The sequence below is a fragment of the Scyliorhinus canicula genome, chromosome 13 (assembly GCF_902713615.1).
Source record: "Scyliorhinus canicula chromosome 13, sScyCan1.1, whole genome shotgun sequence".
In the NCBI taxonomy this organism is placed as follows: domain Eukaryota; kingdom Metazoa; phylum Chordata; class Chondrichthyes; order Carcharhiniformes; family Scyliorhinidae; genus Scyliorhinus; species Scyliorhinus canicula.
In genome coordinates, this window is record NC_052158.1 from 21,599,236 (window position 1) to 21,671,324 (window position 72,089).

The window sequence follows — 72,089 nt, forward strand, 5'->3', positions numbered from 1 at the left end:
TAGAAGCCTTAGCTTCTCCAGCACTTTGTGCCAGGAAATGGAATACCGCACTGGATTGGAAATGTTGACCCTTGGGGCAAAGCGAGCAGGTTCCAAAATGTGTCCAGGATTTGAGATGCAACGGAGTACTGGGAAACTGCAGCTTGGAGCTGGCTGGGGTGGGGGTGTGATGGGGTGGGTGGGGGGGGGGGGGGGGGGGGGGGCAGCGGTAGAGGGTGATAAGGTAGGGGAATGTTTCCAATGTGTTGGTGGTTTCAAAATAATTAATTTCAGTATAACTATCATTTTGTACAGTAAGAAGTCTTACAACACCAGGTTAAAGTCCAACAGGTTTGTTTCAAACACGAGCTTTCGGAGCAGTGCTCCTTCCTCAGGTGAATGGAGAGGTATGTTCCAGAAACATTTATATAGACAAAGTCAGAGATGCCGGACAATGCTTGGAATGCGAGCATTTGCAGGTAATCAAATCGTTACAGATCCTGAGAGAGGGATAATCCAAGGTTAAAGAGGTGTGAATTGTCTCAAGCCAGGACTGTTGGTAGGATTTTGCAAGTCCAGGCCAGATGGTGGGGGATGAATGTAATGCGACATGAATCCAAGATCACGGTTGAGGCCGCACTCATGCGTGCAGAACTTAGCTATAAATTTTTGCTCGGCAATTCTGCGTTGTCGCGTGTCCTGAAGGCTGCCTTGGAGAACGCTTACCCGGAGATCAGAGGCTGAATGCCCTTGACTGCTGAAGTGTTCCCCGACTGGAAGGGAACATTCCTGCCTGGTGATTGTCGCACGCTCACCCGTTCATTCGTTGTTGCAGTGTCTGCATGGTCTCGCCAATGTACCATGCTTCGGGACATCCTTTCCTGCAGCATATGATGTAGACTACATTGGTCAAGTCACACGAGTATGTGCCGCGTACCTGGTGGGTGGTGTTTCCACGTGTAATGGTGGTATCCATGGCAATGATCTGGCATGTCTTGCAGAGATTGCCCAGCTTCTGTCGCGACACAACGGACTTCCTACAGAAACTCAGCACCCATGGACCAGTTGAACCAGGAACATTTCTCGTCACAATGGATGTCTCGGCACTCTACACCAGCATCCCCCATGACGACGGCATTGCTGCAACAGCCTCAGTCCTCAACACCAACAACTGCCAATCTCCAGATGCAACTCATCCGCTTCATTCTGGATCACAACGTCTTCACATTCGACAACAAATTCTTCATCCAGACCCATGGAACTGCCATGGGGACCAAATACGCACCTCAATATGCCAACATCTTCATGCACAAGTTTGAACAAGATTTCCTCACCGCACAGGACCTTCAACCGACGTTATACACCAGATACATCGAAGCCATTTTTTGCCTTTGGACCCACAGCGAAGAATCACTGAAACGACTACACGATGAGATCAATAAATTCCATCCCACCATCAGACTCACCATGGACTATTCTCCAAATTCAGTTGCATTCTTGGACACACTCATATCCATCAAGGACGGTCACCTCAGCACTTCGCTTTACCGCAAGCCCATGGATAACCTCACGATGCTCCACTTCTCCAGCTTTCACCCGAAACACATTAAAGAAGCCATCCCCTATGGACAAGCCCTTCGTATACACAGGATCTGCTCAGATGAGGAGGAGCGAAACAGACACCCACAGATACTGAAAGATGCCCTCGTATGAACGGGATATGGCGCTCAACTCATCGATCGACAGTTCTAACGCGCCACAGCAAAAAAACGCACCGACCTCCTCAGAAGACAAACACGGGACACCACTGACAGAGTACCCTTCGTCGTCCAGTACTTTCCTGGGGCGGAGAAACTACGACATCTTCTTCGTAGCCTTCAACACATCATCAATGAAGATGAACATCTTGCCATGGTCATTCCCACACCCCCACTACTGGCCTTCAAACACCTGCATAACCTCAAACAAACCATTGTTTGCAGTAAGTTACTCAACCTTCAGAACAGCGACCACAACACCACACAACCCTGCCAGGGCAATCTCTGGAAGACATGCCAGATCATCGACATGCATACCACCATTACACATGGTAACACCACCCACCAGGTAAGCGGCAAATACTCGTGCGACTCGACCAATGTAGTCTACCTCATACGCTGCAGGAAAGGATGTCCCGAAGCGTGGTACATTGGCAAGACCATGCAGACACTGCGACAACGAATAAACGGGCATCGTGCGACAATCACCAGGCAGGAATGTTCCCTTCCAGTCGGGGAACACTTCAGCAGTCAAGGGCATTCAGCCTCTGATCTCCAGGTAAGCGTTCTCCAAGGCGGTCTTCAGGACACTCGACAACGCAGAATTGTCGAGCAAAAACTTATAGCTAAGTTCCGCATGCATGAGTGTGGCCTCAACTGGGATCTTGGATTTATGTTGCATTACATTCACCCCCCCCCCCCCCCCCCCACCGCCATCTGGCCTGGACTTGCAAAATTCTACCAACTGTCCTGGCTTGAGACAATTCACACCTCTTTAACCTGGGATTATCCCTCTCTCAGGATCTGTAACGATTTGATTACCTGCAAATGCTCGCATTCCAAGCATTGTCTGGCATCTCTGACTTTGTCTATATAAATGTTTCTGGAACATACCTCTCCATTCACGTGAGGAAGGTGCAGTGCTCCGAAAGCTAGTGTTTGAAACAAACCTGTTGGACTTTAACCTGGTGTTGTAAGACTCCTTACTGTGCTCACCCCAGTCCAACGCCGGCATCTCCACATCACATCATTTTGTAGGTTGAAGTAAATATGGTAAGAAGCCTTACAACACAAGGTTAAAGTCCAACATGTTTGTTTCAAACACTAGCTTTCGGAGCACTGCTCCTTCCTCATTGATGCAAGTAGCTTTAATAAAAACTAGGAGCGGCATGGTGGCACTGTGGGTAGTACTGCTACATCACAGCACCGAGGACCCGAGTTCGATCCCGGCCCCGGGTCACTGTCCATGTGGAGTTTGCACAAACTCTCCGTGTTTGCGTGGGTCTCACCCCACTTCCCAAAAATGTGCAGGGTAGGTGGATGGCAACACTAAATTTCCCCTTCATTGGAAACATTCTTTAAAAATTAATAAAATCCAAAGCAGTATGATTGGAAAGCAGCCAAAACTCAACCAGTATTATTGGAAACCAGCCAGATTAGTTAAGTAGACAACCTTAATTTTGAGATAATTAAATAATAAGTAATTCACTCAACACATGTTATGCTGGATATGTAATTTGGAACACAAGTGTTTATGACTTTTATAATTATAAGATGTTATTAACATCTGACTATTAATGAAGGCATTTAACATGCTGTGATATTTAGATTGATATTTGTTTCTCAGGCCACAGAATAAAGAGATAACATGAATGTTTTACAAGATGATCAGAGGATTAGATAGGGTGGACAGTGAGGGCCTTTTTCCTCGGATGGTGATGTCCAGCACGAGGGGACATAGCTTTAAATTGAGCGATGATAGATATAGGACAGATGTCAGAGGTAGATTCTTTAGTCAGAGAGTAGTAAGGACGTGGAATGCCCTGACTGCAACAGTAGTGGACACGCCAACACTAAACGCAGTCAAATGGTCATTGTATAGGCATATGGACGATAAGGGAATAGTGCAGAGGGTCTTTAGAGGGGTTTCACAGGACGGTGCAACATCGAGGGCCGAAGGGCCTGTACTGCGCTGTAATGTTCTATGTTCTATGTTTACCTTGATGAGAAGAACTGAATAGGCCCTTGTCTAAGGGACCTCAACTCCAAATGACAGACAGCTAAGTTGACCAATTATTGGTTGAGACCCAAGCTGACCTCAAGATAAGAGATACAGTTTGAAGAAGCATTGTCTTAAAGCTAAGGTAATATGTATAATAATTAGCTAAAAACCAATGTGCTCATTCTTATTTCATTATTGACAAGTTATAGACCAATTGGTTAATTTCCCAACAATTGGCTAAGGTGGGCTTTCAATATTTTCGCTGAAAGCATTGTGGATAGCACAATCGCTTCACAGCTCCAGGGTCCCAAGTTCGATTCCGGCTTGGGTAACTGTCTGTGTGGAGTCTGCACATCCTTCCCGTGTGTGCGTGGGTTTCCTCCGGGTGCTCCGGTTTCCTCCCACAGTCCAAAGATGTGCAGGTTAGGTGGATTGGCCTTGATAAATTGCCCTTAGTGTCCAAAATTGTCCTTAGTGTGGAGTTACTGGGTTATGGGGATAGGGTGGAGGTGTTAACCTTGGGTAGAGTGCTCTTTCCAGGAGCTGGTGCAGGCTCGATGGGCCGAATGGCCTCCTTTTTATAATTGGAGGGTGATTGGAATGCACTTACCTCTCTTTGATGTGGTCAACGTTTGTAAACATTGGGATTTCACTACTTAGCATTACTGATCCATGAGGGGAGCTGAATGAATCAAGGTTGCAGATGGTATGTGGAGCTGTCAATCACAGCCCAATGCTTGAAAATGATGAATGACTTGCAGCCAATGGATCAAAGAGGTTGCGACACAGTTCACAGATGTTCTCCTTCCAGAAATGGACACGTGGAGCTTCAAAGTGGATCTGCTCTCTCCTGACCGGTGTCTATTTTCTGCAGTGGGGTGTGGGGCAGGGGGGGGTGTAGATCAGGTCACCCCTTACTTGGGGGAAGGAGGGAGCACCCAGACATTCTGAGGTGTGGGTTGATCTGCAGCATGAGGTGGGTGGTCCGAGGGGCTGATTTGCGATGCGGGGAGGGATGGTGGTGGCTAGCCATGGGACTTGGATATCAGACTGTCCAATCACAATGGTGGCCCTATAGCGGGATTCCCACGGGAATCCCTCCTATTCTTTACCATGTATAAGTCTGCATGGCAAAGGATATGAAATTGCATCCCAAGGGGATCGTAAAACTTTTGCAATTCTCCTTCGGCAAGAGAACATTGGGGGGGATTCATCGCTGGCTAATGCTGAAATCGGGAAACATAATTTGGCGGAGAATAGGTTCCGACACCAAAATCATGGCGGGCGCTGATTTGATGCCAAATCACAATTCTATATCACCTCGACAGCGGAGTCAATGCAGTCTCGAAAGCACGTACAGTAAACACCGTTTGTTTTTGATTAGTGGGCCTGACCATGATATTCTCCGGGGCCTCTGTCATTCTCTGCCTCCAATGGGCTGGCTGGGGTGGGAGGGGGAAGTGAAGGGGAAACAGGCTGAATGGCCGGGGAGACCCCCCCCCCCACAGGACTGGAGCAGTCACATTGCCGCGGTCTGCAAGGCAGCCATCATGCTGCAAATGGCACTGACCACCCACCTTGGCGAATGGTTCAGCAGAGTGACACCGGCCGTGTGGGTGCCTCCCTCCCCCACCACTGCATCCACCCTACACAATACTTTCCCCCACCCAACCGCCACCTATTAATGGTGCATCAGGCAGTCCACCCAGAGGCACCATCTCTGCAGCCCACACCTGGCCACGCCCCACCCGAAACCCCGTCCGTGATATATACCAGCTGTACTGCAGGATGGGGGCCCTGGGTGGGAAGTAACAGCAGGTCTAGTCCATGTGATGGAGGATGATGACAACCAGCTCTGCGGTGAGCTCCGCATCGTCTGACAACGGAAAACAACAGTGTTAGACTGTCCAACGCATGCAGCCCAGGGGGTGGGTAGCTGATGACATCAGTGTCCTGGGCTCCCAAGGCTAACCACCACCCCCTCCTACCCCCCACCGACTGTCCCCACCACCGCCACTCCAGGGATATTTTGGGACCATGTGATGAATTGGCCAGCTCACATGTAGGGATCACCCAGATGGTCAGTGGAAAGTGCTACTGTGGGCAGGAGTCAGACATTGGCAAACGATGCGGAGCAACAGAGCGCATCGCAGAGCGGGTTGTCATCATATTTCATCCAATGGACAAGACCTGCTCTTACTGCCAACCCATGGCCCCCACCCCAAATTGCGACAGCTATGTATTATGCAGGGAGTTCAGGAGGGGGATGGCACGGAGCTGGTGGGTGGTGGGGTGGGGTGGGGTGGGGTGGGTGGGGTAGTGTGTGGGGTTGGGATGTGGTGTCCATGTACCTGGCCATTGCCGCCTCCATCACCCTTGGCCAGTGAACGTGGAGGTTCTCAGAGCGTCCTGATCACGTTGGCCCTTGTGCACATGTCGTGTGGCCTCCTGTGCCTGCCTGTACCTGCGCCCCATGCCCTGCCCATCCATGTGCTCCCCCATTTCCTCCTCATCGGACGCAGCCTGGCATACCTCCAACACATCGCCCCTCTGCTATGCGATGTTCTGGAGGACTTACTAACTTACCATTTACTAACCAGACCAGCTACATTTTCCTCCAAATAGTTTATGTATACTACAAACAACAGAGGCCCAAGCACAGATCCCTGTGGAACACCACTAGTCACAACTTTCCAATCAGAAAAACGCCCTTCTACAGCTACCCTCAGCCTTCTGTGACTGAGCCAGTTCTGTATCCATCTTGCCACCTCACCTCTGACTTTACCTTTTGTACCCATCTGCCATGTGAAAGGCTTTACTGAAGTCCATGTAAACAACATCCACCGCCCTCCCCTCATCAATCATCTTTTTTACCTTCCCAAAAAACTTGATCAAGTGAGTGAGGTATAACCTCCCCTTCACAAAACCATGCTTCTATCGTTAGTGAGTCCATTTGTTTCCAAATGGGTATAAATCCTGTTCCTGACAATTTTCTCCAATAATTTACCTACCACCAATGTGAGGCTCACTGGCTTATAGTTTCCTGGAATATATAACATAGAACATACAGTGCAGAAGGAGGCCATTCAGCCCATCTGTCTGCACCGACCCACTTAAGACCTCACTTCAATCCTAACCCGCAATCCAATAACCCCTAACCTTTTGGACACGAAGGGCAATTTATCATGGCCAATCCACCTAACCTGCACATCTTTGGACTGTGGAAGGAAACCGGAGCACCTGGAGGAAACCCATGCAGACACGGGGAGAACGTGCAGACTCCGCACAGACAGTGACTCAGCGGGGAATCGAACCTGGGACCCCGGCGCTGTGAAGCCACAGTGCTAGCTACTTGTGCCACTGTGCTGCCTGGCTACCTTTCTTAAACAGCGGTAACACATTAGCTATTCTCCAGTCCTCTCGGATCTCACTGCAGCCAATGAGGATACAAATATGTTAGTCAAGGCCCCAGAAATTTCCTCCTTTACTTCCCTCAGTATTCTGGGGTAAATCCCATCAGGCCCAGGAGAAGTATATACCATAATGTCTTTTAAAACACCCAGACTATCCACACACCCTACCCAAGAATCATCTTTCACAAAGTCCATTGCCTGATGCCGATCGGGCGGAGAATTGATTCCAATGCCGGAATCGGGGCTGATGCCGGTTTGCGATTCTCTGCCCTACCAACCTGGCATCATCTTGACGCGTGTTGCGGGCAGTCGCAATGCCGTCGGCCGGCCCACTCACGATGCTCAGCTCGCAACGGGCCGAGTTCCCGATAGCCCGGCACACATGTGGTCCCAGCATTCGTGAACCCGGTGTGCCGGCTGGGGTCTGTGTCCAGCGTCGCCACACTCGGCCGGGATCCGTGCCGCTGGCCGGGGGTGGGGGGGGTATCTGTCAGGGCTGGGGGACTGTTGGGGGGGGGGGGTGGCCGGGGGGAGGGTGGCAGAGGGTGGGCTGTGGGTCGGCGGGTTAAGTTTAGTGCACGGCCGGCACCATGTTGTACAGCGCGTCCAGTGCAGTTCGTCAGCCGTGCATATGCGCGGCCTGGAACCCAGCCATTTTCGGCGCGGGTGGCGGATGTTTCAGTCAGCGCCGGTGCTCACCGGTACTGGGGTCGGTGCCGAATTTCCTGTCGCCAAAGTCGGCACATTCTTTTTCTTTTTTTTTTAAATTTAGGAGTACCCAATTCATTTTTCCCAATCAAGGGGCAATTTAGCGTTGCCAATCCACCTACACTGCACATCTTTGGGTTGTGGGGGCGAAACCCATGCAAACACCGGGAGAATGTGCAAACACCACATGGACATGGACAGTGACCCAGAGCCAGGATAAAACCTGGGACCTCAACACCGTGAGGCAGCAGTACTAACCACTACACCACCATGCTGCCCTAAAGTCGACACATTCTACCCTGGCGTCAGCATTTAGTCTCCAGAATGGTGAACACTGATGCAAAGTATTCATTTCGTACCTCGCCCATTTCCTCTGGCTCAACACATAGATCCTCCCCACTGTCCTTAAGTGGTCCAATTCTTTTCCTAGCCACCCTCTTGCTTTTTACATATGAATAAAATGCTTGGGTTTCACCTTAATCCTTCTTGCCAAGGACTTTTCATGACCCCTCCTTGCCCTCCTAATTTCCCACTTAAGTACCTTCCTACTTTCTTTACACTCAAGTATTTTGACTGTCCCCACCATTCTAGACCATACAAAAGCCTCCTTTTTCTTTTTGACAAGGTTCACATTATCCCTCATTATCCAAGGCTCCCTAAGCGTCCCATACTTATCCTTCATTCTCTCAGGAACGTGACTTTCCTGAATCCTCATTAACCGTCGCTTGAAAGACTCCCACATGTCCGATGTTTATTTGCCTTCCAACAGCAGCACCTAATCCTAATTCTTCAATTCCTGTCTAATGTTTTCGTAATTTGCCTTTCCCCAGTTCAGCACCTTAACCCGTGGGTTACCCTCGTACCTATCCAAAAGTACGCTAAAAATTACGGAATTGTGGTCACTACTCCCAAAATGTTCCCATACTGAAACCTCAACCGCCTGTGGAGGCCCATTCCTGTCTGTGGAGTGGCGCATTTAGAGGGGTGTTTCTCAACGTCTGCAGCCCCCTGAAAGACTCAGCTCTTCAACGGCACATCCCCGTTTTCTTTTGGACTCGACAAGGAACTTCCCGTCAAGTTCACTCTTTAAGTCATTTAGCCAGGGATCGGGCGCCATTTTGCAAAGCAGCTCCGCTCTTTCGGCCCCCCCTGTTCCCCCATTGTGGCCTCAGGGCCCCCAACCACCAAACGTAATGTGTCCGAAGTCCTCGGGATTCCCCCCCCCCCCTCGGTCCCAACCTCTGGCCAAGGTGCCAGTGGGAGTGCCAGGGTACCACCCTGTCCTGACCCCAACCACATGCGGCCTCAAATCCCAGTGAGACCACCGAGGATCAATCACGACTGATTCACACAGTTGTTTCACAACTTTGTGAACCAATACCAACCGGTGCCGGCTTGAGGCCTCATTGGAGAAGCTGGTGAATCCCTGGCCCCCCGGGTTAATTATTTGAGCACATTTCTAAATGATCCTGATGGCACAGCGAGAGCGTGATCCAGATTGTAATGCCTTGTTAAATCATTTTGAATGTCGCGATTCCGGATGCAGAGATCTTGCGAGATTCAACGGCCTCGTCCTGACATCAATCACACCCAAAATCTCATATAATTGCTGAGGAATTGATGTCAGGTGCCATTGAGATTAGAGTAAAATGTTTGAAGACTGGAACAACAACAAGGAACTGGGAAAATTATCGGGGACAATTCTCCAGCTGTGTTAGGTACGGCACAAATCCTATTATGGCAGGAAAATACCGGAGGGCCCAAAACGGGATCTGCATTGGGCACCAATCAGTGCGCTGCTCCCAGCCCACACCAGTTGACGTAATCTGGTTATCGCTGATTATGAACCAGATGAGCGTATTGAAGTCATAATTTAAATATACCGGGAGTATTTGATGCCGGATTTTGCAGGCTCCTGGTGTTCTTCCACACACTGGCGCAATGTGAAGCCGATGCGAATCACGAATGGTCTCCACCACTGGAGACCAGATGTGATAACCACATGGGGGGTTGGGAGGCATTGTAGCCCCTGTATTGGTGATATAGAAGGGCACCTGGCATGCCGGAAGGGCCCCTCGATCTCTGTGGAGGCGTGCCTACCGGCATGTTTAGTAGGCCCCACCCCTCTCGGTGACAGTGCAAAATTCAACCCCCTTCAAAAATATTTCTAAGTGCGGATTGCCATCTGGATCAGTCGACAAACCAGGAACAAAATTTAAACGCTCCTCGCAGCACTGACAAAATCCCGCACTTGTAAGTACCGGAGCCCATTGCCCATTGGCTACTCAAACTCCTCCTCCAAGCTCAGAAAGCCCGCTTCAATGAAAAGATCTCCAAATCTATCGATCCCTGCCCACTGCCGCCTCCTAAAGCCCCCGTGCAAACCCCCCGGAGCGATCCAGTGGTCATGACAGATCGGTGACCACGCCGACTCCCCCTCCAGTCCCATGTGCTGCCTCCACTGTCCACACACCTTCAGGGCTGCCACTACCACTGGACTTGGGGACGACTGAGCCGGTGAGAACGGCAGAGGTGCCGGTAACAAATCCTTCAGACCCCTGCCCCTACAAGGTGCCTCCTCTACCCTCTCCCACACTGACCCCTCCCCCACTACCTACTTCCTAACCATTGATATATTAGCCGCCCAGTAATAGTTAATAAAGTTTGGAAGGGTCAAGGGTCAAGCCACCCCTCTCCACGCCCCCACTCACACCTTCTTCACCCGCGGGGCTTTCCCGGCCCATATGAAACCCAAGATCACCGCATTCATCTTCCTAAAAGGTGCCTTCAGGATGAAAATTGGGAGACTGAAAAACGAACAGCAATTCCGGGAGGACTGTCATATTTGCAGTGTGTATCCTCCCCGCTAGTGACAGCTGGAGTACACCCCACCTTCAGAAGTCCCCTTTCATCTGCCCTATCAACTTGCCCAAATTTAATTTATGAAGCTGGCCCCAGTTTCTTGCCACTTGAATCCCCAGGTACCTAAAGCTTCCTCCCACCACCTTGAATGGCATCTTCCTCAGTCTCCTCTCCTGCCCCCTTGCCTGGATCACAAAAAACCTTACTCGTACCCATATTCAGTTTGTAACCTGAGAACCGGCCAAATTCCTTCAATATCCCCAGAATTCCTGCAATACCTCCGAACGGGTCCGTTACGTAAAGGAGCATATCGTCCGCATAGACCGAGACCCTGTGTTCCACCCCCTCTCTCACTATCGCCCACCAAACATTCAATGCTCGCAGTGTCATTGCCAAAGGCTCCATGGCAAGGGCAAACAGTAGTGGGGAGAGTGGACACCACTGTCTCATCCCCCAACACAGGCTAAAATATTCCAATCACTCCCGGTTTGTCCTCACATTCGCCGCAGGTGCCTGATATAGCCCGAACCCAAACCTTCACAGGAACCCACAAATATTTGAACTCCACCTGATGAAAGGCCTTTTCTGCATCCATGGCGACCACCACCTCGACTTCGCACCCCTCCACAGGCATCGTTATTACATTAAGGAGCTGCCTAATGTTGGACGCCAAGTGTCCTCACTTAACTCATCCCGTCTGGTCCTCCCCTATTACCCCCGGAACACAAGATCTTTGTCAGCAATTTTGTATCCACATTTAGCAAGGAGATTGGCCTATATGACCCGCACTGTGTGGATCTTTATCCCGCTTCAAAATAAGGAAATCGATGCCTGCGATAATGTTGAGGGGAGCACTCCCAACTCCTTTGACTCATTAAAAGCCTTTACCAAAAGCGGCACCAACAGCCCGGAAAATATTTTATAGAACTGAAGTGGGTATCCATGTGGTCCCGGGGCTTTGCCTGATTGCATTGCCCACAGCCCCTCTATAACCTCCCCAAGCCCAATTGAGGCTCCCAGATCCTCATCACCAACTCCTCATCTACCTTCGGAAACTCCAGCCCTCCCAGAAATCGCTTCATACCCTCCTACCCTGTGGCTGGGGATTCCGATTGATACTTTAAGGAGAGATTGGATAGGTTTGGATTGTTTTCTTTCGAGCAGAGAAGGCTGAGGAGGGATATGATTGAGGTGCATAAGATTATGAGGGGTTTGGACAGGGTAAATAGGAAGCAGCTGTTCCCCTTGGTTGAGTCATCACTCACAGTGGGCATCGTTTTAGTGTGAGGGGCAGGAGATTCAGAGGGGATTTAAAAAATAATCACTCAGAGGGTATTGAAAATCTGAATGCACTCCCTGGAAAGGTAGTGGAGGCTGGAAACCTTGCAAACTTTAAAAACCTTGCATGAGCACTTGAAACATCATCACATTCAAGGATATGGGTTAAGTGCTGGTAAATGATATACATTCGAGATTAGGGCTAGTTATTATCGCTGCAGACCCGATGGGCCGAAGATCCTTTTCTGCGTGTTCGACTCTATGACTATGATATCCCGACTTTTTGCAGGACAAAATGATCCATTCAGTTGGCAGAAATGGTTTACTGGTACAGGCATCCGCATATGCTAACCCCTGTGGCGAAATCAGGCCTGGTCATTATTTAGAATGTCTATTACTGAGGCTATGACCAGCGGCACGGCTGAAAGCAGCGGAGATTATTTCATCCTCACACTTAACCCACATTTTTCTTCCTCAACAATCTCAATCTTTTCTGGTTTACAAGTTGCAAATGGCGTATCACTTCTCCTGCTCTGAAAGGTAATGTCATTGAAAACTACCAGATTTTGAAGGGACTTGATAGGCTGAATGCTGATAGATTTTTCTGGTACAGATATAGATACATAGAAGGTAGGAGCAGGAGGAGGCCAATTGACCCTTCGAGCCTGCTCCGCCATTCATCATGATCATGGCTGATCATCCAACTCCATAGCTTAATCTTGCTTTCTCCCCATAACCTTTTATCCCATTCACCCCAAGTAGTATATCAAGCTGCCTCTTGAATATATTGGTTGGGGGTGCAGTTTATGTGAAAGCAATGACTATTCGGGGTTGAGATGAGGAGAAATTACTCCACTCACAGGGCAGCAAATCTTTTCAATTCTCTACACCAGAGGGTTGTGGACGATTCATTATTGAATAAATTTAACGTTGGGACAGGCAGATTTTTGGTCTCTCAGGGAATTCAGGAATATGGGAGCTACAGAGAAAGCGGTTGAAGAGCAAGATCAGCCAGAATTGAGTGGAGGAGGCACTCGGTGCCGAATAGATTCCTCCTGTTATCATCTCTTGTTCTTTGTGTTCTCACCGTGGCCTCGTCCCGGGACCAGTTTCTGCTCCAAACTCATTTTCCCAAGCAACCTCCACACTGTGAACTTGCCCCAGATTCAGTCTATTTTTGGGCATGGTCTCAGCGTAATGAGTTGCTGTTTGTTAACTGACCCCCAAGCCCGCAGGTTTACACTCATGGGCAAGTTGCTTGAAACCTTCTCCTTCAGTGCACTGGAGGTTTACAATCAGCGCTTGGGAACGTGAGCGCACTTATCTGATCAATAGGAAAAACGCTGGGAGCATCTTGTTTGGTATCCCCAGCGTCCTTCATGTCACCCACCTGTCGTATCCAACAAAGTTCGAAGTTCAGTCCATTGTCGGAAGTTGGCGCGTGTCTAATGCACATCTTCTGCACGTTGAACACAAATGTCTGTCTTCAGAACCTCCTCACATCAAACACGCCTGGAGCATTTTCAAGGCCGCACATGGACCCTTTGCTCACCACCGAATATAAGGAAATGAAGAAAAGAATGAAGAGTTGGACTGGTGAATCAGGGATAATGTTGGTTTAAAAACTCAGCAGACTGGATTCTCCGCCGGGGTGATTCTCCATTATGCCGGCGCCCGGGGATTTCCCGACAGTGTGGGGCTGTCCCACAATGGGAAACCCCATTGACCGGCCGGCGTAATGGAGAATCCCGTAGGCGGGTCGGGGCTGAAAAGTGGCGCTGTCTGGCAAGGTCCGTGGAGAGAGAAACAGACTTAATGTGTCGAGTCCACATGACTTATGAGAACTGGACAGAATCAGAGATCTGATTAATTTTATGTTGTTGAAAAATTGAAGATCCAAGGTATGTTGCATGGCAAGATAAATTAAATGACAAAGATATCATGAAGCACAAGAGAAAGGAACTGGTAATGATGATATTCAAGGTCAATTATTCGGCTAATTATAGCTAGTAAAGAATAAAGGTCAGCATTGTCTGAAAATGAAATAGCAGATGTGTATGGCAGGAAGAAGAGGCAGCATTGTTTGAAAGGAAAAACATGAGAACGAGCTAGTGAGTGACACATGGTGGAAATGAGGATATAGTTCATGGTTTCACCTTGCTGAACACAATGTTGAACCCAGAACTGAAAAGTGCCTAATCTGAAGAAGCGGCGTTGTTCTCAGAGCCTGTATTGGGCTTAACTGAAACATTGCCGCAGACCAACAAAATAAATGTGAGCAGGAGAGGATGATAGTGAATCAAAATGCAAGCAACGGGAAGGTCGGGGTCATACTTGATTGATCAAATAGCAAGCATTGACAACCAATCGGCAGTCTCTTGCAGCATAAATTGTTATTCCCTTTAAAATTCAAGTTATTGTATAATGTCCTGATGAGTGCAAGGCACAAAACATTGACAGCATCTTTCATTTTTTAGCAAGACACAAGTTCTGTAGTATCAACCAACTCTTTGAAACTAACCTTCTGTGTGCATTTTAATACATTCAAGGTTAAACGCAATGCTAAATCGCAGAAAGCTGGAAATCTATTGAAATAGGATATTTCAAAATTCAGTTGGATGGCCTGAAGTTCCCATTATAATGAGAGCAGTTAATCAACAGGGGAGGATTTACCTCCCTGGATTTGCTTGGAATATTTACACGGCATTATTTTAGCAATTTCCAGACAAGGATGAAATGGAAGCCAGAATTGTCTGTCTGCATTATTGGATCCTCCACTCTCCATAATTCCTTTTTGATCAAACTAGGATTTAAGCTTCCTTAGTTTGGGGGTGTTACAGTGATCGCAGAACGAGTGGAACACATCAACATCAACGTTAATATCAGCATTCTTTTTTAAAAAAGGGAAGCTCGACAAGGGTCAAATTGATCACAATCACTTTGTCTGGGGTAATTCGAAGGAACACAGAGAAGCAGCGGACAATCTCCCTGCATGGAGTCTACCTGCAGGTAGACAGACAGCATGTTGTGTAGAGCTATGGCTTAGTCACAAACTATCATTTATCTTCCAGGTTGATCTGTGGGAGTACTGATGATATAATGGACAACAATTTAATTTTTTTCATCATTCCCAAATGTAAGTATCATAAAATTCAGCATTCGGCTTTGGGACCTTCGTAAAAAGAAACATCTTTGACACTTGAGACCTGTTTATTAGACAATATAAGCTATTTCAGAGGGATGCCTTTGTTTTACATGACCCTGAGGCACAAACACTTGGAGAGGTTGCTGAGCTTGATCTGAGAAAGCAATTGCACTCGATCACCATGAGGATACAGCTGGCATGATGAAATTAGTTGTGCCAAGCTTGGGCATCGCATTGATTGAAAACTTATGGTTCGACCTATAGGGGGCGCAAAAGTATCAGTAACGATGAGAACTTGTAAACGAGTAAATGTTTGGTATTAGCAACAAATTTTTAGAACTTCAGATGTGTTATGTCGGAAAAGGTCCAAATGCTGTATATTTCTGTGATGTGGCTGAATAATAGCATTGGAACAGGATTTCAGAAAAGAGGCTGCAAAGGATTTAGGCCTGCGAGTACTTGGTCAGAAGGGATGTTGGGTTGCGATTTTTACAAGTGAGTTACTTAATTTTGTCTCATTTGTTTTTATTAAATATAATCCATCAATATGTGTAGCCAAGGTCTTAGCCAGGAGCTTCTACATTTACGAGTGAAATTGGATAAGATAATAATTGTTCCGGATCTTTGTCCTTTTATTGGATTGGGAAATGGAGGCCTGTGACAGCGTGGGGGGATGGGAGGAGGAGGGGAGGTGCATGCCGCTCTCCAGTGCTTCATTGTACACCCACGCCATTAACAAACCCAGCAACACGCCAAAGCATTTGTAAAATTAGGCTGGATCTGGATCCTTCCCTGACTGCATCAAACTCACAAACCGCAACACTCCCATAGACCGACTGCGACGCCAACCCCTGCTCCCTCGCCCAATCCATTTTCAGAAACTCTGATCCATTACCAAAAATTGTTGTCTCAGTTCATCCCCTGGTGGAGGTTCCAATTGGTATAGTCTTCCATTGAAACTTTTCTTGTTTCCACCTGGGTCCATTGCCCCTCATCCCTCAGCCTCCCTATTTCCTTAGCAGCCAACTGTTTACTCAGTTGGTGCATGAGCATTGTGCCAGCCTTCTCCCCGTATTCGTACACAAACCCTCTAGCTCTGCCCAGATGTCTCACCGCTTTGTCTGAAGTGACCAGATTAAACTCCATCTGAAGCCTCTGGTGCTCCTCAACAGTGCCTCATCATGTGATTCCAGGTAACTATGATCGACGCTAAGATCGCCTTCACCTATCTTGTTTTCTCCTCTCACTCCACCCTTAGTCTATGTGTCCAGATTGAGGTGACCTCTTCCATAATTACAGCCTTTACTGCCTCCCAGCGCACTCCGGCAGAGACCGCCCCCGTGTCGTTCAGATCCATATAGTTACAAATGGCCCCTTCCAACCTCCCACATATTTCCTTATCCACAAGGAGACTAATGTCCAGTCTCCACCGGGGTCTGCAAAGGGGACGGTTCTTCTGCCCACAAGTCAACACAGCACAGAGCGTGGTCAGACACTATGATCGCCAAGTACTCTGCCCCCGCTACTCTTGAAATCAAAGTTGTATCTAAAACAAGAATGTCTATCTGGGGATAACACTTGTGAACATGTGAAAAGAAAGAAGACACCCGCGCCTTTAGTCGCCCAAAACGCCATGGATCCACGCCACCCATAAGTTGCATGAATCCCAACAGCTCTCCAGCCATTGCTGGTATCCTCCAGGATCTGGAACATGGGTGATCTAGCTCCAGGTCCAAGGCAGATCCGTTTAGGCTCCTGAAATGTCATTACCAATCGAGTGAGGGGGCACCCACCCTTCACATTTACCCAAAAATCAAACACATCTTAAAATGAAAAATAGGAAAGAGATAGTCAGAAGAGCATAACAAAGATACAGAATGGCACAGCGACAGAACTATCAACAATATCATAAATGGCACAGAACAATCACATTTAAACATATTTACAGATTCCCAATCCCCTGGCCCTGAAGAAATTTTCCTGGCTCCTCTGGGGTGTCTAGAAAGTGCTCCTGTTTCCAAAAGGTGATCCACAAACCGGCCGGATACAACATTCCAAATCTCACACGTTCCTTATGCAGGACGGCCTTGACTTTGGTGAGTCCGGCTCGGCGTTTCGCCAGTTGCGTACCCCAATCAGGGTATATTCTGATTACACTTCCCTCCCACAAGCTCATCTTCACCTGCCTGGCCCACCTCCGAATGTTTTCCTTGGCCAGGAAACGGTGCAGTCGCACTATCATCGCCCTTGGCCGCTCGCTCATCTTCGGCTTCCTCCTCAGCGCTCTGTGTGCACGATCAATCTCAGGAGGATGGCTGAAAACCTTCTCACCTCCCAGCTTCTGCAGCATCGGTGCAACATACTCCGCGAATTGCGAGACCTCCAACCCCTCCAACAGACCCCCTATTCGGATATTTTGCCGACGCTCGCGGTTCTCCAACTCGTCAACCTTGTCAGGTACTTTATTGAAGCTGGCAGCCATCAAGGAAAGCTTTGCTTCCAATGAGGCTGGTGGGCGATGGCCTCCTCCATTTTCTGGAGCAACATGCCCTGAGCCTCTGGTCTCTCCACTGCTGCCTGAATCGGATCAATGGCCCTTACCAGATCTTCAGAGGTTTCCACGCTCTCTTTTGGAACAGCAGTTAAAATGTCTACCAGCTGATCTGTGGACGATTGGGCCGGAAGTGCCCACTCTGGGCCTGCTTCCATCGCGCCTTCCCCCGGCTCTCCAGTGCCTCGTGGCCTGCTTGCAGCCGCTTTGTTTTGTCATTGCTCTTGGCCGCGTGCATTCCAGATCGCCCTCAAAATCCTGCAGGAGTTGGGACCTCGGGACCGTGTTTAAAGATCCGACCGGGTTTTATGGGACGAAAATAAGCTTCTCCGCCACCGGGTGCATGGTCGTCCAATACATGGCGACCACCGGAAGTCTTGATTCTGTCTCATTTGTTAATGTTATCTGTGTTCATGTGAACCAAGCTCATGAGCGACAATGAGGTATTGGTAATTATTTTAGATCCGTGTATGAAAGACAGGATCATGATCAGCTACCATTCCGAAAGCTCTAACGTATTCCAAATTCACGATGGGTGAAGAGCCGATTTTACAGGCCTCACTAGATTATCAGGTCCAGGTCTGGTCACCACATTTTAGGAAAAATATTAGTGGCCTTGAGGAGGTGCAGAATATGTTGCCCAGGATGGTTCCAGACCATTAGGTGATTCATTCCAGGAACTTAGTTAGGATATTAAGTTGAAAAAGCATTAAGGTTTGGGCAAAATAAATTTGAGGACGGATAGTTTTATGCAGCGAGTGATAATAAAATAGACCTCGCTACCTTTGAGGGCGATGGAAATGGAAACATGAATCGGTTCAAAAGTAAATTGGATGGACATTTTTTATTAAATTGACTCAAGGGGTTTGGATGTCACTGGCTAAGCCAGCATTCGTTGTCCATTCCTAAGTGACGGTGAGAAAGTCGGGGTCAGCTGGCATCTAGAACTGCTGCAGTCGCTGTGGTATACCACGGAGCTGTAAGGAACGGAGACACGTCAACAATGATGAAATGAGGGATAAGGATGGAAGGGTTAGTTACTGACTCGATTGCTCAATGATAAACTGGAATGGGATGGATAGTCCCGTCCCAATTACCTAATTCGGATACACAAATAACTATATTTTAATATTAATATAGGGGATGTGAGCGTTGCTAGCAACGCCAACATTTATTGTCAGTCCCCAATAAGAGATAATAGTAAGCTGCCTTAGATTTCATGGAATCCCTACAGTTTACAATGAGGCAATTCGGCCCATCGATTCGGTATGGGTCCGGCGGCGGAACGGAGAATCCCGGGGGGACGCGAGAATCGCGCCCCGCCACCCCAACACCGGATTCCCCATTCTCCGGCGGCAATTTTTGGGTGCCGGTGGGATTCCCACCGTGCCGGTCGGGGGTCGTTGACAGCGCCCACCCCCCCCACCCCCCCGCAGTGATTCTCCGGGACCCGATGGGCCGAGTGGCCGATGAGTTTGGCCGAGTCCCGCCGGCGTGGGTTACTCAGGTCCCACACGGCGGGACCTGGAAGGTGAGTATGCGGGGGCCGTCCTGGAGGGGGGAGGGTGGTTCCGACCCTGAGGGGGTGCCCCCACGGTGGCCTGGCCCACGATCGGGACCTACCGATCGGCGGGTGGGCTGGTTCTGTGGGGGCCTATTTTACTCTACGCTGCTCCCCTTTAAGGCTCCGCCATATCTCCCGGGGACCGGCGCGGAGAAGGGAACCCCCGTGCATGCGCAGAAATATGCTGCCGTTCCGCACATATGCGGAATCACGCCAGCTGTTTTGTGCATTCGCAAACGGGCGGGGGCTGTTCCACACTGGCTGGAGCTGTGGGGACCAATCCAGCGCCAACCTAGCCCATTATCGGGGACTGTTGATGCCGGAGTGGTTGGCACCACTTTTCACGCCGGCTTGGGGACATGGCCCCATTAATTGAGACTCCCGCCCCGTACCTCTGAAAGACTACCCGACCTGGGCCCACTCTCCTATCCCTGTAACCTACACATCTTTGCACACGAACATACAACTTTTAGCATTGCCAATCCACCAAATCTGCAAATCTAAGGGGGTAAACCAGAGAAAACCCACGCAGACACCGGTAGAACGTGCAAACTGGACACAGACAGTCAGAATGGAACCCACATCCCTGGCGCTGTGAGGCAGCAGTGCTAGCCACCGTGCCACCCTCCTTTCCTTAACCCATTTTGGATAGGAGCTCTACTGCACAGTCCGAAAAGATATGTTAGAAATCGGATGTTGTTGGGCGATGTTATTTACTGGTTAACTGCTCAGTTGTATGAGCAGATTTGCATTGACTCACACCCTATTCAGCTGTGACTCACACTATTGATTCACACCATTGTGCCGCCGAATGCTGTAGTCTTTGAGATGTAGTACATGAAGAGTGTTATGGAGGGAAGTCCAGAATTTTGAGCCAGTGACAGTGAAGAAACGGTTTTAGATTTCCAATCAGCTTAAACATACATTTCATGACCACCATTGATGCAGCTTGTACTGTCTAGAAGATGTGCTATTGCAACTTGACAAGGTTTGGTTAGAAGCAATGCCCAAATGCACAGACTCCAAAACATGGAATAACAAGGGCAGCAGTAAATGAAAATGTTATCAACTCCAAATGTCTATCCAGGCCGTATAACTTGTTGACTTACAAAGGTATTGCCCGGGATTCTCTAATAATGGGGCTATGTCCCCAAGCCCACCAGAAAACAGGCGCAAATCACTCCTGACCTTAGGTGGGATTACATCAGCTTGCACATTATATACCACACATAAATAAGCCATTTGAACCAATCAATCCCTTGCAATTGTATGCCCCATTAGAGCAATCCGACCATCATTTTCATCTACATCTACATTCTAATAAATTCCTTCCACACTTCGTATATATCTATATTATCCAGAAATACAACTTTACACTTCGCTACAACACCTTCATGTGCTCGAGCATTCCATATTCTCAGCACTCTTTGTAGAAATAGGTTTCTTCCGAATTAACTATTAGATTTCTGGGTGCCTATTCACGACGTTGAGTTATGCTCTTCCCCCTATGAGCAATATACCTGTGACATCAACCTTTAGCCTTTTTATTCAAAGACCAAGAGGCCCAGCTTGTAAATCCTTTCCTGATACACATATCAATGCACTACTGCTATCATTCTTGTAAATTTGCTTTGCATTCTCTCCAGGATCTTGATAACCATTTTTTAAATATCTAATATAATCAAGACTCCACACCAATCTTAAATACTGTCTAATGAAAGTTAAGTACAAGTTTAATAGAACATAGAACAGTACAGCACAGAACAGGCCCTTCGGCCCTCGATGTTGTGCCGAGCAATGATCACCCTACTCAAACCCACGTATCAACCCTATACCCGTAACCCAACAATCCCCCCCCCCCCTTAACCTTACTTTTTAGGACACTACGGGCAATTTAGCATGGCCAATCCACCTAACCCGCACATCTTTGGACTGTGGGAGGAAACCGGAGCACCCGGAGGAAACCCACACACACACGGGGAGGACGTGCAGACTCCGCACAGACAGTGACCCAGCCGGGAACCAAACCTGGGACCCTGGAGCTGTGAAGGATTTATGCTAACCACCATGCTACCGTGCTGCCCCAACCGTGCTGTTTAATGTCAGTTCTGCACATTTTACTTCTATCACTCTAGAAGTGACTGGCATGCACTGGGTTTTTCTTTGTTAAATGGCATTGGTAATTTGTGACAGAACTTTTAATGATTAATGTATTTGTGATCCAGATGATTTTTTACCTCACATAAATTTGCATATTTTTACCAGAAACTTGTACTACCTCATATCTCTGCACTGTCAGTAACACTGAATTGTTGATCGACAGAGAGGAACACTATTTTATCTGCATATCAGGGCACTGCTTCTTCATCCACTCAAGGTGGTGCCATCTGTGATTTACCAAGATGCTGGATAGCCTGTCAGTGGAATAACATATGCCCTCAAACCCCTGACTCATCACAGACCACATACACGGCAAGCAATCCTTCATTGTCTCCCCATAGCTCATCAATATTTCTAGGATCCCCAACAATTGGGATCTCATCTGCTCAAGAAAATAAAATCCTGGTTTGTCACAGCCAAACCCAGTATCGGTGCCTGGGAGAGCATGGCTGTCACCCCATCTCCTGAGATGAACTGGCCACAGCTGTATCTTATTAATGCTCGTCCTCTCAAAGAACAAAGAAAAGTACAGCACACGAACAGGCCCTTCAGCCCTCCAAGCCTGTGCCGACCATGCTGCCCGTCTACACTAAAATCTTCTGAACTTCCTGGGTCCGTATCCCGCTATTCCCATCCTATTCATATATTTGTCAAGATGCCCCTTAAATGTCACTATCGTCCCTGCTTCCACCACCTCCTCTGTGAGAGAGTTCCAGGCACCCACTACCCTCTGTGTAAAAAACTTAACTTGTACATCTCCTTTAAACCTTGCACCTCACACCTTAAACCTATGCCCCCTAGTAATTGACCCCTCTACTGTGGGAAAAAGCCTCTGACTATGCACTGTCTATACCCCTCATAATTTTGTAGACCTCAACCTCCATCGTTCCAGTGAGAACAAACCTAGTTTATTCAACCGCTCCTCGTAGCTAATGCCCTCCATACCAGGCAACATCCTGGTAAATCTCTTCTGCATCCTCTCTAAGTCTCCACATCCTTCTGATAGTGTGGTGACCAGAATTGAACACTATATTCCGTGTGGCCTAACTAAGGTTCTATACAGCTGCAACATAACTTGCCAATTCTTGTACTCAATGTCCCGGCCAATGAAGGTCACGTGTGATGTTCTGCTCATCTGTTGCTCCCCATTTTAACGTTGACTGAGGCGAGACAGAGATGAATCTGCACTGACAGATGGCGCAGAATAGTGCTGTCTCTGGAACATCTCTCACTCCCAGAGGATGACAGTGGCCAGAGAAGTGAGACACCTTCCCTCCTCTCCGTAACTGCCTCTGTGAGGAAAACAAGAATGAGATAGTGAAAATGCATGCTGCTCAGTTGGTACCTCTGTGAAGGCCAATTGATGTCAGTAATTGTACAGCTACACTGCCATTTACATAGGGGTGCCCTCCACGTCCTTCGCTGAATCTGGAGCCAGTAGATAACTTGTTCATCATGGTTTCCCATTCCCACCTTTGTAATTCCTCACATTGCTTCCTCTACCTCGGTTAAGTGTGGACATCTAGAATAGCACTGACCAACTGAGATATCTCCCTAACGTTTCAAGCTCCCTTTTCCATCAGAATGAAGAAAGAAAGGAAATATGATTCAGCCTTCCTACCTTAACAGTTCCAGAATGAAAATCTCACGAGATACGACACTCCTCAGTTATGCATCCAGCTCAACTGCATCCCATTGGTAAGGGTTGCCCTCCCTCACTAATGCAGCTGGCAACTTGATATGAGAAAGCTAATCGGAATGTTAGTCACTCAGTGCCCAGCTCCTGTCTATGAAGAGAGTTAAACCTTATAGCCAGGTGTTGGTCGCCACTCTCCTATCCAGACTATATCAGGCCATTCAATCCATCCCTTCACGGGACCCACATCCACCCGGTTATTTGCCTGCGTCACCTACACTATCTAGGCCCTTTTTGTGTCTCTGCGCAACTTCCGCTTGACCCTGGGAACAAAGGATGACTTGTCTATTGCACTTATGAAAGTATCAAGGGAGGATTCGAGAATATCGTGCGACCTTCAGACGCCTTCCCATTGAGATCCCCCCTACATCACCACAAGGGTCACTGACAAACCAGTCATTGCTGCCATTCACTTTATCAATGGAGCCTCAGTAATTATGTCCTGGCCCAAACAGCTAATCGAGTTCTGACAATCAGGCCATTTACAGATGAAAATTGTTTCACTTGACTCTATCCCCAGTCTGGAGCGGAAATTTAACCTACGAACATTGAGCTCCGATCAAAAAGGCTGACGACTCAATCTTGGTTGAGAACATACGTGAAAGCTACCACTGTAAGAATATGCAGGAAGTGACATTGCCACCATAGTTTAGTCAACTAGATCAAAAATGCTCCCTCTCACATTGCCCAGTACTTTTTCTGAAGCCTGACATCATTATGCCTCTGGAGGGGGTCATTATACTGGAAAAGTTTCCCTGTGTCTCCATTATACTGGATACTGTCTCTTTCCATAGATGCTGCCAGACCTTTATCCAGCAGTTTAAGGTTTTATTTCAGATTTCCAGCATCCACATTATTTTGCTTTCATCAGAACGTCACCATTTTTCCCTCAAACAATTGCCAACACAACCATGCAGACTCCATGGTAAATCATTTTCTTCCTCTCTGTGCTAGCCCCGGCTGGACGAGAATGATAGCCACTGGTTTCCACTCGCACAGCAACCCCAGGCACATCACACAGGGGCCGCACAAAAACCCCTCATCACAACTGGAACAGAATGCCAGAGGAACACCTCACACAGATACCCACCAACAGTTAGACATGCGCTCACCCATTGCTGCCCACGCTGCAGAGACCTGTCCCTGCACTCCAGCCGCAGGGGGTGGTGGAACTGAAGGCAAATTCTCCAGTTTAACCTGCCGCCCTTTTCATTTGTTTCCTTTGCCGAACGTACGATGCCACGTAAATATAAATTGCGGTTGGAAAGCAACTGTAACAGTTGAATGAAATGAAATGAAAATCGCTTATTGTCACAAGTAGGCTTCAATGAAGTTACTGTGAAAAGCCCCTAGTCGCCACATTCCGGCGCCTGTTCAGGGAGGCTGTGTACGGGAATCGAACCGTGCTGCTGGCCTGCTTGGATTGGATTGGATTGGATTTGTTTATTGTCACATGTACCGAGGTACAGTGAAAAGTATTTTTCTGCAAACAGCTCAACAGATCATTCAGTACATGGGAAGAAAAGGGAATTAAACAGAATTCAAGAAAATACATAATAGAACATAGAACAGTACAGGCCCTTCAGCCCTCGATGTTGTGCCGAGCAATGATCACCCTACTTAAACCCACGTAACCCGTATCCCAACAATCCCCCCATTAACCTTACTCTACGGGCAATTTAGCATGGCCAATCCACCTAACCTGCACATCTTTGGACTGTGGGAGGAAACCGGAGCACCCGGAGGAAACCCACGCACACAGGGGAGGACGTGCAGACTCCACACAGACAGTGACCCAGCCGGGAATCGAACCTGGGACCCTGGAGCTGTGAAGCATTGATGCTAACCACCATGCTACCGTGAGGCCCGAAATAGGGCAACACAATATGTACAATGTAACTACATAAGCATTGGCCTGCTTGGTCTGCTTTCAAAGCCAGCGATTTAGCCCTGTGCTAAACAGCCCCTGTGCAATGAAAAGTCTGATGTGGAAATAAAAGGTACTCAGAGCAGTACTTCCTCCAGTCTGACATTGTTATAAATACCTGCGGTTAGAAGTGCAAGCTGATTGGCAGGCAAAAATAACTTTGACAACCTTTTGTTCACCAGGCGAATGCAGTTTAGTTCAATTCAATGCCATTAGCCTTGTTCGGCATGATTGCCCAGGGCAAGGTTGTATCCCGCCAAAAGCACTTTCAGGTTTCCTCCAGCGCCCACACCTCCACGGTGCCACGCTAAACACCGTGACTGAGCTCCCGCTGGCTCCAGAAGATGAGCAATGTCAGGGTGTCTACTGCCCTTGGAAGCTTTTGGACGATTGGCGACCTGGGACGGAAATGGACTGTTCTGTTCGGTTTTACTGTAATTTCACATTGCCTTCAGATCATAAACCAATAGGGGGTGGGGGGGGGGGGGGGGGGAAGACTACAATTTAGACGTGAGAGTAGCATTTCTGTTCATAACACTCGGTTCTCTTTGTGGCACAGTTGGACAGAAAAAGCAGCTGAACAAACCACGTACTATCTGAAAGTATGAGTGCGTGAAGCAATGAAGCAAGGAGAGAAACGGGAAATAAGAAGCAGAGAATGCTAGCGTGTGTGGTTGGGGGGCGGGGGGGGGGGGGGGGGTGCAGGTCCGGTACAGAATTCTGCAGAAGAGCCATATGGTCCCGAAACGTTAACAGATCTGCCAGACCTGTTGAGTTATTTTCCAGCACTTTCTGCTATTTCATATTTCCAGCACCCACAGCATTTTGAGAAAGGAGAATGTAGAACATGAGGACGGTTATTAGAAAGCAAACACAACAGAGTAACTTTAGGCTAAGAATGGCAAAAAGAATTGCGAACTCCAGTTGAATAGTAGCTTTCAAAAGGGAATTCTATGCATCAACTAGAAAATGTGAATATGAAGCAATGGCGAGGAAGTGGAACTAAATGGAGAGTTCTCCAAAGATCTGACACAGCTACAATAGGCCCAATTGCCTCATTTAAACAACAGTGCTTTGGACATCTTTGAGATGAAATCACCAGAATCTATAATATGGCATCAATATATATTCCAGTGAAGATCAGGGGGGAATAATGAAGGGCAGCAATTCTTACCCGGCCTAATTTTCCTTCATAAGGAAAATTCTTGTATCACTGTAGTCCATTTGGTGTAGTTAGATCCTCAGCCCTGCGAGGGAAGGAGTTGCTGTATTCTGACCCAGTGACAGTTGAAGACCAATGATACATTCAAAGTCAGAATGGTAAATGAGTTGCAGACAAGCTTGTTGGTGGTGATTTCCCCCATCACCTGCTGCCCTTATTCGAGATACTAGTGGATGTCCAATACAATTCTTCCAAACTGCTCCATAAGCCATTCGTAATGGACTCAAATACTTAACATTTCACTGTCCACTGATACTGCCCGACTGCTAGGCTTTTCAGGAACTTTGGTATTTCTGTTGAACGTTTTTTACATTCTGCATTATTAAATCAATGTACTCTTTTCTCACTCTTAAAGAAATAAATTCTGAATTGACCCATTAACCACTAATTGTCAAATCCAGCCTCACTTACTTCTCTTTTTTAAATTTTCTATCAGAGAAAGGATTTTCTGTTTTTGGACCACATGAGTCTGCCAGAGATTGTTACACAGTACTTTTTTTGGTGGGCGGTAAGCTTGAAGATTTTCTTCTGTCTCACTGTAGTAGAAGCAAGGTTGACATCAGGCCCATTTGAGACACGTGTCAATATGAAACATTTGGAATGGACCATGAGCTGCACGCACTGATCGATGGAGCAATGCTATTCTCAACTGTTCCTTCTCGTCTCTGACAGAGAAATATTGCATGGTCCTGCACGGATGTGTCAGCAGATGATATGAGCTCAAGTGGGACTTGAACTCAGAACTATTGGCAAATCTGTTGTCGATAATGAAAACAAAGCACATGAAAGGCAAGACCGTTACTACACAAAATATACAAAATGAGTAATCCGTAATAATTTACTGAAAATGTGAGTACATTGTAGGAGGTTCAGAATAAACATTTCCAGGATAGTATCAAACCACATTGCAGCTCGTGGTACGACTGTTAGATTCATATTTGTGAAGTAAACTTGACATTGATTTATCATAAGTGAAGACTTACGAAGCGAGGCACACAGGCCTGGCTGATTCTCTGCCACCATCGCCCAAAGTCTGCCTCAAATTATGGATTACCAACTATCGAGTTAACTGGGTTCAGGTAAATCAGACAAAGTAGATGTACAGCCAGAACATTTGTCTTCAAGTCACTTTGGTTAAGATCTGACTCACTTTTGCCAATGGGTGAATGAGAGGCCCACAGTTACAAACTGTTACAAAACCAGGACATGTCTTAAAGCTAAAAAATAAAATACTACAGATGCCTCATTACAGCAATAAAAGCAGAAATTGGAATGTGCAGGAGGTATTGTTGGAAACAATGCACAATAAGCTATTCAAACCTGAAAAGTGGGCATCAGTTTGGAAAATAAACTGTATGTTTTGAGGAGAACTGAATGAAAGAAACGTATGTAGGTCAAATAATAAGTGACCTGGAATATGCTTCATCTAAATACAGAATAATTTTACTTGTGAATAGTGGTGGAAAAGAATGGAAGGAACATTTAGAATAGCTAAGATTCAGCCGACTCCCAGAGTGTTAGTCACTGAAAGCGTGGAAAAGACAAAGAACAACAAAGACCAAAGAAAAGTACAGCACAAGAACTGTTGCTTCAGGCCTCCAAGCCTGCCCTGACCATGCTGCCCATCTAAACTAAAATCTTCGACATTCCATGGTCCATATCCCTCTATTCCCATCCTATTCATGTATTTGTCAAGATACCCCTTAAACGTCACTATCGTCCCTGCTTCCACCACCTCATCCAGCAGCGAGTTCCAGGCACCCACTACCCTCTGTGTAAAAAACTTGCCTCGCACATCTCCTCTAAACCTTGTCCCTCGCACCTTAAACATATACCCCTTAGTAATTGACCCCTCTACACTGGGGAAAAGTCTCTGACTATCCACTCTGTCTATGCCTCTCAAGGCGAGTGAAATCAAGGGATAAACAAACTGAAAAGTACAGCAGGTTGGGGAGGAAGAGATCGAATTTAGGGGTAAAGGGAATTTACTCTTATTCGCTAGGTTTGATCATGATGTTGCTCACGTATTTGTACTGGGACCTCGGATTCGCCAAGTTAATGAGAAACAAAATTTGCATAGATGGGAGCAGGATCTTGCAAAGATTATGTCAGCTTGCAATAGGGCAGTTTGAAATAAATGTGGGACTCGATGGACTGAAATATGATGTTGTGATTCTGGAAACTGGGAAGGCATCCGCTTTAGATCCAAGAAGGGTAAATCAGACTTTTTTTCCAACATTTAAGAAACTAGAAAGTGCAAAGGAACAAAAGTATACAAATAGTTCAATCTTTTGTTTTTTTTCAGGGTATCCAATTCTTTTTCCAATTAGGGGGCAATTTAGCGTGGCCAATCCATCTACCCTGCACATCGTTTTGGGTTGTGGGAGTGAGACCCACGCAAATACGGGGAGAATGTGCAAATTCCACATGGACAGTGACCCAGGGCCGGGATTGAGCCTCAGCACCCTGAGGCAGCAGTGCTAACCACTGCGCCACCGTGCCACCCGAAAATAGTTCAATCTTAAGCACACGTACACATATATCATCAGGAAGACTAAGCAGAGAACGCAAAATGAATGTAAAGAGCTAAAAGTTATGTTTTATAAAGCTAGTCAGACGCCAACAGCTTTTTGTTTATATTGGCTGGGGAAGGGGCCCATGCAGATTCAATAGAGATATCTGTCCTTAATGTGTTAAATTATGGAAACATGTTGTATGAACATAGAAATTATTCCCACAAATATATAAAGTAAAGATTAATTAATTGTTCTTTGTAAATTATGCCGGCACTTGATAGCAGAGGGAGAGAGAGAAAAGCTACTGAAAAAATGAAATGAAAATGAAAATCGCTTATTGTTATGAGTAGGCTTCAATTAAGTTACTGTGTCGCCACATTCCGGTGCCTGTTCGGGGAGGCTGTTACTTCCCGTTATTGCTTCCCATTATCACTTCCCAGTTATTTCCCGGGTTGAGAAAATCCAGAACAAGTCGGCACAATTTTAAAATGATAAATGGGGTAGTTAGCAGTGAAATCGGGAAGTTGTTTTTTTATCCCCAGTGTGAATGCTGGTATGACCATCGCCGCATTTACACTATCACTGCAACATCGGTGAGAAGTCAAACCACTATGTCAATGCTATTTATACCGTAAGTATACTCAGTCTTTGCAACTGCAAGAAAGGGTTTTGCAGCTTGCAACACTGTTGGAACCCACACGGAAAGAGAAAAACTGTACTTGCGACTTTCAAGGCTCCCTGCAAGGTTTCACAAGCTTTCATTAGATTATCTGCTTTAATAACGGTGGGTATCACACCGAGAAAAACTTGTTTGATCTTTCTTAAGTAGTGCCACGGGACATTTTATTTCCACCTCAAAGGGAAGATGGCGTCATGGTTTGACACGTCGTTGCTTATGGGCATTCAGTGTGCCCGCAGTACTGCATTAGAGTGTTTCAATACAGTGCAGAAGGAGGCCATTCGGCCCATCGAGTCTGCATCGACACTTTGAAAGAGCACCCCACCCAGGCACAATCCGTAACTCCACCTAAGGACAATTTAGCATGGCCAATCCACCACAAATGAGTTACTTGGATTAAATGCTCCAGAAAATCCTTAGCGTGTCATGTTTTCAAATCCATAACTGGTTTCCACTTCAGCTACAAGAATAGTTCGGCACCTTTACGATAAAGCCCTGTGTAAAACTGTGAAAAGCAGCTTGAAGGGTTATATGGGTACACAGCACATAATTGACCCCCAAATTGTCAGCGCTGTTCCAAGAAGTTACCGCTGTTGACAGCATGGCAATACAGCATCATGCTGATACAACCATTAATTAAGGCAGATTCCAGAACTGTTGAGGTCGTCCCTTTCACTGTCCAGCTGGCTGTGCGACACAAATGGGCAACTGATTGTTTTTGCACTCTCTATCCGATTTGCAGCAAATTGTCTGTTTCCACATTTCAGAAATGTGGAAATTGTTTCCACATTTCAGAAATTGTCTGCACCTATCTCCTCTGCCTGATACCCGTAACCTAACACGCGCATCCCTGGACACAAAGGGACAATTTATCAATCGACCTAACCGACACATCTCTGAAGTGTGGGAGGAAACTGGAGCACCCGGAGGAAACCCACGCTGACACAGGGGGAAAGTGCAAACTCCACACAGTCACTCCAGGCCCAGTAAGAAGTCTGACAACACCAGGTTATGCCACCTGAGGAAGGAGCAGTGCTTCGAAAGCTCATGTTTGAAACAAACCTGTTGGACTTTAACCTGGTGTTGTCAGACTTGTTACTGTGCTCACCCCAGTCCAACGTCGGCATCTCCACATCATCACTCAAGGCCAGAATTGAACCCAGGCCCCTGGCGCTGTGAGGCAAGTTTGTCCCAGAGTACTTCCAAATGGAAAATTCTGTCGGAACTAGTCCAACAAGAGAGCTGGTTACGAAATACGTCCATTTGCTAATTGAAGAGCAGCTATAATGTGTTGGACATTTTTTTGTCATAGAATGTACAGTGCAGAAGGAGGCCATTCGGCCCATCAAGTCTGCCCGGCTCTTGGGAAGAGCACCCTACCCAAGGTCAACACCTCCACCCTATCCCCATAACCCAGCAACCCCACCCAACACTAAGGGCAATTTTGAACACTGAGGGCAATTTATCATGGCCAATCCACCTAACCTGCACATCTTTGGACTGGGGGAGGAAACCGGAGCACTCGGAGGAAACCCACGCACACACGGGGAGGATGTGCAGACTCTGCACAGACAGTGGCCCAAGCCGGAATCAAACCTGGGACCCTGGAGCTGTGAAGCGATTGTGCTATCCACAATGCTACCATGCTGCCCACAAAACCGGTGGTGAGTTGTCTTCTTGATCCACTGCAGTCCTTGATGTGTAGGTACACCCACTATGCTGTTAGGGAGGAAGTTCCAGGATGTAGACAGTGAAGGACCGGTGATATATTTCCAAGTCGTGGTGGTGAGTGATTTGGAGGTGAACCTCTAGGTGATGGGGTTCCCAGGTATTTGCTGCTCTTGTTCTTCGGGATCATAGTGGTCGTGGGTGCGTGAGGAACATTGTTGAATTGGTGCAGGTTATCTTGTGGATGGTACACATAGCTGCCACTGACACTCGGTGGTGGGGGTTTGAATGTTTGTGGAAGGGGGAGCAATCAAGTGACCCAATTGCCCTGGATGATGTCGAAAGTCTTGAGTATTATTTGAGCTTCACTCATCCAGGCAAGCGAACAGAATTCCATTACACTCCTGACTTGTGCCTTGAAGATGGTGGAGAGGCTTTGAGGGGTCAGGAGGTGAGTTATTCACCGTAGTCCAAGCTTTTGACCTCCCTGGTAACCATAGAATTAATGTGGCTAGTCCAGTTCAGTTTCTGATCAGTGATAACCCACAAGCTGTTGATTGTGGGGGACTCAGCGATGGTAATGCCATTGAATATCAAGAGGCGGTGGTTAGATCCTCTTGCAGTAGATGGTCATTGCCTGGCCCTTGTCTGGCGCAAATGTAACTTGCCACTTGTCAGTCCAAGCCTGAATATTGTCCAGGTCATTCTGCATTTGGAGTCACAAACGGTGCTGAACATTATGCAGTCATCCGCAAACATCCCCACTTCTGATGTTATGATAGAAGGAAGGCCATTGATGATTGGGCCTGGGGCATTAATCTGAGGAACTCTTGCAGTGATGTTCTGGCGCTGGGATGATTGACCTCCAACCACCACACCCATCTTCCTTTGTGGCAGGTGTGACTCCAACGAGTGGAGATTTTCCCCCCTGATTCCCATTAAGTCCAGTTTAGCTAGGGCTTCTTGATGCCGTACTCTGTCAAATGCTGCCTTCATCTCATGGGCAGTGACTCTCACCTCAACTCTTTTATCCATGTTTTAACTAAGGCTGTAATGAGGTCAAGAGCTGAGTGACCGTGGCGGAACCCAAACTGAACGTCCATGAGAAAGTTGTCACTGAGTAAGTGCTGCTTGATAGCACTGTTGATGACTCCTTCCATCACTTGGCTGATGATGGAGAGTAGACGGATTTGTGGCCTTAATGTAACATTCTGCGTTTCTTGTTTTACGATCCATAGTTGCTACTTCATCGGGAACTGTCGACCACCTTACACACCACTCCCTCTACCATGTGCACCATGATGGATGAATTGCAATAACTAGCTATGGCTCACCGACAAAACTTCCAAAACACCCAATGTCCCCAACCAGAAGGGCTAGGGGTGCATTTCCATGGTAAATAACATTGCCCCGAAGATGTCCAAATGACAAGTCACCCTGACTTGGAAAAGTAGGCGATTTTAAGAAAATCTTGAAACGCCTTCCATAATAGCCTAAGGGATGTCCCTTCATCATAATTAATATAGAAAAATTAGCCCCCCTCTGCTCACCACCCCTCGCTCATCTCCCTTCCTCCCTTGGTCGGCCTGTTTTTCTTTATAACTCTATTTAGCATTGCCATAAGTGGGGTGTCATGTGAGAGTACCTTTAAGAAATGGGTGTTTATCAGTGATGTCAGAGTGTGGGTGGAGCTGGGCTGCCTGTCAGCATTTTACTTTCGTTTCAGGCTGTTTGCTGCAGGGTGTGTTTTAGTTTAGTTTTCAGAACTGGATAGCTGCAGTCACAGCCAGATGGTGTATGCGTCTCCTCTCTGTAATGTAAACACTGTAAATCGATCCTTTGGTGATTTATAACTAATAGCTGCTCTCAGTAGTGACTTTAACCTGATGTGCTTCTGTTTTAAGTTTTTTTAAAGTTTCATGGATGTTAAAAGGACAGCTTAAGGATTACATAGCGTTGTATTCTTTGGGGGTTATATTTGAATTGATGGTTGCTAAGATGTTCACTGTATGTATTAAAAAGGTTACCTTGAGTTCATAGAATAAACATTGTTTTACTTTAAAAAATACTTTTCCATTTCTGCTGTACCACACCTGTAGCGTGGGCCGTGAGCTCCTCATACCACAATCTATTAAATGTTGTGGCTCAGGTGAACTCCATTATACACTTTGGGGTTCTCTAACCCCGACCCATAACAAATTGGGGACTCGAGGGGGATAAAGGTCCATCTATTGGATTAGTGAACTTAAAGACAGTGAGGGATGAGCATATTGTGTGGTTGCTTTTCAGGTGTGGTAATTTAGTTTAAGTAGGGAGTGTGTTGTGGAAAATGGCTCTTTCAGAGTCTCTGATGTTTTTCGGGGTGGAGACGGTCACGTGCAGTACCTTACGGACAGAGACTAAAAACAGACTTTTAGATTTGGCAAAAACATTGCAGTTAACATAACCTGACAAAATGCGAAAAGATGAGGTAGTTATGGTGGTGGCTAAGCATTTAAAGTTGCCTGAGATACAGTCTGACTCATTGGAAATGGCAAAGATCCAGTTGCAGATTAAGCAATTTGAACATGAAAAAGAAAGAGAAAGTGAGATACAGATTGGGGGAAAAGAAAAGGAGATAGAAGAAATAAAAAAAGAAAGAATAACCCCAGCAGAACAAAAAGAAAGAGATAGAGAGGAAAGGGAAAATGGCTATGAAACATAACAGTCAGTTAAAATTGGCAGACGAAAAGGGAAACATACCGTTGGAGGATAGTGATGAGGATAGGGAGAAAAAGCGTTATAATCAAAGGTTTGGTGGGGATCTATTTAAATACGTCCAAGCATTGCCAAGGTTTGATGAGAAGGAGGTGGAAGTGTTTTTTTACTTCATTTGAGAAGGTAGCTAAACAAATGAAATGGCCACAGCACATGTGGATATTACCGATTTAAACAAAGCTGGTAGGTAGGGCTAGTGAAGTGTTTGCATCACTGACGGAGGAGGTATCTGGGACATATGAGGAGGTGACAAAATCCACCTTAGGTGCATATGAACTCGTGCCTCAAGCCTACAGCCAAAGGTTTAGAAATTTAAGGAAAGAATTTGGTCAAACATACATGGAGTTTGAAAGGCTCAAACATAGTAATTTTGATAGGTGGATCAGGGCTTTGAAAATAGACGAAATGTATGAAGCTCTCAGAGAAATTATACTTTTGGAGGAGTTTAAAAATTCAATTCCTGATGCAGTGAGAACTCATGCGGAAGAGCAGAGGGTTAAAACTGTGAGATTAGTAGCAGACATGGCAGATGATCATGAATTAGGTCATAAATCAAAGCTTGGTTTCCAACATCAGTTTCAGCCTGTGAGGGATAGAAACTGGGGACATGAAAAATACTCGTGGGCAAAGTAAAGGTGATCTGATGGGAGATAATAAGGAGAGTGCACCTCAAACGAAAAAAGAAATCCAGGAGGGTGGAAAAGAAATGAAAAATTTCAAATGTTTCACTGAAATAAATTAGGCCATGTAAAGTCACACTGTTGGTGGTTCAAGAAAAGCCCTGGGAAGGCTGATGTGGTAAAACAGGATAAGACAGTGGGGTTTGTTAAAGTGGTGAAGGAAAGTGAAGCAAAGGAGGTGCAAAAGATTGTACAGCCTGGTCAAGAGGTGATTGATAAGAAGGTGCCTACTTGTGTGGGTAAAGTTGACACATGTGTATCAGAAGGAGCAGGTAAAGAAGTCACAATTTAAGAGATACGGGAGCTAGTCAATATTTAATGGTAAGAGATGAGGAGTTATGTAGTTTGGGAAGAATATTGCCAGTAAAGGTGATAATATGTGGAATTCAGGGTGAGAGGAGTAGTGTTCCATTATATAAAGTAAGGTTGGAAAGTCCAGTGAAGAGTGGTGAAGTGGTAGTAGGAGTAATAGAGAAATGATCTTGTCCAGGAATACAGTTTATCCTGGGGAATGATATAGACGCATCGCAGGTGGGAGTGATGCCTACTGTAGTTGATTAGCCAGTGAAAAACCAGACAACTGAAGTGTTGAAGGAAGAATATCCTGGGATTGTTCCGGATTGTGTTGTAACAAGGTCACAAAGTCACAGGTTAAGACAAGAGGAGAAATCAAAGAGTGAAGATGAAGTTGAAGTGCAATTACCAGAAACTATTTTTGATCAGATAGTTGAAAAAGAACAAAAACAGGTGGAGGATGAGGCGGATATTTTTAGTTCGGGAACATTGGCGGAGTTACAACAGAAAGATATAGAAATAAAATGTATCTATCAGAAAGCATACAGGGAAGAGGAATCTGCATTTATACCAGAGTGTTATTACCGTAAAAGTGATGTCTTGATGAGAAAATGCAGGCCTTTACATATGCAGGCAGATGAAAAGTGGGTAGAAGTTCATCAAGTAGTATTGCCGGTAGGGTATAGAAAGGAGGTGTTGTGAGTTGCACATGAGGTACCAGTGGGAGGTAATTTGGGAATAAGGAAAACTCAAGCTAAAATCCATAAACAGTTTTATTGGCCTGGACTACATAAAGATGTAGTTAAATATTGTCAATCATGTCACACATGTCAAGTGATAGGGAAACCTCAAGCAGTGATAAAACCAGGACCCTTAATACCCATTCCAGCATTTGAGGAACCTTTTACACGGGTCCTAATTGATTGCTTAGGACCGCTTCCTAAAACAGAAAGTGGGAATCAATATCTTTTGACTATAATGGATGTGTCAACTAGGTTTCCAGAGGCCACTCCAGTGTCTATTATGACAGCTAAAAAGATTGTGGAGGAGTTACTTAAATTCTTCACTAGATATGGACTACCCACAGAAATACAATTGGATCAAGGATCGAATTTTACCTCAAGGTTATTCAAAGAAGTTATGGATAGTTCGGAATCAAACAATTTAAATCAACTGTGTACCATCCAGAATCGCAGGGAGTGTTTGAAAGGAGGCATCAGACATCAAAGACAATGTTGAGGGCTTATTGTCAAGATTATCCGTAGGATTGGAATAAAGGAATTCTATTTGTACTTTTTGCAATTCGGGATGCACCTAATGAGTCAACCAAATTCAGTCCTTCTGAACTAACTTTTTGTCATGAGGTAAGAGGACCACTTAAATTGATTAAAGAAAAATTGGTGACTGAGAAATCAGAACTTACATTCCTGGATTACGTCTCAAATTTTAGGGAATTATTAAATAGAGCAGGAGAATTGGCTAGACAACATTTAAAAGTTGCACAAAATGCGATGAAATGGGTAGCTGAGACAAGAAATCCAAAGTTTGTAGCTTTTCCAGTGGAGATGAAGTTTTAGTATTGTTACCAGTGGTAGGTGAACCTTTAAAAGCTAGGATTTGTGGACCTTATCAGATTGAAAGGAAATTAAGTGAGGTGAATTATGTGGTAAAAACACCAGATAGAAGGAAGACTCACTGAGTGTGTCATGTGAATATGCTTAAAAGATACTTTAAAAGGGAAGGAGAGAAAAGGAGGTTTTAATGATTCTAACTCAAAGTGTGATGAACCAAATCCAGATGACTGTGAATTTGACATACCTCAAATTAAATTGGAAAATGAGGATGTTCTTAAAATTGTGATAAATTGTTGAGTTACCTTCCAGAGGAAAAAACGAACTGACCGGAAAGAGTTATTGATGTCAAATGGACAGGTTGTAGAGAGACATTGGGAAGTACTAAAATGGCTATACATGATGTAGATTTGGGAAATGCTGTTCCAATCAAACAACCGCCATACAGACTTAACCCTTTAAACTTGGCGCAGGTTAACAAAGAGATTGAGACTATGCTTTATAATGGCATAATTGAAGTGGGTTGCAGCCAATGGAGCTCACCCATAGTGATGGTACCTAAACCAGACGGTACCCACTGGTTGTGTGTGGACTATAGAATGGTAATGCAGTTACAAGAATGGACTCTTCTCCTATTCCACATTGGCGAATTGCATTGAGAAATGTGACAATCATCTTTTATTTCCAACTGGATTTACTTAAAGGTTACTGGCAGGTACCTTTATCCAAAGGGCTAAGGAGATTTCAACTTTGTGACTCCAGATGGTATATTCCAATTCAAAGTTTTGCCATGTGGCATGAAAAATGCCCCAGGCACATTTCAATGGTTAACTAACAAAGTTGTTTCAGGGTTACCCAATTTTGTGGTGTGCATCGACAAACTGGAAATTTTCAACCAGACATGGAAAGAACATTTAAAACATCTGATGGAGTTATTCGATAAACTTCAGGAGGCGGGCTTGGTGATAAACCTAGCCAACAGTGAATTTGGAGATGCTCAAGTCACTATCCTTGGCCATACAATTGGACAGGGCCGAATGGATCCACACGGGATGTGAAAACAAATGTTATTAGGGAGTTTCTGATACCCTCAACGCGAAGGGAAATGGCGCGATTTCTTGGCATGAGTGGATTTTACCGGAAATCTGTATTGGCATTTAGCAGATTGGTCGCTCCACTGAGGGACTTGCTCAAAAAGCGTAAACAAATTCCAGTGGACAGCAGAGTGTCAACAGGCATTTGGCGGTCTAAAGACTATGTTAACCATGCTGTTAGCCATTCCAAATATACAAAACCATTCAAAGTGGCTTTTGATGCGAGTGATGGTGGGTGTAGGTACGGTGCTTCTACAACATGACGGCGAAGGGTCAGAGCGGCCTATTGGTTATTTTTCAAAAGAAATTGAATTCTCACCAGAAAAAGTATTCCATGATTGAGAAGGAGACTTTGAGTATGGTGCTAGCTTTGCAACATTTCACTTATGTGACCAGCAATCAATCTGACACCATTATGGATACTGATCACAATTCGTTGATGATTTTGGAACGATTCTGGAATAACAATGCAAAGCTGTTTCGTTGGAGTTTATTGTTACAGCCATTTCATTTAGAAATGGTACATGTGCAGGCCAAAAGAATGTGATAGCCGATGCTTTGTCACGAAGGTGATGACCGGAAGCAGGTTCAGTTGGAGGAACAAGAACAAAAATTGGGCCTATATTATTATACCTGTTCGGTGTTGGTGTTTGTGTTTTTTTTAAGTGAAAAGGGGAACTATGAATCCATCTTGAAACTGATGATTTTTTTTCTGGGGAGGAAGGTGTCATAGAGAGTACCTTTAAGAAATTGAGTGTTTAATAAATGTACCTTTAAGAAATGGGTGTTTATCAGTGATGTCCGAGTGGGGTGGAGCTGGGCTGCCTGTCAGCTTTTTACTTTCATTTTACGCTGTTTGCTGCAGGGTGTGTTTTAGTTTTGTTTTCTGAGCTGGATAGCTGCAGTCACAGCCAAAAGTGTATGAGTCTCTCGCCTCTGTAATCTAAAGACTATTAGGCAATCCTTTGGTGATTTAAAACTTATAACTGCTCTCGTAGTGACTTTAACATGATGTGCTTCTGTTTAAAGATTTTTTAAAAAAGTCTTATGGATGTTAAAGGGACAGCTTAACGATTGCGTAGTGTTGTATTCTTTGGGGGTTATATTTGAATTGATGGTTTGCTCAGAATTCACTGTATGTTTTAAAAAGGTTAACTTGAGTTCATAAAATAACATTGTTTTGCTTTGAAAAATACTTTTCCATTTCTGCTGTACCACACCTGTAGAGTGGGCCATGTGCTCCCCATACCACAATCCATTAAAGTCGTGGGTCAAGTGAACTCCATGATACACTTTGGGGTTCTTCTAAACCCTGGCCCATATCCACATTTTTCCATATCCAGTTGGGAGAGGGTGATGAGACATAAAAAAATCAATAGCCACTCGAAGTTAACAAGAACAAATGAGTGGGAATTTTATACGGCCCCCGTGGTGTTGGTAAACTCAAACGTATGTTTAATCTTTTATTTCTAACAGGACAAGAAAAAACTTACAGGAGAACGGCTTATGATTAGCAAGTGCCTGCATCGAGGGAATACTTCTTGTTCAGCTATCCTAACTTGGCCTTTTATTCTCACAGCTGGTCTTCGGGAGAAACGTTTGAGTCACATTTCATGGGCTCAATTTGAAGTTTCAAATAAATGTTGCAGCGGATGAACCAATGACCAAGTGTGTCGCGTCACGGCCTATTTATATATTTAGAATATGTTGGGTCAACAGCATTGAAAAGATGAATATCGGCTGTGGAACTCATTATCTCTCATGGTCATATGAAGTTTGGAAGCTCTGTCCGCCATCACCTGAGGATTGAAGCACCTCCCCGACGGCTCCCAAAGTTACTGAGTAAGTTCCAAACCACTTGACCCGTCACCCGACTCGCCAGCTCTTGGTACGAATGTCAGTTCTATCTTGGAGAGAGCCGAAAGGCGAATCTAATACATGTTCCAGTGAATACATAGATTTCTCACAGCATGGAGGCATACATCTGACCAAGTGCGATCCTCTTTTAGCCCTAAAGCACCTCTTGAAAAAATTGAGATCAAGCTATCTAATTGCATGCTGGGTTTTCCTTAGCTTTTGTAATATCTGCCTCAAAAAATATTGTTGTGCGACTAGTCAATAAATAAACTCTGCCTTTAGAAGCACTTCTAATGCTGTCATCAGTAGAATCCGCATTCTTGCCATTTCCACCTTTTTGCCTTAACCCTGGGGATGTGGAGGAAGAGTGGGAGAGGCTGAAGTGACCCGTTTTATTGGGGGTGGGGTGGGTGCTGGGCATTTGGCTCAGAATTCCTGTCGGTTAGAGAGTGAACTATCGTTTGTTGAAACAAGGCAAAATAACGTCGAGAGTCGATCTGCAAAAAAATCTGTCATCTCCATGAAAACCATCATACAGAAAAATATTGGTTAAAGTAGCTAGATTTCTCTGTGTTCTCGCTGATTTCTCGCAACTGACTGCAGGCCGGATGGGGGATTAAAAATTGGACAGTTGGAAACATCTTCTAGGGATGTACTCGTTTTAAATTTATATATGGCGCTTGATTGGGATGAATAGACCTGTTCAGGGAAGGCCCAGTAACCATTCACACTGCGTATGGTGACTAACTTTATTTTGGGGATGAATTTGATTTGTTTAAGTCTGGACATCTATCTCTGTGATCTAAACATTTTATCTATTCACTTTAGGAATTTCTGCAATTATTTGGATTGACACTAATCGAGCGAGTTCTTCGATCAAACACACTCCAATCAAACTTCGTCATACATTCGACAGGGCAACAGCAATCCACCCTGACTACTATCAGCCAAACCGATGCAGATGTCACCCGAGATACTGGTTGTGTTTTTAAGATTAACTTTGCAACTGCATTGGTCAGCACCGAACGCTGCATTTAATGAACACATTTATTGAATCGCATTTTTGCACCAATGTTTCCCATTTTTGGACATATCACTTTAGGAAGAGTGTGAACGCTTTCGGCGTGAGCGTGGAAGATAGTCATCAGAATAAGATTTTCTTGTTATATAGTAGGTTGTAGCGGGTTTCTTAAAATACTATGAACAACGCGCATTGCTTTCACTGCATCAACCCCTCTGCCATTTCATCAAATAATCAGCTCGTTTCCTTAAGCAGGGACTAGGTCGCCAGATCTGTGATCGCTACCCTGAATTCACTGAAACTCCTCCAGGTTCCAATTCATCGTTACCCAGTGGTATTGGTTTCCCCAAACCCGGTCCCTCACATATGGCGACCTGCGAGGAAATTCATTGATTAACTTAACGATTATTATACTTGGAGCGAACTATTTGAAACAGTGTGGAAGAGATTAAAACAGTGCTGGAAGAGAATTTGACTGTAAAGTTAAAAATATTCGTATGCAACATTACCACCGAATTTTTTGCCATGCAAAAGGAGGCCATTCAGCCCGTTTCTGTCCGCTGCTCTCCCAGTGAGCATTATGACAGTGTCATTTTCCTGACTTTTTCCCAATCCATGCACTTGTTTCTATTCCAATAGTCATTTAATACTCTCCTTGAATGCCTCGAGTGAACCTCCCCTCCCTACATTTCCAAGCGCTGCATTGCAGGACCCATCCACTCGCTCGTGCGAAAGGGTATTTTTCATATCATGTTTGCTTCTTTTATGGGAAATATCCATGAAGATTAGACTCGTGGATTGACGTTTCAAAGAATAGGTACAGGCGTGGTCTTCATTCTGTGCTGTAAACTTCTATGAAAAGTCATCTTTTTCCTTCATACACCAAAAATCATCTTCACGGCTACATTTTTCCTGAGAAAAATTCTACTGGTATCTTTTTTTCCAGAACCGTGTGCATGTAATCCCTTTCTGGCGGTAGTTTATCTGTATAGGTAATGGAAAGTGCAAGCATAATCTTTAATATTGTGATGGGAATTGAGGTTAAATTGTGGTTGGACACTGCAATGTTAACACGATAAAAATAAATGTCTTTAATGAATTAGCTTCAGTCATGTGCAACCCGGGTGTATTCAATTGTCTGGTCCAGTTAGATGCACAACACCGTAGCACATGTCCCGCAATTGGAGGATCGTACTCTTATTTTTATCTGAAGTCGGGGCTGTATTCAAGTATTGTACGCCACTATTTCGAATAGGGTGTGAGTCAATGTAAATGTGGTAGTAAAGCTGAGCAGTCTGCCATTAAATAAAATCGATCACTACTAGATCTTTGAGGGCAGGAGGCAGGTGAAAAGGCATATGGGACGCTCGCTTTTATCAATCGGGGCATAAATTACAAAAGCAGGGAGGTCATGATAGAGCTCTATAGAACTTTGGGAGGTCACAATTGGAGTACTGTGTGCAATTCTGGTCGCCACATTATAGGAAGGATGTGATTGCACTGGAGGTAGTGTGGAGAAGATTCACCAGAATGTTGCCTGGGATGAAACATTTACGTTATAAAATGAGGTTGGATAGGCTTGGGTTATTTTCTCTGGAGCAGGGAAGACTGAGGGGTGACCTGATCGAGGTGCACAAGATTATGAGGGGCTTGGACAGGGTCGATAGGGAGCAGCTGTTCCCCTTAGTTGAAGGGTCAGTTACGAGGGGACACCATTTCAAAGTGAAGGGGGGGGGGGGGGGGTTAGGTGAGGATTTTAGGAAAAACGTTGTTACCCAGAGGGTGGTGACGGTCTGGAATGCACTGCCTGGGAGGGTGGGAGCGGCGGGGTGCCTCACATCCTTTACAAATTACCTGGATGAATACTTGGCCCATCATAGCATTCAAGTTTATGGACCAAGTGCTGGCAAGTGGGATTCGGTGGGCATGTCAGGCCGTTCATGCAGAATGGCCTCTTCTGCACTGTAGTATTGTGTGATTCTTGATTCTGAACGGGCCTTCTAATAGATCTTATCATGCAGTAGAGTTCCTATCCAAAATAAGTTACGGAAGAGATCAGAAATAAGAATGCAAATATATTTCAGAATATTACCAGTTTATTGATCGAAGTTGCAGTCTGTAAATGCTAAAGACACAAATATCCGTTCAGCAGTGTTCTCTCGACATTGCATTGAAATGTTATAGCCATGCAATGCTGCCTGTGAACCTGCCAGCAAACTATGTGGATATATGTAGAGGCGTACTTCTGCTCTGCAACTATTGATGTGAAGTTCGGACAGAAAACACTCGAAAAAGCAAAGGGTCAGGCAGCAACTGTGGCGAGGGAAACAGAATTAACGGTTCGGATCAGGTTCCGAGAATGGTGTTTGATCGGAAGCGAATGTTTTCTGACTGCACAGATGCCGACAGATCTGCTGATTCCAGCGAAGTCGGGTTTATTTGAGTTTTCCAGCATCTCCTGAAAGTCCTTTTATTATAAACATGCAGTGAAAAATAGATAACTATGTTGCATTCTTATAGAGATACACGGCTCCACGTGAATTTTTATCGACATACAGGACTTTATGTCAATTCCCAATGGAGCATTTATTGCTCTGATTGCTTTGCTATTGGCCCGAGTGTGCGGCTGGCTATGGAATGTACAGCAGTTAATAATAATCACTTATTGTCACAGTAGGCTTCAATGAAATTACTGTGAAAATCCCCCTAGTCGCCACACTCCAGTGCCTGTTCAGGGAGGCAGTTACGGGAAGGCACTAAGTTGAGCACTGAGGAGGGGGGGGGGGGGGGGGGGTGGGGGGTCATTTTGTCCATTCAGCTTGCTGAGGTTTTTTACCACGATCGATCCAGTGGGAAATCCGTGGGTTGTGAGTGTGCTGCGGGAGAAAACGGAGGATCCCGCCGACGGCGAATCCCACAGAGGGCGCACGGCTCAGAATTGGACAGTGCTCCAAGTAGCGGAAATCCGTGTTTGTTTTAGCCTTATTCAGCTTTTGGACTCCAGGTCCCTATTTAAACTGCTCTGGCTACCATACGCTTTAATAAATACATTATTGAGATGCCTTCTCAACTTCAAGGATTGTGAGGACGCAACCGTTGCACCTCCCTTGAAAACCATTTTTATCTTCCATTGTTTTGAGACTGAGCTCTGAAGTAATGTGGTGCAATTCTGGTCGCCCACATATTAGTGCTTTTACTACACCCTAGTCTGTAAAATATCAATTAAAAACACCTCTATCCATTTGCTAATTTGTGCGTCCTCACAAATACTTGAATTTGAGAAGGCATCTCAACAATGTAGTTATTAAAGCGTATGGTAGGGGACCCTGAATCCAAAAGCGACAAAGTTGGAATGATTTTGGATTACCCTGCCTACTTTTAACCCACGGGCTTCAGATTTCCAAAACCTTATCCTTCAAGGCGCATTGTTTTGTTGGGAGTGTTTTGCGGTGTCCAACCTTCTCTATGTTTCTGAATTGATGCCTAGTTTGGAACTGTTCAGCTCTCTATGTTTAACCAACACCCTGATAGGAAATGACATAGGAGAAGAGTGGAACAGGCTGACTGGAACTGAGATTTCGATTGGTGTCTCTCTGGGCTTGCGATTGCATCGTGTTCTCCGGCTGCTTCTTTGTGTTCAGACGGCGAATCGGTGAGTACGTTCTTTTGAAATCAACCCCAGATTAACAGAATGTATGAGCCGGATAGCCAAGTATGTGTGGAGTAGGAGCATAATGGGATTTACATTATTTACATTATTTATTTTTAGCCCAAACTGACATTCTCAGTATTCTATGTAATATCGGATTGAAATTATGGGAATCAAATAGGAAAATTGAGTTAAGGTTGAGTTAAGCTTTATTTACATTGTATTTCGGAGCATTCTCTTTGGGTCAAATTGAGTATCCTATGTTTATTCAAATATTCTTATATTCTCGTATCATTGACAACATTTAGAAGGTGCTGTGTTACAATCTAATTAGACATAGTGAAATCCCAATGCTTTAGTGCCACCTGATCTATGATGTATATCTCAGTCTGTTTCCTGAACTGTCTGACTGCAGTCAGACCTGAGGTCAGGTTGTTTTCCTTGGAGCAGAGGAGACTGAGCGGGTACATGAATGGCATGTATAAAATTATGAGGGGCATAGACAGAGTTGACAAGTGGAAAATTTTCCATTTGGTGGATGAATCAATGACCAAGGGTCAGAGATGTAAGGTAGAGGGCATGAGAGGGCGGCACAGTGCACAGTGGTTAGCACTGCCGACTCACAGCGCCGAGGACATGGGTTCCATCCCGGGTCACTGTCCATTTGGAGTTTGCACGTTCTCCCCCTGTCTGCGTCTGTCTCACCCCCACAACCCAAAGATGTGCAGGACAGGTTCCTCTTAATTGGAGAAAATAAAAAAAGTGTAGGGTTTAAGGAGATGTGAGGAAAAACGGTTTCACCCAGAGGATGATGGGAGTCTGGAACTCACTGCCTGAGAAGATGGTGGAGGCACAGAGGCTCCAAACAATCAAGAAGTATGTCGATGTCCACTTGTGATGCCAAGGCATACAAGGCTATGGGGCAAGTCTGGAAAATTGAATGAATTTTTGACCGGCGCAGATGCAAACGGCCAACGGGCCTTTTCGGTGTTCCAGACAGCTATGACTCTATGCCTGTGCTGTCTAGATGCATTATTATAGTCAAGTTCGCGGTTTATTGCAAGTTGTGTTTCTATTTGCATCATTACTGTAGAATCCAATTTACTTTGTTAAAGTCGAGTCTCTATTCTACAACTACACATTAAAAATATATCCTGTTCATGCTCAAAACTTTAATATAATATATATTTAGAGAGTGATTGAGAATTAAATTGTAAACTGTATTTTCTTCCATTCAGTACCCTTTTGCCTTTCATTGCAGACGCTTGTGCAGATTGGATCTATTTCAGTCTCTCTTCCAAGTTTAATCAAGAACAACTGTGCACGGTGATATTGAATTCTTCTTTTTCCCATGAAGCTTACTTGGTTGATTGAATATTGATGTGGCTTGTTGTTTCTGAATTGGTTCACTGGCATTTTAACTGCCTGCTTATTATTAGAAACGAATTGGATTGTTTTTGTTTGTACTCCAGCCAGGGCAATCGGTAGCAGGTGGTCAGGGCATTAGCAGCTGACGGTTAAGATGAGAGAATTTGTTGAGAGGTTTAAATGAAGATCGACTTTCAAGGAACTATGTTCATTCAGTGGATGTGAACAATCATTGGAAATACACAAGGAATCAGCAGTGTTCATCAGGGTGCCATGATGCGAAAATATTTAAAGATCTCTGCTTCCTCGTTATGTTTATAATAATCTTTCTTAGTGTCACACATAGGATTACATTAATGCTGCAATACATTAACACTGCAATGAAGTTACTGTGAAAAGCCCCTGATCGCCACATTATGGCGTCTGTTTGGGTACACTGAGGGAGAATTCAGAATGGCCAATCCACCTAATCTGCACATCTTTGGACAGTGGGAGGAAACCAGAGCACCCGGACGAAACCCACGCAGACACGGGGAGAACATGCAGACTCCACACTGATGGTGACCCAAGCCGGGAATCCAACCTGGAACCCTGGTGCTGAAGAGCAACAGTGCTAACCACTGTGCTGCCATGCGGTTTATTGGAGCGATGGGCCAGAAAAATACCAAGATGGCCGTTTAAATAATTGGCGAATTGTTCAATTCTGCTCCTCTCCCTCAGAGTCACCAATTGGTATTGTCTGAGAAATCTTTGACATTTTGAAGAGCCCATTAGGTACAGCATTTACTATGGAAACTCAAGGTGGCAGTGGTAATTCCTGATGTTAAAACTGAGAACTAATGCCACTCCAGTATATTAATAGTTAAGGTTGAAGGGAGATTGTCTGTTATTGATTGACATGATTTACATAGTGCACCTGCGATAGTAATCTGCAGGGATAAATCATCCTGAATCACATAGCAAACTGGAGTTTGAGTGGTATTTCCGGTCCCGCCCATCACAGGAACCATCGCAGGCAAAACAGGCAATTTGACGAAGCATTAAAGGGCGGGGCTTCACGTTCAGGACGGGCGCGACCGGAAAATCCAACGTTTAAATGGTACTATGAAAGGTTAACATGCAGGGGTGCCTTGACACTGTGATATTGATGCCCTCGATGTTACAATGGCTAGTTGTGGTGTTCATACAGTAGGAGTAGGACTCTGTGATAATAGTCCTTTTTTGTGATTAGCATTGGAACTACTCTAACATTTCAACTAAATATGGTAATCCACTTGTTGCGATAGATAAAAACAAGAGGTGAAATGGGATAGAGATGTTAAATTACAGGTTACCTTTTTAATTCCTTAATTGGATGTAGGTGTCTCTGGCTAGGTCAGCATTTATTTCACACCCTTACTGCCCTTGAGAAGGTGGTGCTGCTGATTTGTTTCTGGAACCGTAGCAGTCCTGGTGCTAGGGAGGGAATTCCAGGATTTTGACCCGGCGGTATTGAAGGACAGGCGACCTATTTCCAAGTCACCATGGTGAGTGACTTGGAAGGAAAATTCCAGGTGGTGGTGTTCCCATGATTGCTGCTCTTGCCCTCCTAGATGGCAGAGGTCATGCGTTTGGAATGTGTTGCGGAAGAAGCCTTGGCGAATTCCCGCCATGCACCTTGCAGATGGTACAGATGGCTTCTATTTTTGTGTCGCTGGTGAAGTGAGTGAATGTTTGTGGATGATGTGCTAATCAAGCGGGCTGCTTTGTCTTCGACCCTCTCATACTTCTTGAGCGAATTTGGAGCTGCACATGTCCAGGAAATTACAGAATATTCCAACACATTCCTATCGTGCACCTTGTAGATGGTGAACAGGATTTGGGGAGTCAAGAGGTGAGTTAGGATTCTCCGCAGGATTTCTAACCTCTGACCTGCCTTTGTAGCCACAATAGTTATAATAATGGTCACGTTCAATTTCTTATCAATGGACACCCCCATGATGTTAATAGTGGTCGATTCATAGAAAAATAGAAACATAGGAAATAGGAGAAGGAGGAGGCCATTCAGACATTCACACCTCCTCCGCCATTCAGTGTGATCACTGCTGATCATCCAAATCAATAGCCTGATACCGCCTACACCCCACGCCCCCATATTCTTTGGGCCCCATCATCCCATTGTTATATCAAACTGTTTCATGAAAGTCTTTTGGACTCAACTGCTTTCAGTGGATAGCGAATGCCACAGTCCCGCCACTTGCTCTGTGAAGGAATTTATTCTGAAATAAGTCCTAAATGGTCTGCTCAGTATCCTCAGTCTGTGGTCCCTGATTCTGTCCATCCCAAGCATCGGGAAAATCCTTCTTCCTGCCCTTTTTTGTTCTTTTTAAAAAATTTAGAATATCCAATTCAGCTTTTTCAATTAAGTCACAATTTAGCGTGGCCAATCCACCTACCCTGCACTTCTTTGGGCTGTGGGGGTGAAACCCACACAAACACGGGGAGAATGTGCAAACTCCACACGGACAGTGACCCAGAGCGGGGATCGAAACCTGGGACCTCGGCGCCGTGAGGCAGCAGGGCTAACCCACTGTGCCACCGTACTGCCACCAGGAAAACCCTTCTTGCATCTACCTCATCTAGTCCAGTTGGAATACTGTAGGTTTCTATGCGATTTCCCCTCATTCTTCTGCACTCCAGCAAATAAAATCCTAACCGACTCCAATCTTCATCATATGTCAGTGCTTTCATCCCAGGAATCAGGCTGGTAAACATTCGTGGCATTCCCTTTAGAGCAAGAATATCCTTCCTCAGATAAGGTGACCAAATGGCATAATTCTGCTCCTGTATCTTATGGTCCTATTGTCTTATGTTGAAAATTTCCGATTCCAAACTCACTTTGTCTGTGTCTCACTCTGGGTGTGCTGTCTTACACTGCCTGGGCACCTTCAACGTTGGTAATACTATAGAATGTTAATGGTAATTATTAGATCCTCTTTTGCTGGAGATAGTCATTGTCTGGAGCTGGTGTATGGCGAATGTTACTTGCTACTTGTCCAGAACTTGTTGAATTTGGACATGGACTGCGTTAGTATCTGAGGAGTCACGGCTGAACATTGTGCAGTCATCAGCGAACATCCCCACTTTTGATGATGTGATGAGAACAATTCTCCAATTGAATTAAAAAGAGAAATAAGCCTCTTTAAGTTTCTGGTGTCTGACTATTTTCGGGATTGGGCAGTAGATTTACAGAAGACCACCTTCTGGATTTTTTTAGCCATTTTTTGCTATCAGCATATGATTTAGTGAGTTATGCAAATAATCCTCTGGAAAATTAGAAATCAAAATCTCAACACTGGGAATGAGGACTACATTAACTGTCGGTGACTTCTTCCAGATGTTCTTCGTGGCTTCATTTGGTTTCTTTCTTACAGAATGATGATTCTTTCTCTCAAAGTGAAGAAATTGTATATGCAGACCTGCATTTGTTGGTATTACCAGGACGGCCAGGCGGATATTCCCCAGAAACCCCAATTCTGACACATTCGCAAGATTTAACTCATGCACAAGGAGATTGTTCAGCAGAGCCAGTATACACACAAGGCGATTTCTCCTCAGATCAAAATGTACGCGTGGATTTATCAGCAAATTTGACACAGATACAAGGAGATTTTGTGGGAGAGGAACGTAGTGAATATGCCTCTCTCAACATGATAAACAATCAATCGCAAAATTAAGATGGGGCGAGATGAAAACAAGAGAAAAGTTAACAATAATTGTCAACCTGAGAGTTTAAAAAAAATTACCTTCAATAAAATCTGAATTGGTACATTTCCCCAGGCATGGCCTTTGCTCATTTCCATCTTTGTTTATTAACTTTAAGTTTGGATCAAGCCAATGTTTTTATGCTTGATGGCATCTGGAATGGATCCCAAGGTGTAATTCACGTCTTGCCCACTAATTTGGCATTACATTGAGAACTTGCTGTATTCAGTGGCTTCCATGTGATCCCTGACAGCACATAGTAAACGGGACGCATTGACAGCTGTCCAGCAGCAGCGAGACATATACACAAATCCTGAAACATTACACAGCAAGTTCACCAACCAGTTGAAAATATTTGTGTGCCACTTGCCCCTGTAAATAGTGAAATTGAAAATGAAAACGCAAAAATGATTCAAAACGATATAAACTTCTGATTCGTTTCAGTTGCTGGAGCCAAGAAATGTGATGTTGGCAGAGGGTCTTTGGGTATAAGGGGAGCTTGGGGGGAAACTGCACTCCTCCTTGGAACTGGGCCTAATAAACATTTGCAAGATGATATTGTCGTGTACTTCTTACACGTAGCCCGGGAGGCCCAAGGACAGGGTACAATAGGTTAGTTGTGATACAAACATGGAGAGAACCCTAGTTAACCTTTCAGGTCTGTGACATTTCATCAAAATTCTTCAAACTATTGCGTTTTGTACCACTTAAAGTGAAACAAAACCTTAATAATTTCTTATTGTGGTAGCTTTACCTGAATTAAACAATCCACCCTCCCATTGTACGGGTCTCAAGGCCTTTCGTTTTCTTTGTATTTCCCCCCCTATTGTCGGCATTTTTCTTTCCCTTTTTTTATAATCCCAGTTGAAATTATAACAGGCAGGTGGGATTCCTGAATAGACTCTGGCTCAAAAGGTCATAATTTTTACTTTTGTTTTAGAAAACGTGGATGACCAGAGTAACAGTAACTATTAGCTTCCAACAACAAAGTACAATATTAACAGTTTGACTATAACAAAATACTCATTCACTACCACTTACCTTCATAAATGTACACAAATGTTAAGGCTAACACAAGTTGCAAAATATATCTTATGCTATAATGTTCTCAGTAAACAGACAGCCCCTTTAAAGCCACAGGCTGACTGTGATCAGACAACACCCCACTCTGCAACAAATTGGCAGATGTCACTCAATCGATCTTCCATTGATGTCTCCTTAAGTTTTCCCCAGATCATTATCACATGAGTGTTTCCATATTCCAATTAAAAAGACATGCATTAAAATATTCTTTTAACCAATTCTTTCCATCAACTGTTTTCATCAAGGATCCACCTCCAGGCTTTCCAAATATCCTTTCAATCAAAGCTTTCTCTCAGCTGTTTTATAAAGTTTCCGCCTTTAGTTTTTCCACACTTCTTTCACAATTCCTTTGTCTTGAATTGAAACATGCATCCAACATTTTAAACAAAACTCAGGTATTCAGTCCCCTACCAAATGCTACTGTTTTCAAAGGTTGGACAGAAGGACGCAGAACTTACGATTGTAAATGTCTGGGTTTTCCTGCCAACTGAACTCAGGTCTGCACCTCCAGCACAGTCTTTAACTTCAGAGACCTATCGTGTTAGAATTGAAGTTCATTTTTTTTCTTTAACTTCAAACTTCCTGGAAACATCTAACTTCTAGATCTAACTGCCCTTTAGCTTCTCTGGAGCTTGCTTTTATGTCCATTATTTCATTGTGCAGCTTTCCTGTCTCTCGTCGAGATGAACGCTGTTCCTTTTCCACCATCCTCTCACCTCCTGCTCTGCTTTTCAGTTAAATTGAAACTCAATAAACTATTTTCCCGAAAAGTGGTCTCTGGTTGCGAGCAGCATCTTATTCTTTCCCCAATATCTTATCATTTAAATGTGGTAAACTCTCTGAACACAACAGAAATACAGTTGGATCTGAAAGCAAAATCCGCACACATGCAAACAATGCTGTTTAGTCTGAATCTAACTGGAATTCTAACACAGAACACTAACTTGAACCCATTTGAACCCATACTTTATATCTAATATTTAACAATATAATTATAGATCACTTAAAACTACCTCTAGTTTCCTGACATTTCGTTTACATTCAATTTTTTCAGAAGTTAACACCAAATATATTTCCATTATGCTATTGCATCGTGCATCCTAAATCCTTACTATGCGGTGCATAAAAGTAAATTCTCCTCATTCCTCCTTCCCTTCTTATACCAACAACCTGATATATGTGTCTTTTGGATACTCAATGTCCTGGAAATAGAAAGTGACACATACAATCGATGGACTGAACTAAATTTACCGAAGTTTACATTTTTTTTCACGACACAGCGCGAGAGATTGGAGCCGCTGAGCCCCTTTGATAACTTGGTGCAATTGGATTGCTTGAATTTGGTTTTGACTTTATGATTTCCAACCTTTGATGATCTGTCTCAATGGCAACAGGAGTGTTTCTGAATTTGAGGTTGGTCTTTATTATCATCAGGCTGCAGAGTTGCATTATCAGGCACAGCTCACCGGACTGCCGCTACCATAAATTGGACCAGCCAAGGTTCCAGTAAGATGAGTTCCCCGGAGAGGCTGCTATCATCAATGGCCCAGATTTGAGGTATTGGATTAAACTGGCTTATCGGCTGCATTGCCCGAACAATCGGCTGGTGAGATTAATGCACATCCACTAAGTAGTAGTCACAGTTTTACGAATGCTGTAGAGCTTTAGCTGTCAAAACTCAAGGGGTGGCCATAAGATCAACAATGTTTTTATCGAGATGTTCAGCTCTCTTGTTTGGCCAGGAGACAGATTTGGGTATTGGGACCATTTTGTGCAGGAAATACAGGAAAATTGGCGTTTCATTTTACATCAATTTAATATTTTGATCGGACCATTCAGTCCTCCCTCAGAATTGGCAGTGCAGAAGGAGCCATTTGGCCCATCAAGTCCGCACAGGTAATTTGAAAGTGCACCCTAATTAAGCCCACGCCTCCACCCTGTCCCCCTCAGCCATCCTAAACTTTGGAACACTAAGTGGCAATTTAGCATAGCCAATTCACCTAACCTGCACATATTTCTCATATCATAGAATTTACAGTGCAGAAGGAGGCCATTCAGCCCATCGAGTCTGCACCGGCTCTTGGAAAGAGCACCCTACCCAACATCAACAACTCCACCCTATCCCCATAACCCAGTAACCCCACCCAATACTAAGGGCAATTTTGGACACGAAGGGCAATTTATCATGGCCAATCCACCTAAGCTACACATTTTTGGACTGTGGGAGGAAACTGGAGCACCCGGAGGAAACCCACGCACACACGGGGAGGATGTGCAGACTCCACACAGACAGTGACCCAAACCGGAATCGAACCTGGGACCCTGGAGCTGTGAAGCGATTGTGCTATCCACAATGCTACCGTGCTGCCCACAAAACCGGTGGTGAGTTGTCTTCTTGATCCACTGCAGTCCTTGATGTGTAGGTACACCCACTATGCTGTTAGGGAGGATGTTCCACGATGTAGACAGTGAAGGACCGGTGATATATTTCCAAGTCGGGGTGGTGAGTGATTTGGAGGTGAACCTCCAGGTGAGCACCCGGAGGAAACCCAAGCAGACACGGGGGAACATGCAGACTCCACGCAGTCTCCCGAGGCCGGAATTGAACCTGGTACCCTGGAGCTGTGAGGCAGCAGTGCTAATCATTGTGCCACCGTGCCCCCCATATGGACTACTGCATTCAGCTGCTCATTTAATTTTTAAAAATTAGTCGAGAATGTCTCGAGAAGTACAACACTGATTTACAATAATGTATCCCAGGTCAGAACCACCGGAAGACTTGAAGAGCAGCAATGATAAAAAGAGAACGTTCTGGAAAAACTCAACCTGTCCAGCAACATCTGTCCAGCGAGAAACAGAGTTAATGTTTTGAGGTGCTATGACTGTGACTTGAGACATTAACTCTATTTCTATCTCCACAGACTGTGCCAAGACCTTCTGAGTTCGTTTTTATTTCAGTATTTTGCATTTGTCCAAGAAAACGGCAGGTTAGGTCTTCAGAATTATCAATAGTCTCAATGGAGTAGACATAGAGAAACGAGTCTGCTTGTGACTTGTTAAATATAATAGCTCACATGGTCACCAACAAATCCGAAATAGGTTTACCTAATCGCTGCCTGGAACTCGCTGAGGCCCAGCGGTGCTCCACCCCATGGTCCAATTAAGAATAGCATGCAAGCAATAATTTCGACATCTTCAATTTGTCAGTAATCGACTCACTTGGGCAGTCCCTTAGGGACGACAATGACTTGCTTACACACCGGGGAGGTGGATTCTGTGTTGGCTGAATGGTCCAATCCTGGATCTGCAGACTCTGCCACATGTTGGGCAGGTGGTGTTTGAAGAGGTGGGTGGGACGCTCTGGAGTCTGTGGTCTCTTTCTGCTGTTTCCGCTTATCCTCCCCATGCTCCACCCTGTGGCACTCAAGAAGATTGGGACCTTCGCAAGTGCTTTTTCTCCAGTTTGAGCATCCTGAGGCAAGCGATTCCAACGTGAGAATGGGGATCTTGCATTCATTTAGGGAGACTTTCAAAGTGTCCCTGTATTGTTTCCTCTTCCCTCCTGGTGATTGCTTGTCATTGCGAAGCTGGGAGTAGAGACTTGTTTCAGGGGTCTTGTGTCAGGCATGTGGACAATGTGCCTGACCCATCGCAGCTGCTCGATTGTATCCAATGCCTCGACACTGGGAATATTGGCCTGGGAGAGGCTGCTCATTTTGGTACATCTATCCTGCCAGTGGACTTGCAGGATTCTGGGGAGGCAGCTAGTGATATCTCTCCAGGGATTTGATGTGTCTTCTGTACATTGCCCATGCTGCACATGCATACAGCAGGGTGGGGACCAAGGATGCTCTGTAGACCACGGGCTTAGCATTAGATTTGCAATCTTGGTCTTCAAGCACTCTGTTCCTCAGGCGCCTGAAGTCTGCACTGGTGCATTGGAGTCTTTCACATCAGGAACTCCCTCCCTAACAGCACTGTGAGCACACCTTCACCACATGGACAATAGGGGTTCAAGAAGGCAGTTCACAATGTTAGGGAAACAAAGGTTATTTTAAAGAACTTATATTTGTATCGGTAAACATGAGAAGTAAGGTATCGTTTTAAATGTGTTTAATTTAACATTTCCGTGCCTGGAAGGGTAAAATCTATAGTTAGATTTATGCTGGACAAACGTGTTTTTATGTGTGAGGGTTGGTTAAGTTTCAACTATATGTCTATTGTGTTTAGAGAGGGCTATGGCATGAGGGATAAATAAAAGGTATTAACACATGGGGTTACTGAGCAACTTTAAGCTTGTAAGGTGGAGAAACATTTACTTTTTATTTTACTTAATTTGTTTGCAGTTGGAGATACATAGTGACAGAGAAAGCACTACTGACAGCTCTGCTAGAAGCAATTGGTTTAGAAAGCTAGAGAGTGTGGAATCCATAATAAACTGTTCCTTAGTGAAGGATGTAGCCGAAACAAAATATACTCTCTGTAAACTGCAATAACCACCCCAGGACAGGCGGGGAGATAGGTTATGCAAACGAAGGATTAAAAATACTCGTTTTCTATTGATCCGAATACACTGTTTGCTATTGGCCAGATAATGCTGCCCTTTCATTGGTTTAGAATAAAAGTTCAACTATGTTGTTCTCCTTGTGCTGTGCACAAGCCAATAAAATTTGATCAAAGAGTACTCACGTGCCTATTTGTTAATTTCCAAAGGAGGGAACATCTCTCTCAGTTTTGCCAGCGAAAGAGCCATACAACCAGTGGCGGACTGGCCAGGGTGTCAGCTTGCCCGATGGCAAGTGGGCCCCTGATGAAGTGGGCCCCCTATATCAAATAAAAATGCAATAAAGAAACAAACACAGACAACTGTTTTAGTAATAAAAAGGAATAAGAAAAAAAGAGAACAGGACACAAATAAGCAGTGCATGAAAAGGAACGAAGCAGGGGAGGTAGTGGAAGGATGTGGAATAGGGGGCCCGGGTCGGGCATAATTAAGGAAATTCCATGTTTTCAGCAAGAGCGTGTGAATTCAAAGATAAAGTTACAATTTGTGATTTGAAATGGTCGGCAACTTCAAAGGATATCAAGCAGTAGTCTTGGTTCAGCCGGTACATCGGCCCGGGGCCCGGAGAGCCAAGAAGGGGCCCGTGAATCTCTGAAGGGCCCTTCAAAAGTATAATTAATTAGATAAATAATCTCCAACTTCTTTCCTGAGATTTGTATTCTAACTTAATAAAATATGATTGTTTTTAAAAAGAGCAATACCAAATAAAAATGCAATAAAGAAACAAACAAATAATCACTCAGTGTATGAAGGAATGAAGCAGTGTTAAACGGATGTGAAAAGGAGTGGGGGGGGGGGGTGGGGTGGGGGTGCTTGTTCACCCGGGTCGGACATAGTTGGAAATCCACGTTTTCAGCAAGAGTGTGTGAATTTAAAGATAAAGTTACAGTTCGTGATTTGAGATGGTCGGCATCTTGAAAGGATATCAAGCAGTACATGGGGTCGTGAGGTCACCGAAAAGGAGAAGCAGTACCTTTGACCGTGAATCATGAGGTCAAAGATATTGATGTGATAAGCCATGATCGGTAAACTCAAAGGGTTGCGACTTGTAACACTACACTGGTATCAAACTGGACATGTTAACTTTGGTCGTGGGACCATTCTTAATGCCTTACTATAGTCGGACAAAACTTCTAAGTTTCAACAGTTGGCTCAGTTGCTTGCTGGTGTGAACACTGGACAGTGGATTGTCTCCTCTTCTGAAGCTGCATAGGCCACAGTAGTATTGACTAATGAACATAGCCTATTGAAGTGTAAGTAAGTTATTTTATTTTTTTTATCAAAGAGGGGTTTATCTGGCGTTCCTTCAAGTTATTCTTGCGATCATCAATATTCATTTTTCCCAATGTGGGCTATTTTTAATTAAGTTTTTATTTCAGGAATATTACCCCTACCAGCATGGAAAAGAAAAAGCATACATCTGGGTCACTAAAACGCAAAGAACAAAAAGCAGAAAGGAAGGAATCAGCCAAGCGATGCAGGCCTATTACAGAGTTTATAATACCACAAGCACAATCCACATCAATATCCAGTTCTGCAACAAATAATCAAGAAGCAAGAAACAATGCTCATGGTGATGATGCAATGACATGCGAGTTACAAGAACAGAGAAGAGCTACTTTGAATGTAGAGACAAATACAAGTGCATCCATTACTAATCAACCCAGGCCCAATATTTCTTCTGGCTTCCTTGTTCCGGTATCTGTCCTGCCTGTAGTTGCAACATCTGAACACATAGCTTCAACTAGTGACAGGGAATCAGATATTCCTTCAAGCATAAATGACTTAGTTTCTGAAGCACATCCTGTAAATGAACCTAGGCAAGAAAATGAAAGATCAATTACTGGAATCTTCCAATATCCATCACGAGCAAAGCTAAAACAGTTTTTTGCTGAACATTCACATCAGCCACTTGATGATCTGCCATTTGATGCTCGTTTGTATGAGGGGAAAATTATGAATGACGCAGTCCCAAGAAATTGGCTGACATATAACAAAGAAAATAGATGCTTATATTGTTCATACTGCTTAGCCTTTGAGTTTCCCAACACTTGTAATCCATCGCCCTTTGTACGTGGTTTTAGTGACTACAGGCGTATTAGCCAGAGCTTAACTTTACAGGAATCGACAACAACACATGTCAGAAATGCTCAGCAATATATCAGTGTGGTTAATGATGGCACCTTAGATAAATTTTTTGCAGCATCACTAATTAAAAGGAAAGAAGAAGTATTGAAGCAGAGAAGTATTGTCATGAGGATTATAGACATCATAAAGATGTTAGGCAAGCAAGCACTTCCTTTTCTAGATCACAGAAATGAATCGGCCTACACTCTAGATAATGAGGTTCTGAATCATGGCAATTTTTTAGCTACAGTGCAATTGATGGTAAAATATGACCCCATTATGGCAGCTCACGTTTCTGCAGTGCAAAACAAGTCTAAACAAATAATCAAACGATTAGAGCAACAAGGAAAGGCTCAAAGTAAATGTCGTGGTGGACTTGTTACATACCTGAGTAAAACAACTATAAATATGTTAATCAAAATTATGAAGAAAATTATACAAGAAAGAATTAGTCATGAAGTTTCTCAAGCAAAATATTATTCTATTCAGGTTGATTCAACACAAGATAATTCATCCATCGATCAGTTTAGCATTATTATTCGGTATGTGCTTAAAGGTATTATCTGTGAGCGACTACTTTCAGTTATGCCAAGTAATGATGGTACAGGACAGGGACTTTTTGATCTATTGATTGAAACATTACAGCATCTTAAAATTGACCCCCAAAAATGTTTATCTGATAGCACAGGTGGCGCTGCAAGCTACCATGGCCAGTATAATGGTTTACAAGGTAAAATTGCTGATGTGGCTGATCAACATGTTCATATATGGTGCTATGCCCATGTCTTGAATTTGGTGATAACTGAAACAACAAAATGTTGTGTGCCTGCAGTTTCTTTTTTCAATTTGCTCCAGAATACAGCAACTTTTGTAAAAGCATCATCCAAGAGAATGGCTGTATGGATAGAAGTTTTTGGAAAACATCTAGGACAAGAAAAAATGAAACGATTAAAGCTAATTGGTGAGACCAGATGGTCAGGAAAATCCAATGCAGCAACAACTATATTTGGACGTTTTGGTGATGCCGCTGCCAGTACTTTCGTAAATCTATTGACATGCTTATCAATAATACAAGATTCAGAAAAGTTTGATGCAAAAACAAAACATGAAGCAAATGTTTTACTTCAAAGTATTCTAAAGTTTGAAACCATATTGACAGCATTTACTTTCTTGTATATATTTGAAACTACAACCCCTTTATCAAGTTATCTACAGACAAGTGGTTTAGATATGTTAACTGCATGGAGTTTGGTAGATTCAGCTACAACAAAGTTGAAGGGACAGACAAGAACATTTGATAACGTTCACAGCAAGGCTTTGGAATTTGTAAATAAATGTAATGACAGGATTTCACAGATGAATATGGATGAAAATCAAACATTGGAAATTGATGCGTTGGAAGCAATATTGCCAGTTAAGAGGCAGAGGAAGAAGAAAAGAATGGCAGATGAGCTTGTTGATGATGAAAGAAATTCCTCAGATTCTCTAGCTGATTTTCGAGTAAATGTGTTTAACCTAATAATGGATCGCCTAATAACCTAATAATAGTGACTTGTCCAGTCACTAGAATCACGCTTTGTACAACACAAACAGTTGTATAAAGATTTGTCCTGCTTGGACCCAGCAAAGTGTAAAACTATTGCAGAGAAGGGCCTTGAAGATGAAGCATTGGAAGGTATTATTAAGCTGTTTCCACAAATCAGTAAAGATCAAGTAATATTGGAATTGTTTTCTTTTGCTTCAAACTTTGATGTATTAAAGCTATTGCTTAATGGGGGTGAGAATATGGATTCCAGTTGCAACAATTGTAAAATTTGCACCACTTGCCCATCGTGTGTACTAAAAATTCTGGCATCCAACAGACTTCATGACAAGGCATATGATAACCTTTATGAACTTTATAAAGTCATCTGCACACTATCAGTTACTCAAGTCCAATGTGAGAGGACATTTTCAAAGCTAAAGATTATAAAGACAAGGTTAAGAAATTCGCTGTCTGAGGAGAATTTGGAATCATACATGTTGCTATCCATTGAAAAGGAATTGTTTGATGAATTGGATGCAGAAGCAATTATTGGCAGATTCGCACAATCATCTAGCGAACACAAATGATTGCTCTTAATATAGTGGACTGCATGCAATGCTCTATTGTGCTTTTGAACTATCTGTTAATGTGTAAATTGTGCAGTAAACTATTTAAAAATATCAACCAATTACTTAAAAAAAAAATTTTAAATTAAAAATTCAATTATAACATTCTGTATTTACATTTGGTATCTACTGCCAGTAATATGTACAGTACATGTACACTGTAATTACTAAGAAATACACATTTTTTTCCACAACATTTTAATTGTACCCTTTTTTCCATATGTATTTTTTGAAAATTTTATTTATTCGTTATGAAAATTAAATGATAGCATTGTAGTTGTGGGTGGGCCCCCTTTGTCTCCTGGCAACCAATATTTTTAGACCCAGTCCGCCACTGCATACAATGGTTAATAATACAGGTGCAGAGATCTTAAGAGCAGCTAGGTAAGGAAACTAGAGAAATCCAGAGAATTCCTACAATGCAGAAGGGGGCCATTCAGCCTTTCGAGTCTGCAGTGACTATCCAAAAGAACACTCTACCACTCTGATCCCCTACCCTATCCCCAGAACACTGCACATTGATCATGGCCAATTCATCTAATCTGCACATCTTTGGACTGTGGGTGGAAAGTGGAGCACATGGAGGAAAAATACAGACATGGGGAGAACATGCAAACTCCACACAGTCCATCAGGGCTGGAATTAACCCAGTCCCTGGCACTGAAAGCCAGCAATGCTAACCATTGTGCTGCTCTGCCGCCCGTGAAATGGGGAAGTGCCCAATAAGTCTGGAGTTATGTGAACAGAGACAAAGATATTGTTCAGAAGAATTCAAGGAAGAGTAATCAACATGTTTTACATTAAAAAGGCAATTGCATTAACCAAATTCAAAATGGGAAAGCAGCCTTCAAATATAAAACAAATGTCTGATATCATTTACTGCAGTGTGGGAATCGAGAGTTAAAGCAACGTGAGCTGTCTGCACAGCAGTCAAGACAAAGAAATCCTAAAGGGGTGGTGTGAAATGCTGCTATGTGGAGCAGAAGCTTGGTTTGAAAATATCATTTGGAAAACCTGCACTGGATTTCGGAATACAAACCACTCAGCCAATGCATAATTATGAGAGAATATTTGAAAGCGTGTTTTTGGGAGTGGAGGTTGGAAACTCTCACGTGACAATCATGTGGGTGGGGTGCCAGCATGGATTTTGAGGATACATCACAAACTTTCACTTGGAGTTAATAATAATATAATAATATTTTATTGTCACAAGTATGAGGTAACTGTGAAAAGCCCCTAGTCGCCACATTCCAGTGCCTATTCGGGTACGCTGGGAAAGGAATTGAACCCACGCTGCTGGTCTTGTTCTGCATTACAAACTAGCTGTCTAGCCCACTGAGCTAAACCATCCTCTTCCAGTTCAGAGGGAAGAGTGTAGTTTCCCATAGTCACCTTGTGAGTTTTAAAGGGACTTTGTGTGACTGAGACCATTGTAGATGGAGATGTACTTTGTAAATCGTGTTAATTCTAAAAGCAGTGTGTAATTGTGAAGCTAAGGAGGGAGTACAGCTGTATTGTATTATAATCCGTTTTTTCATGTTTACTATTTTTTTCTTGTTGTTAAAACTAATTAGAGGTCCTGTGGCTCTGTACCTCCCCGTTTGGTAAAAAAAAGTAAATGTCACGGTCGTTTTAGCGTTCGAACCTGGGATCGTTCCTCCAGATATAACATCAGCTGGGATCGTAGCAACCATCACTTCTCAGGGGCAAGTAAGGATGTGCAACACGTCCCATGAATGAATAATTAAATGTATACTGCGAATATCCTTCGTCAGTTCCATCTTCATTTCTGGATTGCGAAAGTTCTGAGAAGATTTTCAACACCCCAACATCTGGCAACCATAACTCCTAGTTGTGTACTTTGATATGGTTCGGGTCAATTTCTATTCGTGAATGATTTTTTTTTCACCGCTTGTTATGTTAATACCATTTTAATAATTGTTGGTGAGGAATCGGTCATTTGTGACTGAGTGTTAGCAGCTGACAGCCGGCGCATTGTACCTCTGTTATCAACAGCAAAATAACGCGTGATTCACAATGCAATGGCTGCAGTGACCAGCTTTACTTTGAGTTCTGAAGGCCAGTAGCCTTATGTATAGGAATCAATCGCCTTTCTACAGGCCGTTAAAGTGGAGTTGGAAATATGCAACTTCACGAAATAGCAGCCTGTGGATGACAAAAAGGCACAAGTCCCTCTGCCGGAGCGCTGCTCCAGTGCAACTCACCAACAGTGTAGAGATGTCCCTTCCCCGCAATCCAACCATTCCTGTCCTGTACGTACTAAAGCTGACACAAATGTTAGAACATTAGTGGTGAGTTGAACTATTTGGAGAATCTCTTCATGGTTGGATATAACTGGAGTTAGTGGCGCAGTTGATTAGCCCTGCTGCCTTTCGGCGGCGAGGTCCGATCCCGGCTCTGGGTCACTGTTCGTGTGGAGTTTGCACATTCTCCCCGTGTTTGAGTGGGTTTCGCCCCACAACCCAAAGACGTGCAGGATACATGGATTGGCCACGCTAAATTGCCCCTTATTGGAAAAAATGAATTGGGTAGTCTAAATTTATTTTTTAAATCTAATTTTTGAAAAAATTATAAATATATCAAATTTATTAAATATATTACTATATTTTATTAATAATGTATGCCTGTGTTTTTGCGTTTGTGTTCTACTAAAATGTGTGTTCAGGTCTGTGTTTTATTAATATGTGTGTGTGTGTGTGTGTGTTCATGTTTTCTATTAATATCGAACCCGATTCCTCGGCGCTATAAGGCAGGAGTGCTAACCACTATGTGCCCATTCTGCCCCGTGTGTGTTTGTGCCTGTGTTCTACTAATATGTGTGTGTTATGCATCTGTATTCTTATAACTTGAGTGCTCCTGTGTTTGTGTCTCTGTTCTGCTAATACTGTTGTCTGAGCGCGTGTGTTGGATTGCTGTTTGCTTTGGATTCCTGCTGCAGTGGATGTGATTTATTCGGACTTTCTGAAGACTTTTGACAAAGTCCCCCATAAGACATTAGAGTATCAAATTAAATTGATGGGATTGCTTGCCATGTATTATGGATTTAAAAAACTGGTTGGCAGACAGAATACAAAGAATATGAATAAACGGGTCTAAATGATACATAGTGACTAGTGGAGTACCACAGGGACCATTGCCGTGGCCCCAGCTATTTACAATACATATGAATGACTTAAATGAGGGAACTAAATCTACATCTACAATTTTCAGATGACACAAAGTTGGATGGGAGGGCAGCTGTGAGGAGGATGCAAAGATGTTTCAGTGTGATTTGGATGAATTGCGTTAGTGGGAAGATACATGGCAGATACGGTATAATATGGGTAGATGTGAGGTTATCCACAAGTAGCAAAAATGGGAAGGCAGGTTATTATTTGAATGGCTACAAATTGAGAGAGGAATGTGCAAAGAGTCTTGGGTGTCCTTCTGCACCAGTCGCTGACAGTAGGCATGCAGGTGAAGAAGGAAGTGGTACCTTGGCCTTCATAGAAAGAGGATTCGAATATAGGACTGCCTTTGCTGCAGTGCCTTGGTAAAACCGCACCTGGAATAGTGTGTGCAGTTTATCAGAGAAAGGATATTCTTGCTATCGAAAGAGTGCATGGATGGTTTACCAGACTGATTCCTGGGATGGCAAGTCTGATGTATGAGGAGAGATTGAGTCTGTTCGGGTTAGGTTTGCTGGAGTTTAGAGGAATGAGGGGAGATCTCAGAGTAATCTATACAATTCTAACAGGGCAGGGTAGGTGCAGAAAGAATGTTGCCAACAGCTGGGAAGTCCACAACTTGGCGGCGCAATCTAAGGCTATAACGTCAATCAGAAAGGACTGAAATGAGAAGAAATGTATTCACGCAGAGAATGCGGGGCTTGTGAAAGTTGTGACCACAGAAAACAGTTGAGGCCAAAATATAATATGTTTTCAAGAAGGAGTTAGGTACAGGTATTGGGGCTAAACTTTGTAATGGATTTGGGGGGAATGCGGGAACAGGTTATTGATTTGGGTGATCACTCGAGGGTGATTGCTGAACAGTGGGAATCACTATTCAAAAGCAAACAACCTATTTCAGCCATCGGGTTTTAAACTTTTTCACAACGGATCCCCGATTCGAAAGGTTGACGAAAGAGCGCTTGTTTGGCGGGGGAGATGGACGGGGGTATGGGGGACCGGGGCGGCGAGGGAGAGGCATGCGGGTCGTCTTCGCTGGGCTTGCGCTCATTTTAGTTTCCTGGTTAAAAGTACGTCGTATTTCATCAATCCCGGGATCGACCTTCGCTGCATCATCAGGAGCAGCGTGGAATTCTGTTGACGTGGCTGAGGAGTGATCATCGGGCGAAGCAGCGCCTGGGCGGCCAGCAGGAAATCAGGCAACTTATGTGAATAAAACTATCCATGAAAGATAGAAATGTAACTCCTCAAGGGACGCAGTCCACAGCGGTAAAAGAACATTAACCTCTTCAAGAAAAGGTATGGAGGGAAACATACTTCAATAGGATCAAAAGGTAGTGCAGGTACACGGAATATATCAAAATCATTTTTAAAAAGATGTTAATGTGAGAACAATCAGCAACGTGGTATAATGTATGTACCACACAACAGACCAGGCAGCTCTCTATTAATCTGAATTTAATTTGGGAATAGTTCTTGCTGCTACTTCTCCCTAGCTCGCACTTTTCCCAAACTAGATTCCACGTCGCTCTTTCATTCAATGTTGACAGTCGCTGGTTTGTTCAACTTCATCACGATTGGTTCAAAGTTGGTTTCTCCCTGACGTATGCGTTAATAACTTAATGATTTATAATCATGCCTCGCACACTTGGACTCATTATCTACTGCATGTTGTGCTGCTGTCACATAGGTAAGCATGCCTACAACCCATTCTTCCATGTTGATCCCCAGTTACTTCTCCATGCTAGTTGAAGAATTCGCCTATTGACAATGGCATACGCCATGAACTACTGGAGGGGAGGCGATGGCGGTGGCATTCTTGCTGGACTAATAATCCAAAGATTCTCATATATCAATTTAATCCACACCATTTTTTCACGAGAATCTACATTGATACCAGTTTGCTATAACCCACTTAGCTGCTCCCATGTTTCTTTTTCCAATTTTCATTGACGATGTAATATTACAATAATTATTATAATAATCGTTATTACTGTCACTAGTAGCTGACATTAACACTGCAACGAAGTTACTGTGAAAAGCCCCTAGTCGCCATACTCCAGCGCCTATTCGGGTACACAAAGGGAGAATTCAGAATGTCCAAATTACTTAACGGCACGTCTTTCGGGACTCGTGGGAGGAAATCGAAGCACCCGGAGGAAACCCACGCAGACACAGGGAGAACGTGCAGACTCCGCACAGACAGTGACCCAAGCAGGGAATCGAATCTGGGACCTGGAACTGTGAAGCAACAGTGCTAACTACTGTGCTACTGCTCCTGTCTCTATTTCATATGCAAAGTGGAACAAACGAGCATTTACCATTCAATCTCATTCCTGACACTTGGTGTGTATTTAATGTCAAACTGAACATTCCCATAATATTTTTAAAGCACATGTGGGCAGCACGCTGGCACAGTGTTAACACTGTTGCTTTTCAGCACCAGGATCTCGTTCGATTCCCGTGTTTGCAAATTTTCTCCAGGTGCTCCGGTTTTCTCCCACAGTCCAAGATGTGGATTGCCCATGTTAAATTGCCCTGAGTCCAAAAAAAGGTTAGGTGGGGTTACGGGGAAGTGTGGGCTTTGGTAGGGAAATGGTGTTTCACCCAAGAATTCCAGATCAGTGCGATTCTGCCATTTGGCCACTGGAAGAACTAGCTCCAGGGTGTTCAGTTCTCATCACCGGCCACGAGGTGCTGTTGCACACAACAGGGTATTACGGTAGCATCGTGGTTCGCACAGTTGCTTCACAGCTCCAGAGTCCCAGGTTTGATTGCCGGCTTGGGTCACTGTCTGTGCGGAGTCTGCACGTTCTCCGTGTGTCTGCGTGGGTTTCCTCTGGGTGCTCCGGTTTCCTCCCACAGTCCAAAGATGGGCAGGTTAGATGAATTGCCCATGATCAATTGCCCTTAGTGTCCAAAAGGGTTGGGTGGAGTTACTGGGATAGAGTGGAGGTGTGGGCTCAAATGTGGTTCTCTTTCCAAGGGTTGGTACAGACTTGAATGGCCTCCTTCTGCACTGTAAATGCTATGATTCACATGTTAACCTTTTTCAGTACGCGACCACTTCGGGATTGGTGCCCATAATTATGCAAGTTTTAAGATATTCATGGATAAGGATAAGAATAGTCCTGGGCAATGATAAATTGGGAGCAGGCTAATTACAATAATATTAGGCAGACGTACAGAATTTAGATTAGGGGTGGCTGTTTGGGGGTAAATCAACATCTGACATGTGGGAGTCTGTCAAACATCAGTTGATTGGAATTCAGGACCGGAATACGACTTTTGCATGTGCAATATTGCTGCAACATAGCGTGATAACAGTGGGTTGCAATTCAGACATATCAATGGGTTGAAAGTTGTTGGGATATCTTGGGAGTTGCGGTATGGAAATGGTTTCAAACACGTCTGTAATTTGTAGAAGGCTGAACTGGGCAGCATATCTGGGGTTGGATATTCCGCCAATGATGGTCTTTCCAGAAAGGTGGCTGCCAAGTTACAGGAAGAGCTCAGCAAATTCCAGAATCACGCCGTCAACATATATGGGAGGTCGAACATTTAGCTGACCACCTCGGGTTTGAGGTAGGAGTTTTCGAATGGCAAAATTGAAGGACTCCGAGTCTCTTTGCAGAATTTAAGTTATGGGGAGTGGCTTCCAAGTCTGTTGCAGAGTGGAAAACGACATTGCACCCACCCGGAAATGACAGGACATGTCTGTGGAGGATGCTCAATTCAGTTCTGGCATGGTGGCGACTGAGGTTGAAGAATTTACCATCTCGGCAGTATTTAATGCTCACGTCAGAGAGAAGTTGATCTTTGATAAGTTGAATAACCACTGTAAGGTATGTTGTAAATAGTATGGCGGCGAACATAGTCTTGCGTGACACTGATCCGGATTTTAAAATGTGGCTGTTTCAGATTTCCCATGTCACCATGAAGCATTTTCAGGATGATAAGGAAGCTCCTTGGACATCCCTATCTCTGCAGCACAATGCACAGGACTTCGCGATTTACCGAGTCAAATGCATTGCTCCGTCGAACAATGCAACGAAAATTCCTGCTGCTGTTCTCGACATTTTCCTTGGGTTTGCAACACAATTTTAGATATTCGTCTGGACGATCAAAAGCGGGAAGCAGGTGATTTCTGGAGAATGCATGTCAGGATTTACCAGCAATGGACAGCAGGAACATCTGGAACATAGTAAGAGGTGTCGCATTCCTGAAGTCGGGAGGAGTTAACTGCAGTTCCCCAACCCGTTGGATGAGGACAAGAGTCCTGGCTTGAGCAAAGGCTTTCTACAGCTCTGTTGGATTACCATCCGGATCGCGGGCTTCATTCGCCACCTTGATGCTATTTGGAGATTTGATTGGACAAGTAATCAGTCTGGAAGTTTGATTCGACCAATGATTGTTCAGGATGGGGAGACGCCAGAGCTCTGTCTCGACAGCAGTTCCTCAAGTTGATGCGATTTAGCATTGCCTCGGCATTGGGGCAGTCAGTTTCGGGCTTTGTAACGAATCTGAACGGGAAAACGAAAGCGTGATTGGACCAAATGCATGCTACAACGTGATATTGCAATTGAACATGTCGATTCTATTTTCTTTTCAGCTTTAAATTGATTCTTTATCATGCCAAATACTGTTTTTCGGATTCAATGCAATTCAAGGTTTGCCTCTGTGTCCGTTCATGTCCAGAATGTGGTTGACACTCTCGGTCCAACACTTCATTTTCACGCGTTTCTGGAAACTGCTCCGCTTTCTCACCATCTGTCAGGGGAAACAACAAGAATCCATATTGAGTTGGAGAGAAGAACAAAACTTACTTTTATTGAACACGCTAAACACAGTTCAGTTTCCGAGTAGCTCCTCTCTAGTCAGCGCCTGACTTGCCGACTCTATTTATACTTAGTTAGGGGTCTCCCACCACCCTATTGGGGCTGCTCGTATCCGCATGCTCCACATGGTAGTGGAATTCTCTACTCCGCAGGACCCATGCGGGTTATAACATCATTCCTGTGGCAATATGCATTTTCAATACCTTTCCCGTATCGCTCACGCATCTTCCAATACAACGTTACACATTAGCTTCTTTCCTGACAGCGTCCGAGTAGAAGACACTCAGGGTCAAGCAATCCGCTTATGTTTGTTCTCCCTTGGTAACACTCAAAAAACAGATTATGATCAAAAAGGAAGTAGTAGGAACGTGGCTTTAAGACCACAATCATAACAGTCGCAATTTTGCTGAATAGCCTATGGAGGCCAAGTGGTTGATTCCTCTTATCCTTGTTTTCTCGCCTTCACCATGACCAACATGATATTGTGTCATGTCCCTGTGATAGCAGCAACGCCAGCTATGTAACATCTTGTTTCTGGCAACCGTCTTTCTCCAAGGAAGCCACTTTTAGTTGCATCTTGTCTGGTTTGCTTTCACTTCCCTTGCACCCCGCCTAACTTATGCCAGCAAATTACTGAACAATCACCACTATATAGGTCTTCAATATATGAAAAACTCTGCAAGAGAGTAAATTGTCAATATGGTGTTGCTGGCACAAAGGCTGAGAGGCTGTGGCCCGAGGAAGCATCTTTAGAGTCGATAAACTCTATTGGGCAGCACGGTAGCATTGTGGATAGCACAATTGCTTCACAGCTCCAGGGTCCCAGGTACGATTCCTACTTGGGTCACTGTCTGTGCGGAGTCTGCATATCCTCCCCGTGTCTGCGTTGGTTTCCTCCGGGTGCTCCGGTTTCCTCCCACAGTCCAAAGATGTGCAGGTTAGGTGGATTGGCCATGATAAATTGCCCTTAGTGTCCAAAATTGCCCTTAGTGTTGGGTGGGGTTACTGGGTTATGGGATAGGGTGGAGGTGTTGACCTTGGGTAGGGTGCTCTTTCCAAGAGCCGGTGCAGACTCGATGGGTCGAATGGCCTCCTTCTGCACTGTAAATTCTATGAAATCTATGATAAAGGGAAAGCTCTACTGGTAGGTTGGACTGTAACCGGAAGTTACAGGCGCAAGGCAAACGTCCTGACACCACTACAAATGCATAACCATTGCAGAGCTGGTGTCAGGGTGAGGGTTGGGATGTCAGAAGTATGAAATTATTTCAGTCGGTTACAACATAAATCCCAAAGGAAGATCCAGCCTCTCGTAGATATGTCATCGTGGGACATGGAGTGGGTGTTTACCTGGCTCAACGTATGGGCGCTCAGACTGGAGTTAGGAAAGTGTACACAATTTTACATTCAGACTAATAGCAAACAATTCAATCGCGATGGCAGACCTATTTATGAAATTCGGAAGATGTCAGGGTGATATCTGATGCGATGGCTGCGATTCATACTAACTGGTGGCAATTATCCTCATGGCTGCTAATTTGAAAGAAATAGTGTATGGGTTTGGCTACAACAGGCTCGGAACATGTTGCACGATAGGCCAACTGGGTAGTCAATGGGGACATAAGACCCATCAACGTCAATGGGATCAGTGTTGGTGCCTGCTATACAATCAGATTTGACTGTGCGTTCTCACTCATGCTCGATCTGTATTGAGAATAATCATAGAATCAATGAATTTACAGTGCGGAAGGAGGCCAGTCAGCCCATCGTGTCTGCACAGGCCCTCGGAAAGAGCACCCTACCTAAGTCCACACCTACACCCTACCCCCACATCTCCACCCTATCCCCCGTAAGCCGACCTACCCTTTTTGGACACTAAGGGCAATTTAGCATGGCCAATCCACCGAACCTGCACATCTTTAGACAGTGGGAGGAAACCGGAGAGCCCGGAGGAAACCCACGCTGACATGGGGAGAACGTGCAGACTCCGCACAGGCAGTGACCCAGCCGGGAATCGAACCTGCAACTCTGATGCAGTGAAGCAACTGTGCTAACTACTGCGCTGCCGTGCTGCCCTACAACGTTCAAGAACAACGACCACTTCGCCCGTTGTTCCTCATTTCATTCTGACCTGGGATAACTTCAAACTGCCAGGAAGGTTCTTTTCTCTCGTTTTTCACCGATGTGTTTTGGAAATCAGTCAAAATATTTCCTCTATGGGACAGAGGTGACTGCGCACTTTCATGCTGGCAGTGGACTCAGGCCAGGGACACATTGTCAGCAAGGTCACTGTGTTCAGGGAATTCTACAGTAACAACATGTCAGTGTTGGCATTTCAACACGTGGTCAGGGAAAAAAGTGAATACAGGACACTGAAAACCATACTGCTGAAATGGGCGGCCAATTCGTGGAAAATCTGGGAAGGAATATAATCACGAATGATGGTTCTTCCACGAGTTACACCGGTAATTCCGTCTTTCTGCTCCCAGGCCCATGATAGTAAACTCAGCCTCTGACTGTGGAAATCAGAGTTACAGAGGAACATACCTGATTCATGATGGTAACTCGGAGCGACACCATGAATTGTACTTAATGCTGGGAGGTCTCAGAGTTGCAGTAGGACACAGTTACTGTTTCTGGTGGAGCTCAGAGTTTCACCAGGAATATAACTTCATGCTTCCTGTGTTCAAAGATGTGGGCCTCTCTGGCAAGGCCAGTATTTATGGGCCATCCTGATTGCTGTTGAGATTTCAGTGTTGACTCACCTTCTTGAATGGCTGCGGTCCACGTGGTAAATTTACGCGCACAGAGTTCCCAGGTAATGAGTCCTAGGATGATCCAGGAATGGAGAAACGTGCCTCATCAGGATGGCCTGTATCTGTGAGGGGAAGTTACTGGCCGTGGCGTTCTCATAATGCTGCTACATTTACTCCTCTAACGGTGACTTTCGTGGATATGGAATGGGTTGTCAAAGGAGTCTGGATGGGTTGCTGCGGTGAATCTGGTAGATGGTATGTACTGCACCCATTGTACCCTGGTGGTGGAGAGAGAGTGGATGGCGACAGAGGTGGATGACCTAACCAAACAGACGGCATGTCCCGGATGCTGTCCAGTATGTGGAACATGTGGAGTTGGGTCAATCGAACTATTGATGTGTGTGTTGCAGATCGTGCAAAGCAAAATGGAAATAAGGAGGTAGGTAATTGACCAGAATCCCCAGCCTCTGAATTATAACAGCAACCCGAATATACATAAACCTTGCCCAGTTACATTTCCGGTTAATGCCATTGTATTTCATTCGATTTTCTTTTCATTGTTGATGGTTATTGCCTGGCATTTGTATGGTGTGAAGTGAAGGTGAGCGCCAAAGTACTGAAATCGGTTTACATATGTTAATGGTTCAGCATAATGGTAGAACGTATATAAATCCACTTGCTTTACAGAATTCCTGCTAATACCAGGTGCAAAACCCGCACATGAACAGTTGAATCAAGCAATTCAGCCTCCGGGGTTGAAGATCCCCATCGCTACCAGCCAGCATTTGACTCCGGACAAACTCTGATGGTCCAGTTCTAAAGGTTGTGAGTGTCTTCTGGACAAATGCAGGCAAGTATCTCCCTGCCTGAATTATCACAATTTCCAAAACTCCGATCCCAGCTCACCCCTCCTGAGGCGAGGTTACACATGCTGCAGAATGTCCTGCAGTCCCTTGCTCCACATCACACTGGCGTTCGCTCATTTCCAGTGGCGTTCGCTCATTTCCACTGGCCTTCGTTCATTCCCACTGGAATTCCCACTGGCGTTCGTTCTTTCCCACTGGCGTTCGCTCATTTCCCTGGCGCTCGCTCTTTCCCACTGGCGTTCGCTCTTCCCCACTGGCGTTCGCCCTTTCCCATTGGCGTTCGCTCTTTCCCACTGGTGTTCGCTCTTTCCCATTGGCGTTCGCTCTTTCCCACTGGCGTTTGCTCCTCCCCACTGGCGTTCGCCCTTTCCCATTGGCGTTCGCTCTTTCCCATTGGCGTTCGCTCTTTCCCACTGGCGTTCGCCCTTTTCCACTGGCGTTTGCTCTTTCCCACTGGCGTTCGCCCTTTCTCACTGGCGTGCCTCACTCCCACTGGCGTTCGCCCTTTCTCACTGGCGTGCCTCACTCCCACTGGCGTTCGCCCTTTCTCACTGGCGTGCCTCACTCCCACTGGCGTTAGCCCTTTCTCACTGGCGTGCCTCACTTCCACTGGCGTTCGCCCTTTCTCACTGGCGTGCCTCACTCCCACTGGCGTTCGCCCTTTTTCACTGGCGTGCCTCACTCCCACTGGCGTTCGCTCTTTCCCATTGGCGTTCGCTCATTCCCACTGGCATTCCCACTGGCGTTCGCTCATTCCCACTGGCGTTTTCTCTGTAGGGGCTGGTTTAGCTCACTGGGCTAAATCGCAGACTTTTAAAGCAGGCCAGCAGCACAGTTCGAGTCCCGTACCAGCCTCACCGGACAGGCGCTGGAATGTGGCGACTAGGGTCTTTTCACTGTAACTTCGTTTGAAACCTACTTGTGACAATAAGTGATTTTCATTTTTTAATTTCATCTTTCTCACTGGCGTCCGCTCATTCCCACTGGCGTCCGCTCATTCCCACTGGCATTCCCACTGGCGTTCGCTCATTCCCACTGGCATTTGCTCTTTCCCACTGGCGTTCGGTCTTTCCCACTGCCGTTCGCTCATTCCCACTGGCGTTCAGTCTTTCCCACTGGCGTTCGGTCTTTCCCACTGCCGTTCGCTCATTCCCACTGGCGTACGCTCTTTCCCACTGACGTTCGCTCATTGCCACTGCCGTTCGCTCATTGCCACTGGCGTTCGCTCATTGCCACTGGCGTTCGTTCATTCCCACTGGTGTTCGCTCTTTCCCACTGCCGTTCGCTCATTGCCACTGGCGTTCTCTCTTTCCCACTGGCGTTCGCTCATCGCCACTGGCGTTCTCTCTTTCCC

At 44.8% G+C, this 72,089-nt stretch overlaps 1 protein-coding gene across 1 annotated transcript; it reads left to right on the forward strand.

The window, feature by feature from the left end:
• The first annotated feature begins 37,534 nt into the window (after positions 1 to 37,534).
• Positions 37,535 to 49,231, forward strand: LOC119976522. The gene is made up of 4 exons (XM_038817074.1): positions 37,535 to 37,764; positions 43,977 to 44,053; positions 45,312 to 45,376; positions 48,832 to 49,231. The coding sequence occupies exons 1-4, from the start codon at positions 37,535 to 37,537 to the stop codon at positions 49,132 to 49,134; spliced, it is 675 nt and encodes a 224-aa protein (XP_038673002.1). The 3' UTR covers positions 49,135 to 49,231.
• Positions 49,232 to 72,089: the final 22,858 nt, after the last annotated feature.

What these genes read in the sequence shown, in the direction of transcription:
- LOC119976522 (XM_038817074.1), top strand. Translation starts at nt 37,535, where the DNA reads ATGGCGCGATTTCTTGGCATGAGTGGATTTTACCGGAAATCTGTATTG. An exon ending in GCGAGTGATGGTGGGTGTAG is followed by an intron (nt 37,765 to 43,976) that starts GTACGGTGCTTC and finishes ACTGGAACTGAG; the next exon opens with ATTTCGATTGGTGTCTCTCT. An exon ending in TGTGTTCAGACGGCGAATCG is followed by an intron (nt 44,054 to 45,311) that starts GTGAGTACGTTC and finishes CTTTCATTGCAG; the next exon opens with ACGCTTGTGCAGATTGGATC.